The sequence below is a fragment of the Eupeodes corollae genome, chromosome 3 (assembly GCF_945859685.1).
Source record: "Eupeodes corollae chromosome 3, idEupCoro1.1, whole genome shotgun sequence".
In the NCBI taxonomy this organism is placed as follows: Eukaryota; Metazoa; Arthropoda; class Insecta; order Diptera; family Syrphidae; genus Eupeodes; species Eupeodes corollae.
The window spans coordinates 50,062,213-50,134,301 of NC_079149.1; the positions used below are offsets into that span (position 1 = coordinate 50,062,213).

Genomic DNA, 72,089 nt, shown 5'->3' on the forward strand with positions numbered 1-72,089 from the left:
AAAATCCACTTTTCTCGTCCAATTATACATGGTGTCCTTCCAAACAGAAATCTCCTCATGCTCCTTCTTCTGTTCCTTTTCGTCTTCGTCTCTTTCTTCTTTTTCTTATTCTTCTTGTTTGAAAAAGGGATTTACTCGAAGACTTCAGTTTTCACTCGAATTAATTGGAAACTTAAAGAAGGATATCCTCTCTAAAGTCAAGCGGTAATATATCAAAGGACCACAAATGGGAGTTTTTAAAGCCATCTCGTTTAATAAGGCGAACGAAACACTCTTCTTGGACTTGGAGAATTTATCATTTAAGAACGACGCGACTCGACGTACCGGACGCAAAGAATGAGAAAAGGATAATTTGTTAAACTGGATTAGGCGAAGGCTTCCGAACCCCGAACTTCAGTTGGTGATGGTTTTTTTTTGTTCTTGCATTCTTCTTCGATATTATGGTATTGTGGGTGGGTGAGTTTGAATGTTGTATAAGGAACCTATTTCTATGTATAATTATGTATAAGGACGAAGGACCACATCATCTAGATTGGATGTAGGAGGTTAACATTCCTTATAAAGCTTTTTGTTATAGGGAAATTTCTTTGAATGTTGTGCTAACGAGATTTCAACGATTGCAGTACATTTGTTCGAATGGTATGCAACAATGTTGGAACAGAAAACGGAAGGATTAGTTTTGATGAGGACTTTAGTCAGGAAATAGTTAAGCGCGTACTTGATAGCTTTCAAGTAGATACTGCTTGAAGAGAGAAATATTTACATGGAAATAATAAGTTTATTAAACTAATTTTTATTTTATGAAAATCTGTTCAATCGGTACTGAGAAAGGACCTGGTCAACAGGGTCGGAGCGTTATGCCATCAGTTTAAATTCTAACTAAGTAAAAGTTACCGGTTATAAAAAGACAAGAGAAGAAGCAGATAATAATCAACCTTAAATAGTAAAAAGATCCGTAATGTAAACGGCTTATAAACTGGAGACTGGAATAAAATAATATCCAACAATCCATGTGGTGCTCAAAAACTTGCGACATTCCTTGAGCGGTATAAGGCAGATAGTACAGTGAGATAGGCTTAGAATCAAAGTAATCGACTTTAAGCTGGCAAGTGACCACCTCGCTGTAATTTTTAACAAAGCTACACTTCAGAATATAAGCCTTATATTGATGTGGATCTACAACTAAAGACCCTGTGAGGAATTTTATCATTTCCAAAACGGAACCTAACATGAGTACGTTGTCAAAGTTGTACTCGGGACTGTATTGCTGAATCGGAAGGAAAAGAAATCTTCGGCAGATTAGGCGTTAGAAAAGGTTCATCGAAAAGACAGCAGATACCTGGCTAATAAACTTTTCAGCAGCTTTTAATACAGATGATATAAAAACCACTTAAAGTTTTTGTTGAAACTGCGCTCTCAGACTGTTCAATACTTTGAGTTAATTTATACTTTGTTTTTATATATTGTTTCAAGTAAATTTTCGTTAAACGTTTTTTTGAAAAATAGATTAATATTATTAAATCATGATCATCGTTACTAGAAAGAAGGCCCTGTTTTTATTTCTAAAGAATATGTATTGAAGGGGATACTTTCAATAGGTTATGGGCCCAGCTTGGTGGCACAAATAATAATTGCTAATTATTTTCAACATTTCAAAAGTATAATCTGCAAATCTCATGATGGACTTGAAAGCGAATGTTTCTCTTTTAAATGGAGGAATTTATATTTTCTGGAAGACGAAAATTTAAGCCGTCCTTATAAGAGATGAACTTTGGGATGTTGTTAGAAAAACTAAACCAGCAGAAATCGATGATGAATTAACGAAGAAGACTAATAAAGCGAAAGCTTATTTAACGTTGAGCGAAGTGGATGGCACATTGCCCATCTAGAAGATGAGTTTAGTGTTTGGGAAGATTTTTCTAAGAAATACGAATTGGAAGTCGCCTCTACTTAAGAAGAAAATTGTATGGCATTCATTATACTAGTGTTAAGATGAGTGACCATATAGATGCTATTCTTAAGGTTGTAGGTTTGTTGAGAGCTTCTGGAAAACCTTTATAGGAAGATAAAGTTGTAGCAGTTTTGTTGGTCAGTCTACCAGAATCTTACTCTGGGCTTGTTACTGCACTCGAAGGTCGAGATGAGGCAGACTTAACAATTTAATATGTCACTGGTAATATGTTAGACGGATGTTCAAATGGTAGACATGTGCATTCAAGAGGACACAAGCGTCCACAGGTTTTTCTCAAAACCCACCTCTGTCTATCAACTCCTACTCTCACCTCCCCGCGGTGAACATCGGGTGCCTAGTACCTCAACTGGAGACTGGGTTCCAACCCCAGTGGAAAGTTGTTGGGGGCAGCAAACGAGAGATGGGGGGAGAGGTGTTTCCACTAAGGCACCTCTCCTTATCCAGGCGGCAGCGGACGAATTCTCGATATGGAATCAACGGTGGCGTCTACAGTTCCAGTAAGGTCGAACTACTTAGTGAACACCTTATAGGGCTTCTTCGACGTATTCGGAGCCTATAAGGAGCGGTTCATCCGGCTCCCCTTCCTTGGAGTTATACTAAGGATCTGGCCCTCCAGGTTGGGGGTTGTGCCGTCGGGGTGACTTCCTGGCCACGTAAAAACATCATAGTTTTGAAGCAACAACAAGCCTCGGATACGGACGGATTCACTGTTGACAACCCACGCAAACAAATAAGGACAACGAACTTCGGATATGTACGTGGAATGTTAGGTCCCTTAACAGAAAACGTGCAGCCGAACAATTAGCGGAAGCCCTAAACTGCTGCAAGGTAGATATTACAGCCATCCAAATAGTGCGATGGGATGGACCGGGCAGACACAAACTAAAAGACTGCGATATTTACTACGGCGACTGCTACCGAAAACAAAGACAGCGTCTATTTGGGTGTGGATTTGTTGTTGGAACTAGGCGCAGGCAAAAAGAGAGTTTCAACAGTGTGAGCGAGCGCATCACGACAATCCGCATCAAGGCTAAATTCGCCAACATAAGCCTAATATGCGCGCATGCCCCAACAGAGGAGAAAGATGAAGACACCAAAGACATATTCTTCGAGCTCTTGGACAAGACATATGAGCAGTGCCCTGGCTATGACATTAAAATTATCTTAGGAGATTTTAATGATAAGCTAGGAAGAGAAGGCATAATCGGGAGATACAGCCTGCACGACACTACCTCCGACAACGGATTCAGGCTGGTCGATTTCGCTGCAGGGTGAGACGTTCTGGTAGCTAGTACGCAGTTCACGCATCTTAATATCCACAAGGGGACATGGAAATCTCCTGATCAATCAACCGTCAACCAGATTGACCACATTGCGATCGACGCACGACACTTCTCCAGTATCCAGGATATCCGAACATTCCGAGAGGCCAACATTGACTCGGGCCACTACCTCGTTGTAGCCAAGGTATGGCTACGGATATCCCGATCCAAGCCAAAACAAGGAAGTACTGTGAGAAGATTCAACGTTAGACGGCTACTATCGCAAGAGACTGCCATGTCCTTTTCCAATCGAGTCTCTAATAACCTCCTAAGGAGTAATATACTTCCTGCATTAAGCATTGAAAACCAGTGGCAACATTGCCTTGCAGCCATCATAGATGCCGCCTCTGAAGTGCTAGGTTTCACACGGCCACCACAGCAAAACCCCTGGTTTGACGACGAATGCCGGCAAGCTCACGCAGCGAAACAAGAGGCATACAAAACGGCGCTGCACAAAAGGACTAGAGCTGCTCGCGAGCTCTACGAGCAGAAGAGGAGAGAGGAACACCGGCTTCTTAGACGGAAAAAAAGAGAGCATGAGAAGCGCGCGATCGACTAGATAGAGGGATGTCACAACAGGAATGAGGTTCGTAAATTTTACCAAAAGGTAAAAAAACGAAGCCTGTAAAGACGATCAAGGGAACATCGTAGTAGAACCACAGTCGATGCTGAGAATATGGAAATATCACTTCTCCAAATTATATAACGGCGACGACGAACCGAATTCCGCTGTAAGGGAGATAGAACCACTCAACCTCGGCGACGCAGATCAACAATTCTGCCTACCCGACCTTGACGAAGTGAAGATAGCTATATCTAAACTTAAGTCAAACAAAGCTGCTGGAGCTGACGGCATCACCGCCGAACTATTCAAAGCAGCAGGCGATGACTTGGTAGGGAGCATGCACCAACTCATCTGCAAAATATGGTCAGAAGAAAGCATGCCCTATGAGTGGAATCTCAGCATAGTGTGCCCGATACATAAGAAAGGAGACCCTCTAAACTGCGCCAACTACAGAGGCATCAGTCTCCTTAACATTGCATTCAAGATCCTCTCTGCCGTATTATGTGAACGTCTGAAGCCATTCGTCAACAACCTGATTGGTTCTTATCAGTGTGGCTTCAGACCAGGAAAGTCCACTATCGACCAAATATTCACACCATGGCATATCTTGGAAAAAACCCAGGAGCTTCAAATCGATACCCGCCATCTCTTTATCGATTTTAAAGCCGCGTATGACAGCATCTATAGGGAAGAGCTCTACCGAGCAATGTCTAGTTTTGGCATCCCTGTCAAACTTATCCGTTTGTGCAGAATGACGATGGAGAATGCACGCTACTCTATCAAGGTCGGAAAAGATCTTACCGATGCATTTGATGTCAAAAAAGGTTTTAGACAAGGCGATGCACTGTCATGCGACTTCTTCAACATCGTTCTGGAAAGAATTGTGCAAAACTCAACCGTCAACACTAGAGGCACAATCTTCCAAAGATCCATCCAATTACTCGGATACGCAGATGATATTGACATAATTGGAAGATCAAAGCGTGATGTCAGTGGAGCGTTTTTGAGCATTGCGACGGAAGCGAAGAAGATGGGTTTAGTGGTCAATGAGGGCAAGACCAAGTATATGCTGTCATCAAAAAAGGACACTGAACGACGACGTATTGGACAAAACGTCACCATGGACAGCTATAACTTTGAGGTAGTTAAGGACTTTGTCTACCTAGGCACCGCTATTAATGCAGACAACGACACCAGCGCTGAAATCAAACGAAGAATAACTCTTGCAAATCGCTGCTTCTTTGGACTTAGAAGGCAATTGAGAAGTAAAGTCCTCTCTCGAGCATGTAAAATCACCATCTATAAGACACTCATCATCCCGGTTCTCATTTATGGCGCTGAGGCCTGGACCCTGTCAAAGAAAGATGAGAGCGTCTTAGGAGGCTTCGAGAGAAAAATTCTTCGGGTGATTTTTGGTCCCGTACGCATAGATGGAGAATGGAGGAGAAGATATAACGACGAACTGTACGGGCTGTACAGCGACACTGACCTAGTTAGCAGAATTAAAGTCCAACGGCTTAGATGGCTAGGTCATGTAGAGCGGATGGACATCAACGCTCCAGCCCGAAAGGTCTTCGAATCCAATCCCGAGGGACGGCGCAGTAGAGGAAGACCGCGACTCAGGTGGAGCACCCATGTGGGAGAGGACCTCAACCAACTTGGCGTGCGAAACTGGAGACAGCTAGCTAGGGACCGAGCTGACTGGAGACGCTTATTGGTTGAGGCCCAGGTCCGCCCCGGACTGTAGCGCCCCCTTAAGTAAGTAAGTAAGTAATATGTTAGACGAATATCAAAGACGTTTTGAAAGCAATGATGACAAAAATGAAGTTGCTATGTGGTCTAACCAAAGAAGAAATTAAAAGTCTACAAAACCGAAGAAGACGAATGTAAAAGAAGCAAGAACGTGCTTTTTTGTAAAAAAATAGGACATGTTAAAGCTGAGTGCTACAAAAACGAGTCAATTTTGCCAAATCATCTATTGCATCAACATCACATGACAGCCGCAGCAATAAAGATTTTCTCTGTTTAAAGTTTGTGCTGAAGTACGAGCTGAGTGTACGATAAAAGCTTCTTTGATTCGATTCAAAATGATAACACAAAAATATAGCTTGCTAATGGCTCGTCAATGATGTCTTCAGAAATCGGATGTGGCTGGTTAAATTGCCTAGTACCTAATGGCAATAACCAGAAGATATTTCTCAAAGAAGTCTTATTTGGTCCTGAGCTTGAAAGGTTATTACTTTCGGTGCAACGAATAGCAAATCAAGGTCATAGAGTCATTTTCGAACAAAATATTTGTCAAATCTACAATGGATCCCGAATGATTGCTGTAGCAAAGCGAAATTACAGTCTTTACAAGCTGGAAACTGAACATTCTATTGAACTCTCATGTAAAGCTGACAATTCATTAGTGGCATCTTCAACTTGGACATAAAGATCCATTAGCTATCGAGAGACTTGTGTAGGAAGATCTTGCAACTGGCATTCATTTAAGGAAGTACTGAGAAGATCATTTGCGAACATTGCATCAAAGGCAAGCTGGCACAGTATAAGTTTCCTGTGAGACAAAATAGAGAAAAGAATTCATTACAGTTGATACATTCTGATCTGTGTGGTCCTATGCAGACATCAACTCCAAGAAGTAACCGATATTTTTTAACACTGATTGACGATTTTGCTGGTTACACAATGGTGCATTTGCTAAAATGGAAAGATGAAGTAGCTAGTGCTATAAAGGGTTATGTCGCAGCTATGTTCAACAAGTTTGGTAGAAAACCTTGCATTCTGTGATCCGACAATCCGACGTATCTAAAGACTTGGAAGAATTTCTGAAGAGGAAAGGCATACATCATCAGTACGCGGTTCCATACAAACCACAGCAAAACGGTGTAGCAGAACGCAAGAACCGAACCCTAACTGAATCAGCGAAGTGTATGTTACTTAATGCAAATCTTCAAATCGTTTCTGGGGAGAAACCGTGTAAACAGCAGCCTATTTGCAGAATAGGCTACCTAGTAAAAGTCTCGAGAAGATCCCAATTGAGTTGTTTACTGGAGAGAAACCTGATCTGAGCCATATGAGAGTGTTTGGATCCAAATCGTTTACCTTAGTTCAGGCAGAAGAACTTATAGAGTTTGGATATCCAGAACTTCCCCAAGAATCAGCAACAAACAAAATGCCAAGAATCCAGAACTGTACATAATTATGAAACGGAAGATACTGTTCCGAAAGAAAATCCAGAATATGTTTCAATAAGACTGGGAAGAGACGAAAGCATCTCATTTAATGACTCGCTTGTTATTGAAGAGGAGCAAGTATTTGAAGAATATGAGCCCCTCGTTATAGAAGAGTCAGTAGCCCAAGGCGGTGAAGACATTCAAGATCAGACAGAAAAGTCCAAGTGAACATGCATCACATGCAAGTCGAGAACTAATTTGGCTACGAAGACTCTTGACAGAAATGGAGGTAGATATTAATCAGCCCACAATTATCTATGAAGATAATCAAGGATGGATTCGCCTAATTAAATCCGACAAGTATGGAACTCGAACAAAACATATTGATATTTGCCACCATCATATAAGAGACCTAAGAGAGAAAAAGATCATCGAACTAAGATACTGTCCATCAAATGAAATGAGAGCTGATATTTTGACAAAACCACTTTCAAAAGCTGATTTCCCTAATTTTACGAATCTTTTAGGAATTCGAAAGGATGACCAATCGAAACCATCTGGAGCGAGAAGGGGTGTTGAAACTGCGCTCTCAGATTGTTCAATACTAGAAAGAAGTTCTTGTTTTTATTTCTAAAGGAAATATATATTGAAGAGGATACTTTCAATAGTTTTCAAAGCTAATTATCCGCAAAACAACTTGATGCTTTTAAGACATCCGAAAAACCAGTCAACTCCGAGGGCTAATTGACGTCAGACTCGGTTTTAAATAGTTTGGCAAACGTCGGTACTGGCTATTTTCTTCTTTCTCAGAACTGAACTGTTCAACGAAAAAAATGTCGGAAGTTGGTGTTGCCGGAGCAGGGAGGCTAACTGAGCAGAAAAACTATTCGTTGTACATTCACCTGCCACAGACCTCAATAAATAGTTGACCCAGTATCATGACATATCATATCAAAGAGGCACCTTTCAGAAGTCAGAAATTGTGGTATGATGATGATTGCTTTTCCCGAAAAAGGTAACAGGAGCTGTACAGTACACAAAAAAAATCCTGCTAAGAAAAAAGAGAGTCTCCTAACTGAAGGGGAAAGCCTGAAGATTCTATTTAAAAAAAACTAAGAAACAAGCTCCTGCTCTTCTAAGCAGCAATAATTAACTTTTGAATGAAGCACAGAAGTTCATAGAAGCAATCAGCATTTCTAAAACGAGATTTAGGTGGAGCAAGTGACTAAGCCAGAGAAGACTTAGTCTTTGAATTCAATATAATCGCCGCAAGTTTTAATGAGCTTCGAGTGAAACTCATCACACACGTTGATGTGATGATAGGGAGCCTTCATCATACTTAATATCAATAGAGTTTATGTGAAGGAAAACGTTCCCAATAAGGACTATGGTCCATCAATTTAATGTAACTTATCTTAGAAGAAAAAGGCGATGCTATGCCCTACATTCAAGGTTTTTCCTTGCTACCGAAGGTACTGTTTAGGCATCTTAGGCCTTTCTGCAACACCTATAAAACAGATAAAAACAAGTATTGAAAAGTACCAGCGAATTCCTAGTTGTGTTTCACCATATTTTAATCGAGTTTAGGGCCTAACATACGTTAGCTATCATCGTCAAGGCGTCTATATGATGAAGACCTAACTTCGGATGCCAAGAAAACTAATCAACCTGTTTAGTTAACATTGGAAAACAATGGATGGAATCAGAAAATAGGTCTTCGGAAACTTCAGTCAGAAACCTCAAAGTGCTCCAGTAAAAAGATTTGACTTCCTCAATATCGTTTTGAAACAATCAGAGCGTAAATAAGACGTCAATGTGGAAGTCAATATTATAAACATACTCGTAAACATAGAGTGCTTCATGGAGAATCTAGCTGTTCTTAAAGCTAATGAGGATAAGACTAAATATCTGCTGTCTTCAAACAAAAAACATACATCCGTCCAGCGCGCTGCAGCGGCTTGAATAAACCGTGAACAGATTCTTCGAAGTATTTAAGGATTTGTCTCCCTCGAAGTAACCATTTCCTCTGAAAATGACACCTTTGTTAAGGTTCAGCAAAAAATTAACGTACGAAACCTTTACTACTTCGATTTGGAAGAACAATGTACTCGTTAGACAATCCACAAAATTCTCAAACCTCCTGCTAAAGGATGCTTAGGGCTAAAAAATTAACAAAAACTTAGAGCAGTTTATGGGTTTCAATAAAATAAAGGCACCAATAAAATACAGTCATCTTATTTCTTTAGACAAATAATGGCAAATTTTAACCCTAATTTAGTTTTGGAATACCCTTTAAAAGTCCAAGAAAGTTTACTAGACACATGTAATTTTCGGTTGTCTCGAATTTTTGATGAACAAATTGAAAACTTAAAAGTGGGCGTTACTAAGTCGATTATTTGTATAAAAATTGGCTTAAAATAGTAAGAATTTCAAAAGTTTTACACTATTATGAATGAGGTGTTAAAAAAGTTTCATAAGACAAGACAATTACAAAAGAGGTGTCAGACAGTTTAAATACAAAAAGACTTTTTTTTTAATAATTAATCAATTCTAAAAACTTAAGTTCACCAAAATAAACGAACTTATAAATTCTGGTAATTCTTCCATTTCTTCTTCATAATTATAAAAGTTTTTAACTGAGCTACATCAATATGAAACCTTTTCATTCAATCGAAGCATTTCGTTACTTCTGGTGGAATTGGCGAGTTGTTGGCCTAAGAACTAAACCCAAATACAAAACCCTAAATACTGTCTACACGATTTTCATATGCATTACTGGAATGGTATTTCCTTCGGCTCAGCAAATTGCTCAAGCATTCTTTGTCCCCAGCTACGCCGAATTAGTGAGCAATCTTTCGTTGAGTTTGGAATGGATGTGCAATTGCTTGAAACACCTAACATTTATTCCCCACTTTAAACGAGTCATGTCTGCTCAGCGATATCTGGAGAACTTGGACGTTCGAGTTCAGCGCAACGATGGAGAGCTTAAATTAATGCTGGGAATTGTGAAGAATTGTCATCGATTGTATTTTGCTTACAACGTCACTTTTATGGCAAGTTTTTCATTTTATATTATTAATGGAGCTTTAAATGAAAAAATAATGTTCGAAGCTTATATTCCTTGGGATTGGCGGTCTTCGATGGAGAAATATATCTTGGCTTTTGGCTATCAAGCGGCAACAGCTGGGATTCAGTGGATTATAAGTTTGGCAATTGATAATTTTACAATTTGTTATGTTTATGTCATGTGGGGGCATTTGGAAACTTTGGCAATGCGAATTTCACGAATTGGATATGACCGGATTTCGAGTAAGGAAGAAAATTACAAGGAACTGATAGCATGCATTCAGGATCATAAGAACATATATCAGTAAGTTTGTATAAATTTTGAAATTCTCTACTTCATAAAACTGGCCATGGGAGTGCGACAGGGTGTTAGTCATACAAGCTATAATTAGCTCCAAGCTATCCAAAAAGAGATTGCATATTTTTAAACAAGATTTTTCGATTATTTAGTCAGTTATGTCATTCTCAGAAGACTTTTTGGTCTTTTCATTCTTGTCAGTCGTTTCAATCTTTTCAGATTTTATTGAGTGTAGCAATTTTAAGGTCTCGTCGACAACCCTATTTCATCTAAAGGTGTTCATAAAGTAGATTTTTTTTGTCTATAAATTCGTTGAACTACTCAACATATCTTAAGTTAAATAACAAAATATGTAAATTGGCTCCACGAAAAACTTATTGTAAAGTAATGAAATGCCTGGTTATACAAAATTCTAAAAAGCGGATTTAATTAAAGTCCTGGGTTTATTTTATTCAATTTTTAGTTTTCCATATATTTACCCTTACCAAAAAGTGTGTATATTTTTTTATCACGCATGATTTAAAAAACTTTGTCCACACGGACTAGCAAACATTTTAGGCAAAATTAAGTAAGCGTATAACGTACAATTAACATGGTTAATTTATATACAGTTAGAACCACATAAACTTTAGCCACTTCAGCTCGAGTTTCGCCTCTTTCTCACACTTTACCACCTTTCCTATATTTCTACACCTATTCTATGTAATTTAAAATCGAGTTCTTATTTGCTTGGCTTGCAGGGATCTTTTGGGTGGGGTTTATGCGGCGTATGCCACCTGCAGGTATGAATAAGTTTATTCATATAAGTAAAGTATTTTACGTAGGTTTATAGCAAAATAGAAAACTTTGCCGACAATAACGAATCCTCACCTAGGATAAGGGAAAATTTTCAGATTTTGTTCACGAAATTGTTTTTTTTTTTTTGTAACGTAGGTAAGGAGAACTTTAAGGGCACAAGTTTGGTATTGAAAACAAATATCAAATCCCTCATACTTAAATATGATGTAGGTGTAGATGCATTATTTCGAAAATTTCTAATCATTGCGACTCTTTTTCAACTGTCAGAATAGAATTTGACAGATGGATAGCAGACCATATTTTGACACAGAGGTAATATTTAGTTCAAAATTTCACCTAGAAACTCTAAAATCAACTTTTTTCAAGCAATAAATTAAGCTTGAAACTTATATGTATATATATATATATGTATATGTATATATGCCCAAGATTTTTTTCATTATCGATGTTTTGAAAACGCTTTGTTCCTATGCTTGCACTGCAATTAGTACAAAATTAATTTGTGATTTTAAACGTTTCGTGACTAGTCCTAATACCTAGTTGTCTCATATTTTTGTAACTATTTTTTGTATAACAATTTTAATAATGTAATAATAAGGTTTGTAAAAGAATGCAGTCTTTTGTGAATGCAGTTTTTAAAAATCATTTATTTAATTCAATTAGAAGACTACATTCATTGATTTCACTTTGGGACTTCAGACTTCAAAAAGACTGCAAACAATTTTTCTCTCAATTCATTTTTCAGCACTCAATTGAATGCAATCTTTTGAGAGTTCATGCATTTTTTACGTTATTTGAATTTTTCGCATTCTTTTGAATTTTTTGCATTCTTTGAAATCATGTCATAAAACTGGGGTAAAAGTTGAAGTGGCCACTAAAACAAAGAGTTTATCGTGAAAAGTGGCGAATAAAAGAATGCATAGTTTACAAAAAATGCAAAAGAATGAACAAATTTTTGAAGATTACATTCAATTGATCGCTGTAAAATAAAAGGGAGCAAAAATGAATACAATCTTTTTTGCTACAAATGAATGGAGTTTGCATAGTTGGAAGTCTGAAGTCTCAAAGTAAATGGATATAATTTCATTAAAAGAAATTACTTAGAGGCCAACTCTCAATACAAAGATCTAGGTAAAAAAAAGAAGAATTATGAAGAACTGCAGGCTTCTAAACTAGCAACCTGCAAAAGCGCCACCGATTTTTGGAATTGAATTGAATGGAAAACAATTCGCAGTGCATAAGAAACTATGTGCAAACATTTTATCCACTCATTTCATAGAATTATAACGAATTGGAACTATGCAATACCTGGATTCAACAACGAAATCCTAGATACGGAAATAAACCTTCAAGAAGTGGAATTAACTCTAGAATCGCTTAAAGATGGAAAAGCTGCGAGTGCAAATGGTATTCCTGTTGATTTCTATAAATACGGAACAGTTGGTATAATTTTTTAATTGAGTATTTGAGGGGATCCTTGTTGGATGCAGCGACTTATAAGATTTTTACAACCCTGTTACAGAAAAGACTCACAACGTGGATTGCAGATCGGAACATGTTAAAAGAGACTCAATTGGGCTTTACATCAGGGTCCTCTACAATAGATAATATTTTCATTGTTCGGAGGCTAGCTGAAAGCTTTATTAAACAGGGAAGCAAATTGTATGCATTCTTAATTGACTTCAAAGCAGAATTTGACTCAATCAACCGAGATGCTTTATTCTACAAGCTATATGGTCTGAGCTTGTCTCTGAAGTTAGGACGCGTTCTAGAAGAGCTGTATAGAGGAACACAGGCTGCAGTGTGGAACGGAGCTGAGCTTTCTGATTGGTTCACAACCACCTCAGGATTAAGACAGGGGTGTACATTGAGTCCCATCTTGTTATCGCTCTTCATAGATGACCTTGTAGAATACCTTCCAGGTGGTGTTGATTTAGTAGGATTTCGTATTGTTAACACTACAACTTATGATGAATAGAGTATACCACTACTGTTGTCTTTACAACCTTTCAGTCAATACTCAAAAATCTAAGGTGATGATCTTTAAGAAAGGGGTTGGACGAAATGCATCGAATGAAAAGTGGAATTTCAAAGGAGAAGATATAGAATGTGTTAACGAATACAAAAACTTAGGAGTAATTTTTCAAGAAATCTGAATTTTGAGAAACATTGTAGCGAGAAACTACAAAAGGCAAAAACTGCAATTAATATTTCATGGAAAAGATGCTTTATGAACGAAAACAAAGCTCACAGTAGTAAATATAAGGTATTTTAAGCAGTTGAAGAAAGTATCCTTTTGTGTGGCTCACAAGTATGGGGATGCAAAAAGTTTCACGCGGTGGAGAAACTCTTAACGCATTATGTGAAGAGAATATTTCGTCTGCCAAAAAATACTCCAAATTACGTAATTATGCTGCAAACCGGACTATCACACCTTTTTATAAAAATCCTAAAGATGCAAGCGGATTATGTCTTGCACGTTTTTAGTATGAACGAATACCGACACGTTAGAAAACTAGTAGTAAAAGCTGTACATGACCAAAATCATTGGTACAGTAGGTTGTCTTGCAGAAGGATGTAATTTAAATTTTAATTTAAATGTGGAAGATGTATCACACATTAAAGATCTTATGTACAAGGTTATAGCAGCGGTAGATGAGAAGTATAGAGCAGAATATGCAGCTGAAGCACTTGGGTCCTTCAGAACAACTTACAGTTGGCTCAACCATAATCTCGCAGAAAGGAACTACTTCCATGATGCAAATAATGGAAACGTCATTGCTACAATGGTCAAGTTAGGAAGCGAACTACTCAACCTGAGCTTCATACCGCACAGACCCGATTTACCACTGGAGTGTACTATTTGTAATTTAGCATAAAGAGAGAACGTCATACATTTCGTCGCAACGTGTCCAACTTTAAGGGAAACTAGAAGAAATATTCTTGGAAGTGACTTTTCAGAGGAACAAGTTCTTAGTATGCTGAATGAGATTGATGTCTCCAAGCTCTATAACTATTGCAAAAACATTTAGTGCCCTAAAATTACATTGAATAGAAATCGTTTTTAAGCAGCAAGTCCGTACAACCTAGGCGTGAGCTTAATTTGAAGAAGTTTTACGTGATAATTACTTTTAACTAGTTTGCCAATTTATAGCAGAAACCATTAGAATTAATAAAAATGCTTACACATATACAAGACGTACATATTTATACGAAGTACATACGAATACGAATATATAGAGGGTAGGCCATTTAGTGGTTACTTTTTAAATAAGAGATTACTTTGACACTGACAGCTGTTTTCCGATCAAAATATTGACAGAAAGTTAATATCATACGTTAGAGGTTCGAAATATGTTGCTTTACGCTTGGACATTCCCCAGTGAATGTTTTGAAGCCAAAAATTTGGTTTTGGTATTTTTGAAAATAAATTTTGGTATGAAATAAAAACGGAAGTTTGTGAACGAAGTTTTTGAAATCGGAATGCTAGTGTAATACACTCATGGTATTCTTTTGTTGTCAAAATCGCACAAACGCGAATGTGGCTGCTGTAACCAAGATAGTTGAATTCAATCAAAGAAAAAGGGGCTGGGACGCAACCCACACTGATAACTTCCCATCCCGTCTGTCGATTTGTATTGCTTAAAAGTTTGTCTATATGTACTCGTACCAATTTTTACCAAATTTTTACTATTTTTTGTAGATTTTATTTTTTATTAAAAACCGGACTGTTGGATTTTTATATAAAAATTACTGAATATCGAAAACAATATTTTCTGTGAAATAGAAACAAATTTAAGCCAACATTTTTAATTTTTGAAAAGCTATTTGAGTCGAAAGTTAATTTATACTAAGTTTTAGTATTGTTTTTTTTTTAGAGTTTTATTTTTTTGTAAAAAAACTAACAGTTCGATTTTTTTACAAATTTTACCAAATGTTGAAAACAATATTGCTTATAAGATAAAATTACTTTGAAGCCAGTATTTAAAATTTTTAAAGAGATATTTGAGTCGAAAATCAATTTTTACCAACTTTTATAAATTTTTTTTTAGGTTTTTATTTTTTGTAAAATAAACTGTCAATTCGACTTTTCTCAAATCTTATTAGAAAAAAATAGTAAGAAGCTATTATCTCAAAGTTTTTAAAAGATATTTGAGCCGAAAATCATTTGTTACCAACTTTTGTTAATTTTTTTTCGGTTTTTAATTTTTTGTACAAAAACTGTCAATTTGATTTTTTTTTTAATTTTACTGAATGTTAACAACAATATTTTTTGAAAGATAAAAGTAGTTTAAGGATAATATCTCAAAGTTTTGAAAAGATATTTGAGGCGAATAATTTAGTGCACAATCTGGTACCAATTGTGAAAACAAATGTTTTGAATCAATTGGCGTTGAAATTTCACTAAACGACAATTCTAAATTTAAAATAATATCTATATACTTTCCCGGTGGAGCACCAAATGCACAAAAGATTAGTTTCTTTAAAAGTGACTTAAGAAAACTAGTAAGAAATTACTCAAAATTCTTAATTGCAGGCGACTTTAATTGCAGACATCGGTCTTGGGGTTGCATAAGAGCAAATAAATGGGGGAATTTACTTTTTGATTTCATCAACAGGAACCCTATTTGCTTGCTAAATCCCAATGGTCCAACATATTTTTCAGCTAATAAAAAGGCTTCACCTTCAACAATAGATTTGATGTTAACAAATTGTGTAGAACTAGTCACACAACCAATTACAATACATGCTCTTAGTTCCGACCAAGTACCTTTGAAATGTGATATTCTTTTAAGTGGTAAAAGATCAAATGTGCAATATTTAGATTTAAGAAACGCTAATTGGGATAGGTTTCGATCAAGAATGAGAAGATGCCTTCGAGATACTCCCTGTGAATTAGAAAATATAAGTCATAATCAACAAGTAGACGAAAAGATTGAAATTATAACTAAGAGTATTTTGGATAGTATTGATGAGTCATGTCCCAAAAAATCCATAACTAATAGAACAACAGTAATTCCTAGTTATATAATTAATTAAATAAAGCAAAGAAGAAGAAGAAAATGGGCTAGGTTCAAACATAATAATGACTTTTATTTAATGAAAAATCTAACGAAGAAAATATCCTTTGAGATCACAAAATTCAGAAACAACTCTTGAAACAATAAGCTCAGTTCCCTTGAGCCAAATTCTAAACCTTTTTGGAACATCGCCAAGGTCTTAAAAAACAAGAATAGATCCATACCTCATCTTGAAAATAATAATTGTCTTATTGTTACGCATGAAGAAAAATCAAACATTTTTGCTGATACATTCGGGCAAAACTTCAACAATCCTATGTTAGCACAAGTAAGCACGGTAACAAATGTAGTTACTGATTCAGTAAATACCTTGAGAAATACAGTAGTGCCCTTAATGGCAGACGTCTTTGTTTCAGGCGAAGATATTGAGTATTTTATTAGCAATTTGCGAATAAAAAAATCTGCAGGTTTTGACAGCATAAAAAATATTTACTTGAAGGAGCTGCCAAAAATTGCTATCCGTTTTATTTGCGTCATAGTTAAGGCTTGCATCAAATTGCAGTACTTCCCAGAAACTTGGAACATGGCAAGAATTATCCCTATACTTAAACCAGGAAAACCACCAAATAAAGCCAGTAGCTATCGTCCAATAAGTCTTTTAAGCAACCTTAGTAAAATCTTGGAAAAAGTAATTAAAGCTAAGCTATTCATTTTTCTTGAAAACAACCATATTATACCAAACAACCAGTTTGGATTTAGACAAGGACATAATACTTCTCATCAAGTTTTACGAATATGTAATCATGTTAAAGATAAATTTTCTGTAAAGCAATCTACAGGTCTTGTACTCTTAGATGTAGAAAAAGCATTTGATAGTATATGGCATGAAGGAATTCTTTACAAACTTAAACTCTTTGGCTGTCCGGATTATATTATTAAGTTTGTTCAAAGCTTTTTGCAAGGAAGAACATTTAAAATAAACTTAAATGATATTTGTTCTAGTTCCAAAAATATATATTCAGGAGTTCCGCAAGGATCAGTTTTAGGACCTCTCTTGTACATTGTTTATGTTTCCGATTTACCAGACCTTCTTAACTGCAAAATAGCTATGTTCGCTGATGACACTGCTATATTTAGTTCAAATGAATTAGGGTATAATATCGAAAGTTCTCTTCAATACACACTTGATACTATACTTCAATACTTTGAATCATGGAAGATAAAGATTAACGCAGAGAAAACACAAGCTATCTTTTTCACGAGAAAAAGAAAAGCTTGTGCTTTGCCGTTAAGTAACTTGAAAATTAATAATTCAGATATTCTGTGGGTTGATTCTGTCAAGTATCTTGGTGTATATTTAGACAAGACATTAACCTACCGAATCCATGTGAATAATACATTAAATAAAATAAGTTTAGCAACTAGAATGTTATATCCATTGATTTGTCGACGTTCATGTTTAAGTAATCATAATAAAATTACTATCTACAAAGTAATTTTTCAAGCAATTATTCTTTATGCATGTCCAGTCTGGGGAAGGTGTGCGATGTCGCATATTAATAAAATGCAAATATCTCAAAACAAAACTTTGAAAATGATGTTAGACCTGCCTTGGCATTTCTCAACTTCAAGATTGCACGAAAATAGTAGCGTATTAAAAATTTCTGAGAAAATTGACAAACTCAATACAAAATTCTTCTATAATTGTAAAGATTCTGAAAATTTGCTTATTAAGAACTTGCAAATATAAACTGTTAAAAATTCAAACAAATCTCTGTGATATCAATGTCACTTTTAATGTTAAATTATTGTTGTATTTCTTTTGTTAATTTTATTTATTTATTTATTTATCTATTTATTTACTTATTTATTTATCTATTCATTTATTTATTTATTTGTTTATTTATTTGTTTATTTATTTGTTTCTTTATTTGTTTATTTAATTATTAATTTATTTATTTATTTATTTATGTATTTATTTATTTATTTATTTATTTATTTTGTTGTTTATTTATATATTTATTTATTTATTAATTTATTTATTCGTTTGAATATTTATTTATTTATTTATTTATCTTGTTATTATTCATTTGATTGTTAATATATTGATTTATTTATTCAATTATTTTTATCTTGTTATCTATGCATTAAATAACTAGAAATTTCATTATCATCTGGTAATTCCATTAGTTTTAAGCCCATTTTATCTATCCAACAGAAATCCTTAGCTGAAGATTCAAATGTTAAATGAAGGTTTTTTCTCCGTAGTTCTTCTTCAATAGTTTTTCATTCTACATCTCTTTTGTCATACCGAAATATGTATATATTTTCCCCAGTTGTAAGGTATAAACTAAATGTGTGCATTCACTTTAATTCATGTAAAATTGTAATGCTTTATTCTACGCAAATAAATATCTATCTAAAAAAAATTTGAGGCGAAAATCATTTTTTACCAACTTTTATACATTTTATTTTTTGTAAAAAAAACTGTCGATTTTTCCACAATTTGTCCTAATGTTGAAAACAAAATTTCTTATAAGACTAAAAAAGTTTGAAGCCTAAATTTCAAGTTTTGAAAAGATATTTAATTTTTACCAACTTTGAGTAATGTTTTTTTAGATTTTTTTTTATAAAAAAATGTCAGTTCCATTTTTCTCAAAATTGTATCAGATGTCAAAACATTATTCGTCGTTCCACAAAATTATTTTGGAGATGAAATCATATTTTAGTCGTAAAATTTTGGAGGTGACAAATTTATTATCTTTAGTTTTTTTGATTTATAAAAAAAAAACCGTTAAATGGATTTTTTCAAAAAATATAGTTTTTTGATATCACGTTACAATATATTATATACATTTTAATTCAAGTCTCTAGCGTGTATGGTTCGTAAGATATTTAGGATTGACCAAAATTTTACATATTTTTTAAACTGCTATGGTAAAAAAACACCCACGCAATTTTGAAATCGATATCTCTTCTGGTTCTTGAGCTATGGACGACGAAAAAAACGTCGCGAACGTACGTACACATGCACCCACAGACATTTTTCTAAAAATCTTTTATTTCGACTCTAGGGACCTTGAAACGTCGAGAAATGTCGAAATTTTCAATTTGACAAATCGGTCCCATTACAATAACATCCTATGGGAAGTTAAAAAGAACTCGCCATCAAGTTTGAAGCACTAGCCTGAAGATAATTTTGCACAAAGCTTAGATCAAAGCTTTCAAAGTCGAAGTGATTAACAATTTTAGGCCAACGACCATTCTAATCGTTATCGCTTCGCAGTTTCTGACTTAGAGCATAGTGAATTAAAGAAAACAATTTTTTGTGAAAAGTCACATTTTTTGAGGGGAACTATTTTCACCTGGAGGTGATGAAAAAAATAATAAATTGGGCGGAGGAACAGTCCGTTAAGAACTAGGGCCTAGTGACTAACTACTCTCAATCATTCCTGTGTAAGAGTACTATTATCAGGTATGGAGGGGACCTACAGTTTTTAGCCGAATCCGAACGGCTAATTTGAAAAATAACGTTTTCAGAAGAAAATAATTACTCTTGGAGAATTTTTCAATTCCTAGCAGTAACTTTAGATGGCACAGGCAGGGATCGAACCCAAGACCTCTGGTATGACAATAAAACACAGCAACACTACTTAGGTGATAAAACCCGCACGTTATTTCCACAGAGAGATAGAGTTTGATGGGGATTTTTCTTCGACCACGAAGCTGAATACATCGTTTCGAACAGTTTTGGGCGTTTAGAGTTTTGTTAACCGATTTTTTTTCAATTGATATTAAACAAAAACTTGTTTTTTTTTTTTAAAAAGTGTTCAGACCTGATTTTTTTCTTAGTCACTTAAATTCTAAGTGGGCAACTAATCATATAGTTTAAGGCAAACATTTCAATCAAAAATATTTCATTCTAACATTGCATGTTTTTTAATAACAAGCCATTTACATTTATTAAATTATTTTTAAATTTTTATTTCAGGTTTTTTGAGAGTTTTCGCCCAGCAATTTCCGAAACAGTTTTTATCCAACTTATGGTCACGGCTTTTGCTTTATGCTTAACCATATTTGATTATCTCTTCTTTGGCAGTAATCTGGCAAAGCTCTTAAGGACTTTTGCTTATGTTTGTGTAATTTTCATCCAAGTTATGCCCTGTTGTTATTTTGTTAATAACTTAATGACGAGCAGTGATAATTTAACTACAGCTTTATACTCTTCGAATTGGATGGATCAAACTACAAAATTTAAAAAAACCATTATAATTTTTATGCAAAGGACTCAAAAGCAGACAATTATTATGGCTGGTAATTTGGTTCCGGTGACATTGCAGACATGTGTCAGTGTAAGATTAAAAATTGATATAAGACGTTTTTAATGTATATTATTAAACAAAACTTCTTTTTTTTTGTTACAGATTGTACGTTTTTCTTTTTCAATTTTTACCCTCTTGAAAGAGTTGTCATAACTTAGATACAAGGGCCTTTCTTATTTGTAAGCCATAGCGATCTATTAAAAGTCGTATTGCATTGTAAATAAAATAAAATTGTATTCATTTTAAGTCAAGTTTCAATTTTGAAGCAGTTTAACTTTTATAAATCTCTTTCAGCTACGAGTATCAGAGCGTCAAGTGTAAAAATCGAGTGAACTTACAATTTGTCGAATTGAAAGTCTTCACATTTCTCGATGTCTATGTGTGCGTGTGACGACCGTAAGTTCGGGATACCATTTTTCGTCGTCCATATCTCAAGAACCAGTAAAGATATCGACTTTAAGTAAATTTTGTTTCACAGATAATAATAATCGAAAGATGCAAAAAGGACTTAAACAAAAATGTTAGAACTAAAAATCATATGCCACCAGAATAAATGTATGAAACGATAAATAATGTTTTTTGCAATCTGGTAAAATTTTGCTTCCAAACATGTCTAAATAATGATATTTCGTGAAAATAAATAGAAACTAACTCAAACAGTCCTATTAATTGGAAATCCTAACTGTAGACTAGACCATTTTATCCATAGCTTCTATATGATAAAAATGCATATGAATTCACCAAAATGCTTAAAGTCAGAGTAGCCGTTGCGTGGTCTCAACTTTAGAAAAATATGAAAAGATAGTAAGATGTTAAAGAATTAGCTAAATCATCTTTTAAGCTTAGCAAATTGCTAGAAATGGCTTAAACATTTACTAAACCGTTTAAAATTTTGAACAATTTTTTTAATACTTATTTAAATTTTTTAAGGCACTAGTCTCCCACAAAAAAAATAATTTTCTCTAAAATTCGTTTTTTTTTTAACATGACTTTTCCCAAAAACAAAAATATTTTTCTAATGCTCTTGAAGGCTTACCCCATAAAACCGTTATTTTGTTTTTAAGTTTTCTCTAGAACTAATAAACCCATTTCATTTATTTATTTATTTTATTATTTTTTTTTTTCAAAACTCTATATTTCAAAAATGGGTCATAATTTGTTTACAAAAATCAAATGTAAAACGTATACTCATAAGGTCTGAGTACAGGGTCCGTGAAGTGTGTGTAGTGGCTCCATCTTGTTGGAACCAGACTTCTTTGTGGTTCCTAGTAAACTGATTAAAGTTTGGTTAGAGGAAGGTCTCAATCATGTGACAGTAGCAATCCGGTTTAACTATAACTTTTTGCTCATTTACTTCGAAAAAATACAGAAATACGGATATATTCTTCTACGACAAATGCGCGATGCTCACCGTGCCACGCCATTATGATTGCTAGAAACGGCACGTAGACCTCTATTAGAGGTCTGCAATGAATGTCTTGAAACCAGTTTCAAGACATTCACTTTATTTCAAGTACACTTCCATATTATATACACTGCTTGAAACTAAAATGAATGAATCGTCGTATATGTTATTACTGCATGAGTCTTGTACCCATTTCAAACCAAGCACTTACTGCAGTGAACCCATGAAGAATGGGTATTCATAAATGGGTACTCATGAACAAAGTGTAAACTACACTATGTACACTGGGTACACTGAGTACACTGAGAAGGTTCAAGAAATATTGGTTAACTTACTGCTGTTTGAAATCAAAGTCAGCTTTCTTAAACAACAGATATGTGAGAAATGGCTGCTATATCCGTTTCCGGTTTAGTTTGTAGGCAAACCAATATAGCTACCGAGGATTTATATCTTTACTAGAGTGTTTTTGCTCTGTTTGTTGTCTGTTATTGTTTCATTAAATGCATTCAGTGTACCCAGTGTACTCAGTGTACTCAGTGTATTTCCATAAGTTTACATTGCACACCTTTCGCTCAAATCAAGCACTCAAGAGAGCGAGAGAAAGAAAACAGTGTACACATTTTGCAATCAGGTGATCGAGTAGAATACACCTCCTGCTTTTTATAGTGTGGTACTCGTATTCACAGTATACTGTGTTGAGAAATGACAATGAATAGTGTACACTGAAGTAGTGCACAAGTTATGAGAAAGCAAATGAATGCATTCATGCAGGCCTTTAACCTCTATTTATCTATACCCGGGACACCATTTTATCTATAAACAGCTTTAAATATAAACGTCTTAAAATAAAAGAGGGTTTTTTGCCGGACCCTATGAATATATAATAAAAGTATTTTTGAATTAAATTTAAAAAAATGTATAGATACAAAATTAATTAAAAAAGAGGCTGGGATGTGACCCACACTGATAACTTCCTACCCCGTCGATTTGTTATCTTTAAAAGGTTTTTAGGTGTTCTCGTTTTGTTAAAAAAGTTATCAGTTAAATTTGTCTTGATAAAATAAAACTAACCAACAATATTTTGCATATGATAAAATAGTTTGATTTAAAAATCTATTTTTGTTAACGAGATTTTTTGTCGTTAACCAATTTTTACCAATTTTAGTAGCATTTATTAAAAGTTTTTATTTCTTATATGAACAAATACAAATTAGATGGATTAAATGATTTTAAAGTCAATATCTTCTATTGTTCACGAGATATCGTGAACCGAACATCAATTTTTACCAAGTTTGCGTACTATTTTTTGGATATTTTATTTTTTTGTATGAAAAACTGACTGTTGGAAACTACTAAATGTTGAAAACAATATTTTCTGTGAAATAAAATTAGTTTGGAAAGATATTTTTACGAACTTTTAGTAATGTTTTTTTAACGTTACCATTTTTTGTAAAAAACTGTCAATTAAATTTTTCTCAAAATTGTATTCAATGTTTAAAACAATATTTCTTATAACATACAATTATTCCGAAGCTAATATTTTTAATTTTTGAAAAGATAATTGAGTCGAAAATCTATTTTTACCAACTTTTATAATTTTGTTTAGGTTTTTAATTTTCGTAAGAAAAACCATCAATTCGATTTTTTTTTTACATTTGACCGAATGTTGAAAACAATATTATTTATAAAAAGAAATTAGTTTGAAGCCATAATCTCAAGTTTTTGAAGAGATATTTGAGTCGAAAATAAATTTTGACCTACTTTGACTAATGTTTTAGGTTTTTTTTTTAATCATCAATTCGATTTTTCTCAAAATTTTACCAGATGGTAATCACGTTACAATATATAATATAACATTTAATTCAAAACTCTAGCGTCAAATTGTTCACCTTTTTTTTAAACTATTTTGGTAAAAAAAAACCACCCACGCAATTTTCTTGAGAGTCCTTTCTGCATCTTTTTGCATTATTATCTGTATAACTAAATTGATTTGAAGTCGATAACTCTTCTGGTTCTTGAGATATGGACGACCAAGGAAACATTGCGAACGTACTTACACACGCACGCACAGATATGTTCTTAAAATCTTTTATTTCGACTCAAGGGACCTTGAAACGTCGATAAAAGTCAAAATTTAAATAACTAAAATTCTATAAAAATATAAATCATATAAATTTAATTTTAGTTTCATTTGAGAGATATTTTTGACACCTTTAATTTAATACCTTTTTGATTTTTCTAACTTTTCTGTATCCAAAGATATTAGCATTTATGTCGAAAAAGTGCTGATTTTTAATGGTTGGACATTTCGAACTTCAATCTCAAATATCTCGGGTATCCCATTAGTTATCGACAAAATATTTTTGCAGATATATCCGGCTTAGAACAACCTTCAATTTGATACCAAATTCATTGGTGTACACTCCGGGCCGAAAATGAGCATACCCCATGCTACTTAAATTGATTTCGGCCCTAAGATCTATTTTAACTTCAATTCAATTTTATTTATTTTTGTATTAATTAGAAAATTTTAAAATAACTAATATCAATATCCTTTTTATTTTTACTTAAAAACTACTTACAATTAGGTTCTTAAATAAAACTTAAAGTTAACTTAAACTACCTATTCTACAGCAGCAAATCTAACTATCTAACATTTACTGTTCTTTTTTTTTCTTTTTTTTGTATTTCTTTCCTTTTTTTGTGCCACCAAACCTATTCTACTTAAAACTAAACCCTAAAACTATAAAACAAGTATGTTAGCCGGCCAAGGCTTAAAACCCCATCCCGACTACCCAATATCAAGTGCCGATTGAAGCCACCAAAACTGATTCTCCTGCTTCACCCTATCAGTTCGGTCCCGTTCGGACACAGCCCTACTGAACCGAAGGAGCTCTGCTCCACCTTGTGCCATGACGTCCCGATTGTACGGGAATCGCCTATCCACGGTTCTTCGTCTGACGTGGTAGATTAACGGAACTGCCAATCTATCCTGTATCAGACCGCATCTATCTAAAAAGAGGAATGCCTCTGGTGGAATGAATCTAGATGTGACCTCGAACGAGTTTTATCACGAAATTGTCAATTCTGTTGATTCGAGCCCCGTTGTATAGGACCTTGTTGGTACAGCGTCGTAAACACTGCCGCTCGAACACCCGAAACTTCTCCAACTGGGAAGGGGCAACGTTGAACCACACAGGCTGTATGAGGGCCATGTAGCAAATTACCTACACTCTGGGGTCAAGCCGACTGCTAAAAAACAGCCGTTTCGTCAGAACGAAGGATCCTCTGGCCCTGGTCAGAGCAGCATTTATATGTCTGTCGAAATATAAATACTGATCTAACCCGATACCGAGGTACTTCACTACACTTTTGCTCGCTAATGGCTGCCCGTGAAGATCAACGATGACCATACTGCGCCAATTCTTGCACGTATCCCTCGTGGCCCTAGCCAACGGAGTCCGGAACAGAATTGTCTCCGACTTCTGGACAATTTTTTATTTTTATTTTATTTATTGAAGTAACTTACAAACTAAATTTATAAATTACTTATTTAAGGCATCAGGGTATCCATACCATACGATGCCGTTTTTAATTTACTAAACTTAAGAAAATTATTTACATTTTAAATTATTTACATTTAACATTCTTTATCAATGGAAAGATAGCAATTATAGCAACTAAACTAATTAAATTTTATCAAACTTCTGGTGAGCAGATATGGCAGCATTAATTCGACGGATGGTTTTGACATCTGATGGATCTAAGATTTTTGCCAGAGTCTCAATTACGTCGTCTGTTTTAGTATGTGTTTGTCGAGAAACAGGACACTCTACAAAAATATGCCAGATTGTAAGAGGTGTTTCACAATTTGAGCATTTCTCTGGAGCTTCACGAGTGTAGAAGTGTTTGCTTGTAAACAGTGTCTTTCCTATTGTAGCTCTTAATACTCAAGTATCTGAGGGTAACGAATAGCGTGTTTTGCTGCAAGGCCAGCGGAATCATTACCTTCTATTCCGCAGTGTCCGGGTATCCAAGCTAAAGTGATATTTGTGTTGTAGTACAAGCAGTTTCTTAAAGCTTGGAGAGATGGACATTTGTTATTTACGTTGCTTAGCCCCTTGAGTATACCAAGATTGTCGGTGAGGATTAAGAAACGTTCAGAATTTAGTTGAGCTACAGAGATCGCCTTGTAAATTGCAGCTAGCTCAGCTATGTAACTGCTCGCATATTCTGGAAGTAGAGCCTGGTGAAGAGTGGAGAATTGGGCATTGTGTTGGAACTCTACAACAGCGTAGGAGCACCAATGATTTTCTTTTTGCGAACCGTCGCCGTCGGTGTACAAGATTCTGTCCGCTCATATGCTTGCGATAAGTTCTTCATGCAGCATTTTGTATATAGTGTCAGTCGTGTTTGCTTTTTTTTGGTTAGCCAGACTGATGTTTATTCGTAGAGAGTTAAGTTTCCATGGTGGAGCGTTGTGAGACACTGTTAACTCATCATGTTCTAGAGCGATTCGGGGGAATGCAGATAAAGTGACCAAGTTAGTTAAAGCTGATATTGAGTTACTTTTCCTATTTGTGTTTGAAAAAATAGCTTTTTCGACCGTTTCGAACAATGGGTGTGTTGGACTAAAAATGACTTTGCTTAAAAGATTTGTTGCTCTTTTCTCAGCGAGATATTTAAAGGATACATAACCTCCCTCAATTCTAAGTGCTTCAACGTTTGACGATCTAAGGGCACCTGTTGCCGTTCTAAAGCATTCGTTTATAGCTGCGTCGATTTCTTCTGGACATTTATTTTCAGTTTCTAGTCGTCGCAATATCACTGAATCTTGTCGAAATCACGCTGCAAGAGAATTCTAATAATCTCAACCTTTCGGGCCGTTCTGTACGCAATTAGATCGTCGGCGTTAGTCCATCGCACTAACCATTATGTGACGGGTACTACAAATTAATTAAATTAAATTAAATTTAGTATATTATAAATACAGAGTAAGATATTGACTTTACACATTTTTTTTACCTCACATAAAACACTTTCATTAATATGGATGGGAAGTTATCAGTGTGGGTCGCATCTCAGCCTCTTTTTAAAAAATGCATTGAATTAAGAGCGAAAAACAGCTGTCAGTGGCAAAATAACGTTTTGTTTAAAAATATACCACAAGATGGCTCACCACAGGAATACAAATTCGTAATATTTGCGCAATTTACTAAGACTAAAAGATGATTTACGTAATTTAAAACTATCTTGACATCACAAAATGGCTTCTTTAAGTTTTAGCAATTTACTTAATCCAACTCAACAGTTGGGAATTCCAATTAATAGGTCCGTTTAAGCGTATTCGGTTGGTTTATTTTGCAGGAACTGTCACTTTTTAGATGTGTTTGAATGCTCGTTTTTTAATAAAAGGTAATACGCAATTTACAAGTTAGCAAAACGAAAAGAAAGGTTAACAATTTTGGACTCCCTTAGTTAATTGCTAAATATTTATCAAATTGCTAACTAGTAAACTATAGAACCTTTAACAATTGGTTGTTTTACTTTCATTAAAATAAAAGCGATATTTGTTGACAACGTACAAACCTCTAGGTCATCTACACTTTTCATTTGTAACAAACCACAATCAGGAATCGTGGAGAGTTTTAAGTCTTTAGTACCTAGTTCCGCTTAAGCAGCGTTGAAACAGAAAGGAAACAAAAAAATATTAAAATGCGAAATAACAACTGAGCGACATATATTCAATATTTATCTTAAACCAATATTTTGTTATGTTTTCCACATATGAAAAATGATATTCGTATAATGACGAGTAAGTAATGAATAAGATAAATAAAAATATTTATAAAAGTTATCGAGTTCAATGAAATTAATAACCATCACCATCACTGCTCGTTTCCTCCCCGTTCGCATTCTCGCACCCACCAGACAATTGCTTGCTACAAATATATATGGACTTGCATCTGATTCTGATGCATCTGCAGAGCTATCAGCACAAGCCTTAAATACAATTAAGTATAAAATGGCAACAAAGTGAAGTTATAAAAATATAAAAATTATACACACATTCAACTTATCTACCATTTAAGTTTCACACACAGAAAAACAAAATAGGGAATATTTTCCGATTTTTAATTTTCTCTCATGATTATGGAAAGATATGTCTAAGGGTAGGGTCTGGAGATGGGTTAACACCCTTAAAATCAGTTGAACGTCGTCGTCATCGTCATGCCCTCCCTCCAAAAACTCACTTTGGTGGGCTTATACATTCCCATACACGAACGAAGATACAGAGAACATTTTATCAGCATCCTCATCATCATCAGGAGCAGCATCAGCAACAACATTCCAATATATTGTGCCGCAATTCACCCACTCTCCCACCCCTCGCATAGGGATGAACAAAAAAAAAATGGGTAGAAAAAACTCAAGGGGTTGCATCAGGCGGAGGAATCCATCCCCTTCTTTGCAGGGCAGCAGCAAAAGCAGCAACAGCAGCATCACTGCATTGCATTGCAAGTGGCGCATCCTGCTTCAAATCGTTAACCGGGAATGAATACAACAACAACAGGACGGGATAGAAAAAAGAAACCCCTTCTTCTCTGCCTACCGCAACTATAACGCCCACAAAAGTATCTAGAACTGGATGGCTTATGATTTATTAAAATTCTGAAAAGCCTGGCATGTTGTTAGAGGAATGCTCTCTGCAAAAATATAGATTAAAAAATCTACGAACCTATGAAGGCCTTGGGGGTTTTCCACCCTCTTTCTCTTTTTATGTCATCCCCTTTTTCCACCCCCATCAAGGGCTCTGGGTTCTGTCTGTATAGGCGTGCAAGTGTGTATATGAGAAAATATTTGCTCATTTTTATTTTAACCGCTATGCCATCAGTTTCAGTGTCGGTTGGCTTTGGGGGCCTCAGCAGCTTATGCAGAAGAGAAACATTCAGAGTCATTGAGCTGAGCTGAGCTGAACCTCCGCTCGAGGACGACACGACGACGACGTGATGGTAAGGGGCATAGGGGAATGAAAGAATAAGGATTCTTTTATTTTGTCCTGTTATTTGGTTCGTTTAGAATTTGCGAATCCTTATCATAACTTCATGAGAGATTCTTCCTTAGAAAATTTACAAGCTGCAGAGGCATAATGGTAAAGGCGATGATGGTGGCTTTGTGTGTAGGCATATTTGAATGGATTTTCTGCAAGGTTGGCGCAAGGTTTAGCTCTAGCATCTCGTCTAAGAAGCATCACAGTCAGTGCCGGATTTGAGTATCAATATTGACGTCATTGGCAATGTCAGGTTAACGATGAGAGACTAAAGGATTAACTTTGGAAACAGCGTAGGCATTAAACCCTGCCAGAAGGTGGATACAAAAGTTATTTTTTAAGGATCCAAAAACAAATAATTAATTTTAGACTTGTATGATTTTAAGGGGTCATTAGACAAATAATCTTTCCGGGCGTCTAAGGTAGACTTTACGGCGTTTAAATCAATGATCAGTAATCGACACTTTGGATTGATCTCTCTGGGAAAAACTTATTCGTTTCTTCTCTTCGGGCAAAACATGTCGGGTTTTTGGAGAATCATATACCTGATAGACAAAGATAAAGTAATTGAGCTTATCATGTACTGCTTTTGTAGCTAGAAAATCTGTTTAGAAAGTAGAACAATCCCTTAAAAAAGGAAAGTCAAAAAAGTAGTGGATTTAAAACGGAGCCCTGAGGCACACCATTTTTATTTACTAATGAATTTACAAATTCAAACAGTTTTCAACTTTTCAATTACTTGGTGGTATTAGAAATTGACTGAACTAAAAGCATAAGTGCGGGCCTGTCACCGTTCCCTCAAGCAAGGTATACATAAAATGCAAAGCAACAACAACCAAACAAACAAAGGTTTAAAAGTTTTGATTAAAAATGTGTTTCCCATCTTTTTGATATATTATTATGTTATTATTATTGTTGTTGTTGTTAATGTTCGTCGTGAATTACATTGCTCAGCTGAGATTTCTTTTGTAATTCTTTCTTATGCCTTAATGTGGTTGAATAATGTATTTTCTCTCATTCTTTTTCTATATTTCTTAAAAGCATTAACGACATGTGAATGTTATGGATTAAAATGCAGAAAATCTTAAGAGGGATATTGTTGGGGAGATTGTAAAATTACAGAATACATAGAATTCTTTTGCATTTTTCAGGGAAAAGGGGAAACATGCATTACATTGAAGACAACAACCTTATCAGATCAAAATAGTTGAAATGAAGGAATTTGTAGTTTTTGAACAGAGTCGCGTGAGGGTGTTTTTAATTATTTTTTTTTCAAGACAAACAATAAAACCAATTGAAAAATTAAATTTTACCAAAAACAGCCTGATAGAAAGCATTAGGCTTATAGAGACGGTATTGGTCTTAAAATGAAGAAATTGCAAATATCCATTAATGTTAAAATTAGCAATACCTGAGTTTTGGATTATTTATAAGATCAACGTCATAAGAACTTAGAACAAAAATTGGGTTAACCGGATTTAAGAAACGTCTCTTTCTGTCTAGAAAAAGACTACTTTACTAAAAAGTAGTAAATTTTTTTGCAACTAGTGCTTATGTCGTAAATGGTAACACTTAGCTCAGGTCTGATTTGACATTTATCATTCCGCTGAACGATTATGGTTTTGTATACGCTTGGACAACGCAGGGAACAACGCCTAAAGAACATGCCGATTTTGACAAAAAAAAATAATCTTTTCAGATTAAGCTTATTTTGATCTTGGTGGGTATGTAAACAAGCAAAATTGTCGCAATTGGGGCACAGAAATACTCCACGCTTACATAGAAAAGCCGATACACCCAAAACGAGTCACTGTTTGGTGCGGATTTTGGTCCAGAGGCATAATTGGGCCATTTTTCTTCGAAAATGAGCAAGGAGTGGCCGTTACAGTCAATGGCGATCGTTATCGGGTCATGTTGAACCAATTTTTGTCCAATTGAAGAGGATGTTATTTGCAACATTTGGATTTAACAGGACGGGCGCGGCGCTACGTTCCACATAGTAGAAGCTACACTCGATGTTTTGTCTCCATTTTTACAACAAAGTTCTTTTAGATTTGTATTTTTGGAGTTTGATGAATAATTGACAAGGACATAAAATGTACAAAATTTTAAAAAAATTGTTTTGTCTAAATAATTTGTATTGTTTTTTACCTTGAGAAATTTAAATATTTAAAAATATTTTTTACTAAGATAAGAAATGAAAGCATTATTTTTTTGAAAAGTTACTTCAAGAATAGTTTTTATGGCTTTTAGAAAAGATATTACAATAATCTAGGTGATGCCTGGAAAAAATTCTGAAAAATTGAACCCTTCTGCCTAATGGGGGGGGGGGGGTGTAGATATCTACAATTGATAGTACGGTCCATATATTTTAATGTTTGAAGATAATTTCATGCAAATGTTTACCTTGACTGCACTTCAAATGGTCCAAACGTCTGTATGGACATGAGCTTTAACATAACCCCACAAATAATAGTCCTGGTCCCGAACGTGAAATAGAATGTTCACCGAACTCGCCTCCCAACAAGTCCATTGTTTCTCATGACGTGCGGTATGAGGCACCGTCTTGTTGAAACCACATGTCAAGTCAAGCTCTTGCATTTTGGGTGAAAAAAAGTTAGGTATCATCTCACGGTAGGGCTTACCATTTACAGTTTCGTTACGATTCGCATCTTCCTTGAAGAAATACGGTCCAATGATGTTACCAGCCCATAAACCGTACCAACTGTAACTTTTCCTGGATGCATTGGTAGCTCTTGCAATGCTTGAAGATGTTTGATGGTGAAACAAAACACGAAACGTGGGTCAGCTTTTTAAAGCAGTGTTGCCAAACAGATAATAGCTAAAAAATCACCCTATATAAGGATTCTGCATAATTGTTTCCCTCGTACCACTGAGAATCCTCAAGTTATTGAAGAGGGGCTATTACATCCACAAAAAGTCACTGGTTGGTGCGCTCTTTCGTCAGCAGGTGTGATTGGACCTTACCTCTTCGAAAACGACGATGGAACGACTGTCACAGTCGATTCGGAGCATTGTGGTTATATGATAACCGACTTTTTTTTGCCTGCCATTGAAGAATACAACTTGGAGAATATGTGGTTTCAACAAGACGGTGCCAAATGGTACACAACTCAAGCGAAAATGGCTTTATGGCAAGAGAAATTTCCTGTTTTTGACATTTATACAAATTTTTAGAAAAATCCAGAAGTCAGTTTTCTTATGAAAAATAAAAACCTACAAGAAATACTTTACACAAAATTGAGAACATAAAAACATATTATCGATTCTAATATTTCGAGAAGGTATTGACTTAAAAATTATTTCATTCTTTGCAAAACTTTGTTTTTAACGAAAGTAAATGTTCACAGAAAAGTTCAATCGGTATTTTTGCTATAAGAAATAAAAACTTTTAAAAAATTCTGCTAACTTTAACAAAAGAAATTTTGAAACAAAAACTGATATTGAAACCATGTGTAAAGTATTGTTGCTTACTTTCAGTTAATATGTAAAAAAAATCAATTGTTAACTTTTTTACAAAAACATAATAAGAAATTATTCTCGTCTCAGGTAGAATGAGAACAAAGAAAGATATTGGGTCGTATGCAAAAAGATGTGATCAAACTCTTTACTCACTTTTTTGAGAACTTTCTTAAGGTTGCATGCAAAAAAATAATTACTGACCGAGTTAGATCTCACTTGGTGAGTTCAATCTCAGAGGGATGAGATCGATCTCAAAACGAAAGCTCGCCATGAGATTGTGCTCGTTTTCACATGCAAAAAGCTGAGTAAACACTTGGTTACATGAGATCGATCTAAAAAATTGTTAAGCATGGTATTTCTCGGACTCAGTTCACATTAAACCGTAAGGATGGCTGAATTTATAATTAATTATGTCGGACAAAGAAATTAGAAGGAAAGAAAGGTTTAGTGAAGAAGGTGTGCAATTGTTAACGGAGGAATTTTTGGGCCCGAGCTCAGAAACGCGTGGTGGTGCTCTCACAAATAAAGAAAAAATAAGAACATTTCTGCGATACATAGGAGACCCGGGGTTCCAAATTGGAGTTGGTGAAGACGTTGGAGTTCATCAATCTACGGTCTCTAGAGTGGTGCAGCAAGTTTCTGCAGAAATTGCAAGCCAGTCCAAGAATTGGATTATATTCCCACATACTGTGGAAGAAATACTAGAAGCGCAAAGGTTATGTAGCTCGAAGTACGAGTTTCCTTGTGCAATTGGTGCTTTAGATTGCACTCATGTCCGAATAAGGAAACCTTTGACCTATCATGAGGAGTACATTAACCGTAAGGGATATTACTCCATTAATGTTCAAGCTTCATGCAATGCGGAAGAAAAGTTTACAAGTGTTGAAGTTTGCTGGCCAGGATCCGTACACGACTCCCGTATTTTAAAAAACTCTTTCCTATCACATGTCACATGAATAATAATAACTCATCAGGAATACTTCTTGGTGATGAAGGTTATGGCATTACTCCATGGTTAATGACCCCATTTAAAGAAACGAATAATGACATCAAACGTAATTTTAATGCTGTTTTGACAAAAGAAAGAGTTATTATAGAGAGATGCTTTGGACAAATCAAACAGAGATTTCCTATTTTGCAATATAAAGTTCGAGTGAAGCAAGAAACCATTCCAAATTTAATAGCTTCTTGTTTTATTTTGCATAACTTCGCTAAGTATTTACACGAAGACGAAATTGTTGATGAAAGCAATCAAATCATAACTAAGCAACGAAAAGAGCTTTGAGATCGATCTCAATTTCAACGAGTAATAGCTGTTGAGCTTGAACTTGTTTTTTTGCATACAAAATTGAGTCTGAGTTCCGCCCTGCTCGATCGATCTCACCAGTGAGTTCAAGCTCGTCAGCTCAGACTCTGAGCTCTTGCTCATCTTTTAGAATATGACCCAGTGAATTTCTATAAACTGAAACTAAATAAAGTTTTACTGGAGAAGTGGCAGGCAAGAAAAAGAGATGAAGCAAAATAAATTTAAAAAAAACTGGAAATAAGAAAATAACTCTTAATGGCTGGAAAAACGAATTGCTTATTTAAATTCTTGTAAATTTTGTAACCGCGTTGCACGTGGCCTGTATATTTATTGAGTAGTATCCATTGCGGTTGACGTACCCCTGGTGGTGATAGGGCGGTTTCCTTATACACACATAAAATCCAGGGCACCAATTTCGTAAGGAAACTTATACTTACTGCTCCATAACCTTTAATTTTTATTTATTTATTTATAAATATTGACAATAAATTAAAATCTATTGTTAACAATTTTCTTAAGAGCGCTAGCATCAAATTACTTTCTAATAAAAAGGGTAAAAAACCCATAAGTTATGTTTGATAGTTTTATAATATATAATATAAATGTATAATAAAAATAATATGTTGCATGTATGTTTGATGTATTTATGGTTATATATGTATGTAATTAGATTTTTATTTTGTGTTTGCGAAGAATAAATTTACGAAAACAATTGACAAAACTATCCAACCAACAGGCTTAGTCCTATTCACTTTTGATTTATATCAAACTCCACAAACAGTAGAAATTGGCTGGTACAAAACAAAAGTCAAAGAACCATTGGACTAAACATTGGTCTCCAATGAGGTGCCGCAATTGTCAGCTTCTTCGTCACACCACTAAGCGATGTTCTAAAAGCACAATCTGTGAAAACTGCAATCTCCCCCCTCACAATCCCTTGGTATGTACACGCATCATGTGCGCAAACTGCCTTGACAAACACCCATCCAACTCAAAATCATGTCCAAAATATGTGCAAAGTAAGGAAACTCTTAAAATCAAAACAAAAAATAAGTGCTTCATGGCTGAGGCAAAACGTCTTTACAGCCAACAAACATCAACTCAAGCCTTTTCTTTAACAAAATCTTACTCCGAAAGAGCTTAACAAGCTACCGAGACCCCTCCCCAAATACCCTCCCTCAACAAACCAATTAATTCGTTACCCTCAATAGTTAACTCTGCAGATCAACAACAACATCATTTCAAATTCTTTCTCTTCAGATTCTTCTTCTCTTTTAATTAAATCAGATGATCCCATGCTCTTCAACTCTTCTTTCCAGACAAATCAAATCGAAACAAATTTACCATCCCATTTACCTCTCTCCAAATTCACCACACCAACTGACACTACACTACAATATCACACATCATCAACGACAACAACAACAACAACAACACCCTTATCTTCTATTCAAAATCCAACTTCTGAAAGAAATTTTTCACAAAATACCGATTCATCACAAAAAAATCAAAATTTAAATGTAACTTCTAATTCAAAAACAGATAAATATGAACCCGCATAACTCTAAGCAACTATCAGCAAACAATACGTCGATGCCTTTACTTGCTGTGGGGAATACAGACCAATCCACCAGTGGCTGGAGCTGTCACCTCCATAGCAAGTGCAGGCATCGACACATACATAATCACCATAACAACAACAATACTAAATCTCTCTCCAACAATAATCTCACTATAATGCAATGGAACATGAAAGGTTTCATTAACAACGCCAATGAGCTTAATCTTTTGATCAGAGACCACATTCCAGACATAATATCCATACAAGAAACTCACTTTCCAACTCAAGCTAAACCTAAAGCACCCAAACCATACATCGGATACTTCAGCAATCTTCCATGTAATGTCACTGCAAAGCACGGTGTTGCTTTGCTTATTAAAAATAACATTCCTCACACACACATCCCAATGCGATCTAACATTATCGCGACAGCATTGGAAATCCGTATGGATACTAGATTCACCATAATATCTATGTACATTGTACATTCCACCCGATCAAGCGTTTAGTAAAAGCGATCTTGAAAATACTATTCATCAAGTAAATCCGCCGTATATTTTTACTGGCGACGTTAACTCTCGGTCTGTTCTTTGGGGCTCCTCCAAAACTAATTTCGAGGAATTTATAACTACATTATTCCGACCTTGCAATTCTTAACGATGGATCCCCAACCCATTTTTCTACCCACGGAACATTCACACATATTGATCTTACCTGTTGTTCGGCTGAAATTTTACCTAAAGTACCGTGGTTCATTCTAGATGATTTACATAATAGCGATCATTTCCCTATTTTTACCAAATTAGCCTTATTTTCATATACTAGCAACAGTAACAAACATATTGTAAAATATAAAACTGATCATGCTAAATGGGAAAAATTTAGAAATATAATCAATCTTAGGTTATCAAAACAGCAATATTCTTGTGTAAATAGAGAAGCCGCAGTATTACTTAAAGGTATACGTAGCGCTGCTAATGACTCTATACCCCAATCCTCACCTCTCAAATCCAAACGAAACGTGCCGTGGTGGAATCCGGAACTTGCTCGACTTAGAGCAGTAAAAGTTTTAACTTGGAGGGCTTTTAAGAAAAATCCTACTCAAGTTAATCTAATAGCATATAAAAAAGCCAATGCAATTTTTAGAAGGCATCTAAAGATCTGTAAATTAAATAGCTTTGAAAATTCCACAGCCCAAATTAATCCAAATACACCCACGAGCAAAGTTTGGCAAAATATAAGATCCATAACAGGCACAACAACCACTAAAAACATAGTTTCCATCACAACTCCAAACGGCACTATTTGTTCAATAAATGAGATTTGTGACATTTTTGCTAACACTTGGTCGGATAGCTCCAAAGACTCAAATTTTTCTTCTATCTTTAAACAAACAAAATTTGAATCCTTAGCCTTAACCCCAGATCACCCAACAAATTCATCCGCAAAACATATCGAAAAAGATATTTCTTTAATAGAATTTGAAAGCTGTTTGTCAAGGGTAAGCGGGAAAACACCTGGCAGAGATAAGATTTCCTACCCAATAATCAAAAACCTACCAGAAGCAGTCAAAGTTAGACTGATCGGTCTTTATAACAACATTTTAGATAAAGGAATTATACCCCAAAGTTGGAAAACAGCATGTGTTTTGCCGATTCATAAACCAAAAAAAGAAATTGATAGAGTTGACGGATACCGTCCTATTTCCTTGCTACCATGCTTATCAAAAATTTTAGAAAAAATAAAAGCCACCCGTATCCTTTGGTTCACTGAATCAAAAAATCTTATGAGTTTAAAACAAGTTGCATTCAAACCTAAAAGAGGTTGTATGGACGCTCTACTCTACCTAGATCATGTAATATCAAATGCACTATCCGCAAGAAATCACGTTTCTATTCTAGCACTCGATTTCGAGAAAGCTTTTGATCGCCTAGGAATTCATCTCGTGTTAAAAAAAAATTAAGGAATGGGGAATTGGTCCTAAAATGTTCAAATATATTAAATCCTTCCTAACCAACAGAAAATTCTGTGTCAAAATTGGCAACACATTTTCAAAAACAGTATCCCTTGAGAATGGAATCCCCCAAGGATCTCCTCTCTGGGTTATTCTCTTTGCCATCGCTTTTGATGAGCTTATCATTTTAATATCTAAATATAAGGATTAAGATCATTGTGTATATGCCGATGATGCATACATGAAAATGTTCTTAATCTAAGTATACTAGGTCTTATTGTTAACAATAGATACAACTGGAAACCAAACTGTTACGCTCTTTAAAAATCACTAGCCTCTAGGCTCAACATTATTAAGTATCTTTCCTCAAAAAAAAGCAACGTTCATGTAAACACTCTCTGTTATATCACCAAAACTTTAATACTAAGTAAGATAGATTATGCTTTAGCTATTTATGGTTCTTGTCCAAAATCTACAAAAAATATATTCAAACCAACTTATCATCAAGCCGCTAGAATAAGCATTGGAGCTTACACCACAAGCCCTATCAAAAATATTCTTGTCGAAGCCGGACTACCCACAGTTGAAGAAAGATATTTAGAAATGGCACTAAAACTTACTTTCAAGTTATGTTTTCAAACTGGATCAATAATCGACAAAGATGTTGCCCTAGCTTTAAAACACAAACGGCAAAGACGAATTCCTTCAGCTATACAAAACACAATAAAGATGGCAAACAGATTTGAAATTAATTTCAAACGATTTACTAAATACACGCCTTCCACACCACCTTGAAACCTGAATACATCGTCCATCCTACTACACCTGCATGATTTTCCCAAAGAATATACCAGCAATACAATTTATAAAATGTTATTTCTCGAAACATTCAATGACCTTACATCTAAAGGTTGGACATTCCTTTACACTGATGGTGCAAAAACTCCCATTAGTACATCCTTTGCCGTAACAGCGCATGATGGATCAACTATCTTTCAAGGCATCCTTCCTAATACAGCTTCAGTATTCTGAAGCCATTTATGAAGCAGTTAAAAAGTTTTCACATACTAGAGGGAAATGGATTATCTGTTCTGATAATCTTTCTGTTTTAAAAGCTATTTTGAACACTAAACATGAATCCATTATAATTGCTAAAATTTTCATTCGGCTACGTATTGGGCACACCCACATTACTCAACAACACCTATTAAAAAAGGAGCCTCCCCCGATATGCCCAAAATGCAACAACTCCATCACATTAAGTCATCTATTGGGCTCATGCTATCTTTCCGAAGATCCTCAAGGGGCCAACCAGCACCAATATAACATCCTTCAACTTCTTCAAGATCCAAATAAAAACAATATTGAATTAATAGATCCATAACCTTTAAGCTTCTTCTATTTCTTCAGAAGTGTGTGGGAATATGATCCAATGAGTTGCACGGCTTGCAATTTTTGTTGCGACTTGCTGTACCACCCTCGATATCGTTGATTGATTAACACCAATGTCTTCACCAACACCGTTTTGAAATCCAGGATCTCCTACGCAGAAAAATCCTCATTTTTTTCTTGAAGAGTGAAAGCACCACCAGGGTTTTGCCCACAAAATCATCTGTCAATAATTGCACACCTGTTTCACTAAATCTATACAATTTTCAAAAACCTTCACACAATTGGATATCTTCTATTTTTATAAACACGATTTTTATCGAAATTATTCAGAAACTCATCCATTTTGATAGTTGTTTATCAACTGAGTAAGAGAAAACCCATCCTCAACAATTTGTGAGATCGATCTTTTGCAATTTGCTGTTTGCATATTAAAACTAGAACTTTCTCATATAGAGCTTTCGTCGAAAGATAGATTTCAACACTTTGAGTTCGAACATAGGTTGAGATCGATCTCGGTCTCTGTATTTTTTTTGCATACCACTCTAAGAAAGTTCTCAGAAAAGTGAGTAAAGAGCTTAAACTCATCTTTTTGCATATAACCTATTGAGTTCTCAATAATATAATATTTGATTAAAGTTTTCTAAAATAGACAGACGGGCAGGTATGGAAAGTTATCAGGGTGGATCGCAGTTTACCCTCTTTGTTTACTGAAATTGAACACAAGGATTTCTAGGACCCTTAAGTCCATCGTACAATCGATACTTAGAGTACCAATATTCCAAGTTATTTTGTCAACCATGAATGCCCGATGTTATGCCGACAATCTGGAGACAACCATTTAAACGAAATTGTGATTCATAATTTCTTTATAATTTAACAATTACACTTAAAGAAATTTTAATTTGTTAATTTTATTGCATTTAAACAATGTTTGGATGTGGCTGCTTACCCTTTATGCAAAATTGAAGCTAAAGCTTGTGGTCAAATAGCTGCAAGTATCCAGCTAAACTCACTATTCAAGGGAAAGAATACAATTTACAATGATTTCCTTACCTTTAATTAACTGCGTATTAAATTTTCTTATTTCAAAAACGTTTATACATTTTTGTAGGCTTAAAAAACAGCGAATTAAAACTTTATTATGATGAGGTTTTAATTAGAAATCAATCTTTCTAGAACAATTATTGTATAATGGTTTCCCTCAAGATCCATTTCATTGTGCTTTTCCTCATAAATCTTTAATTCCACCAACATAAGTACACCATAACCTTATTTGCATGACTTAAGATTTAAATTAAATATGTATCATTAAGGTAAGCTTAACATATCGTTTTCCCATATGAATTATTAATTATGTTGCCTCATTAAAGGCTGTATATAAATACCCAAGTATTATGGTTATTCCTGTAGTCCTCAAAACAAATAACAATACATTCGAAACATTTCGTCATTATGGTAATGAAATTAGATACAACTGTGGCTTTTAGCAGTGTCTGGCGTTATTGGAGTTTCTTCGGAATCCATCCGTTTGCTATAAATAAAAATCTCTACATATTATATTCGGTGTTTATTAACATTGCTGTAACTTTGTTAGCTCCCTTACAACTCATAGTTCAAGGATTCTTTGTGGAATCTTTTGCCGAACTTATGAGGAATATGTCGACAAGCTTTGAACTTGCTGCTTGTTCTCTACAAATGTGGGTTTTGTTGATTTATCGTAAGAATTTATTGAAGTCCCATCAATATCTCAAGGAACTGGACAATCGAGTTGAAGAAGATCCTGTCGGCAGGATGTATATGGAACAAGTTGTTCGGAATTGTCAGCGACTATTTATTGTTTATCTAGTGCTCTTTTGGTCAACTGTTGGAACTTATGGTATTTCAGCGGCTCTTGCTGGAAGGCTAATGTTGGAGGGTTGGCTCCCGTTCGATTGGAGATCTTCGAGGACTTTGTATGTGGTTGCGTTTGGGTATCAATTGTTTGATTCGTGTGTTCAGTGCATGATGAATTTGACAACGGATATTTATTCGGTGTTTTACATTTATGTGATCCTGGGGCATATTCAGTGTTTGGCCAAGAGAATCTCGAACATTGGCCATGACAATGGAGCAAAAACTACGGAAGAGAACTACTGTGAACTGATTCGTTGTGTCAATGATCACAGGAATACGCTTGAGTAAGGATCAAATTTGTGCTGCACTTTGGACAAGCTCAGAATAATGAGATCTCTAAGTGGAACCAGCAAAGACTTCCATTTAGTTCTGTTCGATTTTGCTTTTTCAAAAGAAAATGGCGCTCATGTCGTGAGTGCTCATTACATAAGTGAATGTGGCATTTGCTTAAAAATGTCAAGACTGTTTACACAAAATTTGTACAACTCAGATAGATTGAAAATTGCGAGATCTCATTTTTCTAAACTTTCCAATCAAGCAGTCAAAATACTTTCCACGGATTTTTATATTTTTGTATACTTTTCCCTTCAGCTACTTTTACACCTTGAGTCCAGTTGTTTCGGCCACCATTTTTATTCAATTTGTTGTAGCCGCTTTTGTTTTATGTATAACAGCACTTTGTTTTTGTATCTTCGATGACCTTTCATTCAAAGTGACCTCATTTTGTTACCTCACGTCGATCCTAATTGAAGTTCTACCATGTTGTTATTTGGTAAGTGAAATAATGGAAGCCAGTACAAATCTCACAACAGCAGTGTATTCTTGCAATTGGATGGATCAAGATGTGAAGTTTCGTAAAGCTGTCATAATATTTATGCAACATACACAAAAACCAAATTCTATAACGGCTGGAAATATGATACCAATATCATTACCAACTTTCATGGGTGTAAGAAATAGACTAATAAGTTTAAAAGTATGATATTTGCCGGTAAATTTAACCCAGTATTTATTTGACATTACGCGTGTTTTTTTGGTATTCTATAAATAGTATAATAGAAAATTACCAAGAAAACCCATCCTCAGTAGCCAGGTTTTTGTATTAAAAAATTGGTACAACTGAAAGAAGACCCGTCAGAATAATAATTTAAAAAAAAAACACACACATAGAAAAAAGTTTTGAGAAAACCAAAAATTAAAATTAACTTCAGCAAAAAAAACTAAAATGGACAATTTTCAAGAAGAAATGGTAAGAAATCATCTGGAAACTGAGATTTCGAAGTCTTAACCAAACAGATCTGAAAATTGAGATTTCGAAGTGTTACCCAAACAATTTGACATAAAATAAGAACTTTAAAAAGGGGGTTTGTTTGTAGACTACTACATTAACATGTAGTGTTGAAGGAAGCTTTAAGCTTTCCCCCAATGAAAAACAAATGATTCCAAATGCACAACTACGCAACGAACACAGCCATCGAGATATAAATGCAATATCAAGCGTACCAACATTTGAGAACGAAATCACATAATATCTATTGGAGACTCGTATAATAACAAAATCCATCCGTAGTTAGATTCTTCTTTAACTTTTATCGGTAGTATTCATACTGCGGATATTGTTTTTGTTATTCGTGTAAGATCCTACTATACTATTGATAGATTTTCCAACAAAACACGTGTATTAAAAGTTGTTAATTATAAAGGGCTTTTCAATAACAGATTGCGTTTTGAATTTCTTAAGAGAAATGAATGATTGAAAAAGGTCAAGCTAAGGCTACGATTATAGACCATATCTTCTATATCTAAATCTAAAATGTTCTACTGTATTTTACTGATAATTGCAAATTTCTATATTTAAGATCTTAAATCAATTTTGGAGCCCCAGAGAAAAATGTCTGACGTTGCCACAAGACTTCAGTGACCAATTGTGATCACTTTTTCAAGAAATTCCTTTTTTTTAAAATTACCATAAATGTTAGAAGTTGCCTCACGAAGGGCTGAACATTTTTTTAGCGGTACAAACTGTGATTTATAAATTTTCATCATTTCTGCAGTAAATTCTAAAATAGTGTGCGTTATTGAAGCGTGTGAAGTTCATGTTTACTAATAACGTAATTTCTGCTTGTTAAATGTCAAAACTGACAGCTGCACAAGCTTAGGGCTATTCAAGATGAAACCTGTTATTGGAAAATCCTCTATAAACAGGATGTTTATCAATTTTAAAATTAGATGGAAAATTTGCAGGCAAACATCATTTATGTACGTATATCTTAAAATGTGAAAAAGTTATTAAAGTTCTTTTTATTTCAGCTTATCCGTTTATCTTTTTCAATATTTACTCTTCTCTCAAGTTTTTAAATATAACTTTTGGGAAACTGAACTTGGAAACGATTTCATCTCAAAAACACACACGATCTGTCAAATCATAATAAAAAACACACGATCTGTCAAATCAGAATTTAAAAACAAACAAAGACAAGATTTAAAAGGAGCTTAACTTTAATAGAAAAGAGAATAAATTTAAAATTGATGTCAAAAATGCTTATTATTTTTCGAAGTTTCGACTTAAATGACTTTGGTGACAATTAAACTAAATGCTCGCTATTTGTCTGACAGCTTTTGAGCCCGTGAAGACTAATTGCTCAATATTTCTCCATAAATATTTTTGACTTTTTTTTGTAAGTTAACTTTACATAAATTCAACTCTTAATCTCGTTGTGTCGTTAGAAAATAACGGTCTGTGAAATAACTAAAACGCCGACGCTAGAAGTCTATTATCCTTATATTTGTTCTTTTACTCTAAATCTCCCTCCTCTCTAACCCAATGTGTCGGTGACGAATGTAAATTGCATTAACATAGTATTCCGGTCTGATAGTTTATTCCAAAATGACCGGAAGAACCGCCAGTACCGCAGTATCAACATCTAAAAGCTTTAGCCATTAGTCTGGCGCGTATATTGCAGGCAAAAACACATACATACGAGTATAAGAGAAAGCCGATAGCTTCAATTTGGTTTCACTTACTAATCTCTGGACTTTATTACTTACCCATCAGCAATCCTAGAAAAGGAGTAAAAGTTTATTGCTTAATCCTCCCTAGCATCATAAACCAAGCTAACATAGGCTTTGTTACACCAACATGCATCTCATCGATGTACATATGGACCGAACGCTCTGGCTGTACTTGTACTTGTATACACTTATCCAGAGTGACCAGTGCCATTAGAGGCAATTGGAAGGCTCTCATTTTTTTAAATATAAATTTGCTTAACATCTCTTGCTTTAGCTTTTGGTCCTGCATTTTGGTATTTGGGTACATTCCAGTATAGTCAACGATGCGAACGGAAACCTCAAAAAGCACGCCACGCCACAGAACAGCAGAATCACATTAAACAAATTACAGGCCGGGTGGCGATGGCGGTGGAGATGGCAGAGTGCACAGGATATGCGAAGAACTTTTATTTTATTTTTTTTCCGACCTTGCAAAAGGATGACGCCAATGATGATGATGGTGATGCCAACGTGCACATATAACAAATTTAAATCAACCAAAATCCCGACACATTCTGCATGTTTTGTCCATTAGCTTAAGTTCATGGTGTAATAACTCGTCTCTATCTCGTCTATTGTCGTCGTCGTCTCGCCAGCAGCGGACAGTGGGGTTAGTACGTGTTAATTTGGAACAAAATCAACTTAAAGTGAATTTTTGGAGGATTAATGTCACTCTCTAACCTTACAATCTATGCTATTGTTGCTATTGTTGAAGAACTTAAAAATCTGCTTTGTAACTTCATCGTTTGCTCATTGCTTCAACTTCTTTCAAATTTCAAGTTTGTGTAGGTGTATACCTTTCTGATCAAGTATGGACTTTTAACTTTTTAATTATTTTCAACTAATTGTTTTGTTTTGTTCTATTGTTAACCGCCGTGAATTTTTTAACCAATTCAAGTTAATGAGCCAAAAAACTGCAATGTTTTATTGATGGTATATAAGTACCTTTTGCACGTAGCTCGTCAATATTTTGGGCCCGCACTCCAAAATGGGGTGTTTGAATTAAAGCGTATTATTTTCAAGGAATTTCCTCTTCCATAATTTTATAAAAAATAACAAAAAAGAAAATAATTTATTTATTAATATCTTAGACCTCACTTGCTATTTCAAGACCTTCCCTGAAATCTGCACACCTACTTAGAAATGTCAAAATATTCCTTAATATTTTTGAAAACTCGAGGGTTGCAAAAATGTTAAGACTTTTTTCTTAATATTCCAAAACCTGAATTAAAAATATTAGATCTCTATTTATATTTCAAGACTGTCCCTTGATATTCCCAGATTTTCCTAGAATTTTTACTTACCGCCAAATACCAAATGAATTTGGATGCAAAGCTTAAATGGAAACAACACACCAAAAAGAAAAGAGAAGAACTAAACTTGAAGTACAGATAAATGTACTGGTTAATAGGAAAGAACTCTGACCTATCTATCCAGAACAAACTAATGTTATATAAGCAAGTATTGAAACCCGTTTGGACATATGGCATCCAACTATGGGGCTGTACAAAGAAAACAAATGCTGAACCCATCCAAAAATTCCAAAGCAAGGTCCTTCGTGGAATAATAAATGCCCCTTGGTATATAAGAAATAGCGATCTACATCGTGACCTTCAAATTGAAATGGTTACAGAAGTGGTTAAGAAACACGCTGTATCACACAATCAGCGACTGCATAGTCATACTAACTCTGAAATGGAGACCGTATTAAATGTACGAGACAAAGTGTTATAACCTTAAACTTCCCCCAATGCGATCTAAAAATTAAGAAATAAAAATCATTTGTCGATCTTTCATAGATTGGTCCTGATTCATCGGTGGTTTTAGTGCGGTAAGAGTCCCACACTACTCGGTACCGATTCTTACCGAGTGTCTTTTGAAGATTTCCATCGGATAAAAAAAAAAAAAAAAAAAATGCATCAGTGAGATCTTTGCCGACCTTGATAAAACAACGTGTATTCTCCATCGTCATTCTGCACAAACGGATAAGTTTGACAGGGATGCCAAAACTAGACATTGCTCTGTAGTGCTCTTCCCTATGGATACTGTCTTACGCGGCTTTGAAATCGATAAAGAGATGGTGGGTATCGATTTAAAGCTCCTGGGTTTTTTCCAAGATCTGCCGTAGTGTGAATACTTGATCGATAGTGGACTTTCCTGGTCTGAAGCCACACTGATATGGACCTATCAGGTTGTTGACGAACGGCTTCAAACGTTCACATAATACGGCAGAGAGGATCTTGTATGCAACGTTAAGGAGACTGATGCCTCTGTAGTTGGCGCAATTTAGAGGGTCTCTATTTTTAAGTTTAGTGCAAACTGTGCTGAGATTCCAATCATTGGGCATGCTTTCTTCCGACCATATTTTGCAGATGAGTTGGTGCATGCTCTCTACCAAGTCATCGCCTGCTGCTTTAAATAGTTCAGCAGTGATGCTGTCAGCTCCAGCAACTTAGACCAGATCACCCTTGATATATCCAGACCTTCTCTGAAATCTGCACACCTTTCGAGAAATTTCAAGAAATTGGAATATTAAATCCGCAGACTTCCCTATACAATTTCAACACCTCCCTTGGCAGTATGGTGAAATACTTTAGAAAAAGCTGTAAACCCCGACAAACTAAATAAAGTCCAACATCCAGCTTGCCTGTGTATAAGACGATCGTTTCGCACGACCCCATCTGCGGCACTGGATACCCTACTCTACTCTCGTCCAAAGCTCAAGAACCAGAAGAGATATCACCTTCAAATAAATATTATTATACAGATGATAATGCAGAAAGATGCAGAAAGGGCTCTCAAGAAAATTGTGTGGGCTGTTTTTTACCATAGCAGTTTAAAAAAAAGGTGAACATTTTGGTTAACCCTGAACACCTTACGAACCAAAAACGCTACAGACTTGTATTAAATTTTATATACTATATTGTAACGTGATACTAAAATTTTTCACCTCAAAAATTTTCGAATACAGAATGATTTTTTCTCAAAAACAATTTTGTGCAACGAAAAATAACGTTTTTGATATCAGGTAAAGTTTTGAGAAAAATCGAATTGACAATTTTTTTTTATAAAAAATAAAAACCTAAAAAAACACTAAGTACTCAAAGTTGGTAAAATATCTTTTTAAAAGTCTAAAATTATAGCTTTTAACTAATTTTATCTTATAAAAAATATTATTTTCAATATTCAGTAAAATTTTGAAAAAAATCGAATCGACAGTTTCTTACAAAAAATAAAACCTAAAAAAAGCAATACTAAAAGTTGGTAAACATTGATTTTCGACTCAAATATCCAAAAATTCAAAATATCGGCTTCAAATTTATTTCAAAACTATTTTATCTCACAAAAAAAAATATTTTGTTCGATATTCAGTTAATTTTTTATAAAAATCCAACAGTCCGTTTTTTCATACAAAAATAAATTCTAAAAAAAAAGTACGCACCTACAAACCTACAAACTTTTAAGCTTGTAGGTTTGTAGGAAGTTATCAGTGGTCGCATCACAGCCTGTTTTTAAATTTACTTTTGATACCGCATAAAGGATAACCCTAGATAAAGAACGCATTATCTTCAATTCTTCGCTAACGCCTCAAAAAACTCGAAATATTCAGCAGTATCAGAAACTAAAATCAGGGATAAGGCATGTATTAGGGCAAGTTTATAAACAGTACAGGAGCATAAAGTAAAAACTCTTTTAAACGGAGAACCAAATATCTTAAAATGTGTACATTGCATATATTTTAAAGCTCCTTTTAAATACTTTTGGTTCTTGATTCTAATGAAAGGAGTAATTAAACATTTTAACAAACTTTCAAAACAAACGAACTTTCCTAAATCAATGTGACACTTTTGTTGTGAAAAATATCATGGCGTCACATAAATAAAATATTATAACGCCGTCATTTTAATCGACAGATTTTAAGCATAAAATTATAAACTACAAAAATATTTCAAAAATACTTAAACTATTCAAATATCATTACAGAAAATAGCTAAAACTGCAATATATTCTTGAAGTTCTTAGCTTAATTGCTTACCCATTTTCATTCATATTATATTTTCAAAAAAGGGACATCAAAAATTCACTTCTTTTTTAGCACAACCGGGACCGATCGCGATATGAGACACCTCATGATTCACGCCTCTTTTAATAATCGAACTTTTATTTTTATTTACTTTTTACTGCACAAACACTAAAGAACACTTAACACTAAAGAAACCGAATTCAAATTTTCAAATTAAACCGCCAATTAACATTAACAACACTACAGAACAAACCAACCAATCAACCGACGACGCGACGCGACGACGACGACGACCGACGATTGCCGACGATGACCGAGCTACGGAATGAATGAAAAAGCAAATAATTCAACAGTAATTCACATTTTACAAGAAAAAACACTTAACCTCGCAATTATTCGATATTTTAATTGCATTAAATTTAACTTAACAACTAACTTCACACTTTGTTTAAACTTTTTTTTACCGCACATTGAAAATAAATATTTTTAATTAATTTATTGGTTTCGAATTCGAGACAAACGCGAGCACAAGAATTTCACAAACAGTTACTGCCAAATACCAAAGATCAACGAAAACTGTTGAGAGGATATGAACTAAAATATGTCATGGCGGCCGGATGGCAGCAAAGAGAAGTAATGGTCGTGTTCATTGGGTTCAAATGCATGGATTCTATTCTAAACTATTCGAATTATGGTGAACTAAAACCCTGATTACAAGAATTGATTGAGAAATCGAAAAGAATACAAATTTAGATTTCTATCCACATATATGTATAGGTATATATGGCTACGTTTGTTTGAAATGAGACTGTAAGATTGAATTTAAATGAAGTCGTAATGAACTCCATAATAGAAAGTTGTTTCTAATTTTACAAAATCCAAATAGACTTTAAATAAGAAATAACCAGAAAGGGTATTATATTAGTTAAATTTATTGTAAACTATTTATATTTGCTTGTAATAAGCCAAATCGTCATTTGAAGAACTTGGTAAAGAATGCAATCAAGCTGTTTTTCAAGTTTTTCGGGACGTTAAACCAATTTGGTCTGGTGTTTTTGTAAGTTTTTAACAAAACAAAACAGTCGATTGGATTTTGTTTTAACTTTTTCTAAACATCAACATTTTATAAGATAAATTAAGTTTTATATTTTTTAAGAAATTAAATTTTCAGAAACAGTTCTTTTTTAAAGTTGTTACAAGTTTGTTCGTTTAATTTTTGTTTTAAATTTTACCGGATGTCAGAAACATTATTCTTTGTTGAATAAGATTATCCTGGAGATATTATCATGTCTTGTTTATAATATAATCGAGGTGACAAATATTGTTAATTTTCAGTTTTTCAATATTCATTTTTTAATTATTTATTTGCACTTCCCAATTTTGTATAACGTCACAAACTGTGCAGTTTGATCCAACTTGAAAGATAGGATAGCTTACATCTCCATTTATGATCGAAATATTATTTTATTGCAAGTTTTGTATGTATTATTTGACAGTCACAACTATCTGTCAGCTCCAAACGATAGATGGAGACATCTGCCATTTTTGTTTGGAGCTGGATTGAGTAAGTATTCAATAGATGGCGCATTGCCAAACTTCCAAACGTTTTGCATAAGCTACAATTTAATAGCATAACCACTTTGCATTAAACAGAACTATGCCAGATTTAATAAAACTTTTCGAACAGGCTTTACAGTTATACCTTGCTCTACTTTCACGGATGAGATAAACGCATGTGTAAAACAATCAGTCTTTTGGCGAAGTATTGAAAAAGGAAAAATTGAGTTGATTCAGAGTACCTTTTGGGATATACAGAGAAATTACTTAAATCATAACTGGCTCAGCCATAAGGCAATTTTGGCAGCCAAAAATGTTAATGTTGACGAAATCAACTTACAATTACAATAGTTGTTATACCAGGCGAACTGGAGTCTTTTAAATCAATCGTGTATATTTTTCTATTGAATTTTTAAATTCACAGTTATACCTGAAATGCCACCACATAATCTTCGATTAAAGATTGGTTCACCTAAATATTAGTTTCATGAGTAATTTGAATCCACACTACAAAGCTACACGTTTGGTCATTAAAAAGATCACCGGAAATATTACTGAACCATTTAAACTGGATAGTTCAAAGGAAAAAGTGGTCCTGTTGCTAGGTATTCCAGTGATTCCTTCAGATTCTACCATTCATTTAGCTTTTGCTATGTCTAGAACTGAGCCTCAATGCCAAACAATCCACATTTGTGGTTTAGATTTGGAAAGTCCATGTTTTTCTCATGGAAAGCTTAGTGAACGACAGGTTAACCAAAAAATATTTTATACTGATAAAATTAAATTGAAATTAAAAGTATTTATAATTCAAAATAATAAATATTATTGTTTAAGGATTTTAAACTATTCGATTATTTATAAGTTTAACTGTCACATGTTATGCACTAAAAACTTTGTAATATACTCATTTGTTACAAAATTTTAATACAAATAATAAAACATTTTAAATTAATTTCTTTTGTATTGATTTTTCTTTACATCAACTTTGCGAAAAATTTTGATAAATTGTGTTAAAAATCCTTCCCCTTCAAATCCCAAACCAGTAAATTTGTATAAGAGCTTTCATATTTTCATATTCGTTCGTAAATAATAATTTCATTGTAATAAGCAGTAACGGTATTAGAAAATCAGTCATGAAGGCCGCCATGTTTTTTTACAAATGTTGGTGACCATGTATGGTTTTCTCCTACAGTTCGAATAGTGTACAAGAATGTAATATCACAAAAAACGCTAGCCACAACAACGCTTAGTCAGCTAGTTAATTTTTTCTTATAAAAGAATGCTATATTTTGAATTCAACTTAAGCAGCATTCACATGAACGCGACCAACGAACGACGAATGAATTACAAAATGTGAGTTTATATACGTTTGAAGACATATTTTTACACAAATTCTTAACAAAACGATAGTAATTTAGTTTTTATTTGATTTATGATGCATACTTTCACTTTTCAATATCATATATTAATAAATTTAAGAAAACAAAATTATAGTTGGTACGAACTGTCAAACTTTATTCGCGTTCCACATTATCCACACTCGAAACGAATAAAATAATCGCTCGTATTTAAGCTAAAGAAATCATTCTTGTTTTGGTTTCGATGGTCAAAGTCAAACTTCATTCGCGACGAATTAAAAACTCTCATGTGAAAGAAATGTCAAAATCGACGAATATTCGCTCATTCGTTGGTCGTTAGTCGTTGGTCGTGCTCATGTGAATAATGCTTTAAAGTTTGCATTCATTCTCCAATCAATTGACTGCATTTTATTTATTGTAATCATTTGAGAACTCATGCATTCTTTGCAATTACTTGAAGTCCTTGTTTCTAAAGTGAAATTTTGATACACGAAATATTACTAACAATATTTTGTTCCCGAAATTTATAGTCGAAACCCAATTTTAGTAACATTTCTAGGAACTTTGAATTTTCTATATGAACAAATAAATAAAAAAATTATCTTATGTCAAAAACAAGTCAATACCTCTATTTATTCATGAAATAAAGAAAATCGAACATCAATTTTTTTTTCAATTTCCAAAAAATTACTGATTGCCAAAACAAATATTTTTATAAAAAAAAGTACTGGTTGAAGAAACAAAAAAAACAAGTTTGAAGCCAATATCTTAATTTTTTGAAAAGATATTTGTGTCGAAAATGAATTTAACAAGTTTTAGTAATGATTTGTATGTATTTTGGAAAAATATTACCAGATGTCAAAATTGTTATTTTGTTTTTAACGTGCGATATATTGTTTTCATTTCAAAAAAATTTTATTTTAAGCCAATATCTTAAACTTTTGAAAAGATAATTGAGTCGAAATTCAATTTTTACCAACTTTGAGTAATGTTTTTTTTTCATGTTTTTATTTTTATAAAAAAAAAATGTCACCTCGATTTTCTCCAAATTTTACCTGATCTTTAAACTTTATATTTCGTTGCACACAATTATTTGGAGATAAAATCATTTTGTATTCGTAAAGTTTCCGAGGTGACAATTTTTGTTCAGTTATTTTGATTTATAAAAAAAAACGTTAATTGGATTTTTTTCCAAAAATATGGTTTGGTATCACGATACATTATATTATATTAAACTTAATTTAAGTCTCTAGTGTTTTTAGTTTCTAAGATATTTAGGGTTAAACAACATTTTCACCTTTTATGGTAAATAAAACCACCCACGCAATTTACTTGAGCCCTTTCTTCATTATTATCCGTATAACAAAATTTATTTGAAGTCGATATGTCATCTCGCTCTTGAGCTATGGACGACGAAAAAACGTCGCGAATGTACGTATACACGCATGCACAGACATATCTCTAAAAAACTTTTATTTCCACTCTATTGACCTTGAAACTTCGAGAAATATCAAAATTTTCATTTTGACAAATCGGACCCATTACAATAACTTCCTATGGGAAGTTAATAATAGTAAACAAGGGCTATTTTTCTGCTTTGGACCAATTTACCAAAGAACATGAATTTTGAAATTTCAAAAATATCTCATTTTGTAAAGATTTTTTAATCTATTGACATCTTAACTATCCTTCAATGTAATTTGACAATTTGGACAGAAAGAGCCGTTCCCTTGAATTCTGTAGATCCAATTTTTGTTTTAGGTATTTATGACATTAGCCTTATAAATAATCCAAGTTTGAGGCCTTTGAGGTCTGAACGAAACATGGCAAGAACTGTCAAATGCGCGAAAAGCGTTAGTTTTTTCAGGTATTGCCGATTTTAATGTGCTAGTTTTTTTCATCAGAGGTAAGCTCTACGATTTCAAGCTGACCGAAATTTCTTCATTTTGAGCCCAATCCTGTACCTTTTACTATCCGAAGGTCTCCTTCTATTCAAATATAAAATTTTCTGTAGTCTTTATTAATATGTTGAATATATTTGTTTGAACTAAGTATTAGTTTTGCCTTTGGACCGAATACTTTATTTACCATCACTTTTATTTTAACACCACCCACCGAAAGACATTTGCTAAAATTACAAGCCTGATTTTTAGAGAATAGTAACAACAATGTTTCAATGCACATTAATAAGCACGAAAACCCAGTATTGTTCAATTCGGCGTGTCAATTTTTGTTTTATTTATTTTATGAATCAAAAAAAAATATTTCCTCTATTTTTGTTTGTACACATTACGTAAAGTTTAAAGCACTTGTAATATTTTTTTTTAAGAAATTAATTTTTTATTTCTTGGCTTAATTTTTGCAACTAGAACACGCAGCATCGTCGTTTACCAACAACACTATTATTACTACTAAACCATAAAAGAAACCCCTAAAGATAAAGCAAAAACCCTAAAATGTAATGAATTATAAATAGCTTTAAAAGCAATTCCACTTTGAAAAAAAAAATCACTAACCAGAGTACAATACCAATTTGTTTCTAGGCGAACGTGCTAGTCTACTTTATGTTTTAAACACCACACAGATGGTCATATACTTGAATAAAGGACATCTCTTCATTTGTCAAGACATCACATAGGGTCTTTACAAATCCGCCTTTTCCAAACAAAATCATCTAGAGAGTGACCAAAGTACACATTACTAATGACTACTACACATTGCCTGACATTTAGCCAACCACTTTATCCTACAGGATATATGTTTGTGTATTTATACGAAAATAAGGATACCACTCGTACTAATTGCACCATACTCACTGAACAGAGTCTCTGATGATTTATTAAGTCGCCTTTTTTGTTTGACGTAGGAGTAGGTGTACCTATAAAAGGGCACTAAATTCTTTTTTGGATTTAGCTTTGGGTGATTTTTTGGTCGGTATTTGGTTTTACCTACCTTTGTGCTTTTTTTTAAATTCTGGAGGAAAAATGAAAATCCCTAAAGGATATACTCATAGGATCGGGAACATCATGAATTTATAACTCTTTTGCGGTTATTCTTTTTGGTTTTTGGTCCTTTAGGTTCCTTTTTATATAAGATTATAAAAAAATATGTATGTAGCGTTTTCCTCAGCGTTCCTACATAAATAATTTATCATCTGCATGATTAGGTTGAATCATCACAAAGAAAAAAATGTTGTCAAAAGGATTATAATTGTGTTTGAATATATATTTTGTTGTAGCCCACTATGAAAAAATATCCGTCTTTCGGGTCATATTAATTTCCTTCTTATAATGAATACTGAATAAGCGACATTGGGTTTGTTTAACTATACACTCAATGTCACTTGATTGAATAAAACGGCTTATAGGGCTGGGATTCGACATCTGTCAAATTAAGTTGTTAAGCCAATTTTTGTTTTAGTTAGAAGTCTGACATTTACGAAAGTGTTGATAAAGGCCCGAATGTGCCCATTTCTAGTCGTTCTCAGGAAAGTTCCGATTTCTGGTCATTCTCAGGAATTAAAACTGTCTCACGGCACATTATGACGTATTTTGCATTCGGAACTACACCTACATGCATATAAAGTCCACCTCACAACGTCGTAGCTACGCCGTATGGGTATATAATTTTCTAAAGTACGAAGCACATTTCTCACTCGTTGGGTGAAAAATTTAGTACCCGAAATCAAAAGACGGTTGAAAATGGTTAAACTTAAATTTATTTAAAGATTTATATTTTAATTCGAGTTGGGTGTGATCAACCCTGAAGGCGGAACAGAAGTAAAAATTTATCGCCAAAAAAGGCGGCGAAAAGTTGAAGTTGTCATCGTTTGACAGCAGCAACAGAGTTGCCAGAATATATCAACTGTCCCTCACTTAGTTTGAATACCGTACGACCTGTTTTCGGAGTCGCTCTGGAATTCTTATCTGGATTCAAATTCGTCTGTGATGATTCCAGATTGACATTTGCTGAAGGTGAAGACGAATTTAATATCGTTGTCACTTAAATTCTGTTGATCATCATTCAAATTCTTTTTGGTCAATATCTTTGTTGTGAAAATGTGTAAAGATCAAACTTGATGATTAACTGTAACAACTGTCAGTTGGAAAACAAAATTTCATTTGGTTTTGATGGCTTCGGAATGTCCCTGTGCTAGCTCGTACGAGATACATTCTCCTTCCTAAATTTCTTTGTAACACTGCAGGAATCCATTTTTGTTTACGTTGGTACTGGCGTATGATAGATTGATAGCCGGTTCACCAAAAGTGAATTAAGTCTTGAATGTAGTAACTGAATTGCTGGCTTCAGGGATCATTGCAGAGAGAATAGTTCCATGTTGTCTTCCATGGAGCTTTTTGGCTGGTCTTCATCTGGTGTGGAACGATATGTGGATAGAAAAACCAAAAGAGCCTCGTCCCATTTGCTGTGTCCACCAAAATTTTCGAAGTGCAGTCTTAAAAGTCCGTACCATTCTTTTCGCAGCTGCATTGGATTCTGGATTAAGAGGCGCTGATGTAAGGTGTTTATTTGCATTGCTACGGCAGCTAACTTTGAACTCATTCGAGGTGAACTGACTGCCCTTATCAGATAATAATGCTTTCGGAAGCCCTTCTAATGCGAAAATTGATCGTAACGCTTTGATTGTTGCCTTGGACGTGGTAGATCACATTCGAACGACAAAGTTGAAATTCGAATTTGAGTCGACAACAACCCATGTGTATTTTTTACCACACTTCTTCAGTTACCTGCAAGTTGGTGTACTTTCGTGGTGAGTTATTTGCATTTCTTTGACACGCAATACAATTGGAAACTGTTTTTGTGATGACATCATCGATGCTGGGCCACCAGCAATATCGTAGGGATTTTTTTTTCATGCGGGTAAGTACCCAGTGTCCTCTATGAAGAAGCACCAAAACCTTCGGTTGTAGTTTTGTCGGAATTACTACTCGAAGACGTTCACTGTTGAAGAGAAGAACGTTATTAGTAATTTCAAAAGAGAATCTTCTGCGAAAATAAGGTAATAAGGAGCTATTCGTTTCTAGTTTTCCGTTTGGCCATCCCACTTGGACACAGTGAATGACCTTTGTTAGAGTTAGGTCGCTCGGTGTATTCTTTTCAATTGTGCGTGAATCTAAAGAAAAATCTTCTATTACTGCTGAGCTTATTTCCTCCAAATGGTAACAGGATTCTTCTTGTCAAATGTTGCATCTGTTGTCCTTTTATTTATTGATTGAACAGCAAGGTCAAATGATAAAACTTATTATCCAAATGAGTGTTCGTTAACGTAAACGTTGCGCGAATTGCGCCCATTTTATCTTAGACGTGATGGCCCATCACAGTCGACTCTTCAACGTTTTGTGGCCTTATTTGAGACGACCGGTTCAGTTAACAATCAGCCAACTTCCATACATTCAAGGAACGCAAGATTGGCCGTGAACATCGCCGCGTCCCGTGTTCAGAAGAACTTGAGGTAGTCTATTCCTCGCCGTGCACAAGATCTGGCCCTTTCGCAGACTTCAACTTGGCGAATTTTGCGTCGGGACTTGAGACTACACCGGTACATCCAACTGACCCAAGAGCTCAAAGTTCATGACCAAAGACAACGCCGCCGTTTGTTCGCTGACTGGGCTTCAAATGGTTTGCAAGAGGATCCCAATTTTGGCCAAAATATCCTCTTTAGTGACGAGGCGTATTTTTGGATGAATGGCTGTGTTAACAAACAAAATTGCCGTTTATGGGACGGCATCATCGAAAAGTTACCATTTGGTGTGGATTTTGGTCCGGCGGAGTAATTGGTCTGTACTTTTTTGAAAACGGGGTTAGTGAGGCGGTCATAACGATGATAACCAATTTCTTATGGCCCAAATTGAACCATATGGACCTAGACAACATGTTGTTCCAGCAGGACGGCACTACGTGTCACACAGCAAACATCACGATTGATATTTTGCATGAACGATTTGAAGAAAGGGTTATGTCTCGCAGGGGTGATGTGAATCGGCCACCAAGTTCGCGCGATTTGACCCCGATAGACTTTTTCCTTTGTGGCTTCTTGTAGTCGCAAGTCTATGCAAAGAAACCACAATCGACTGACCACCGCTCAAATTCAGCCCCATTCTATGCGGAAGAGTCATTGATTGAATTGGGCCACTCGGATCCGTGCCACCGTTAAAATTCAAGGCGGGAATATTGCAGAATTAATGGCATACATGCGCCTTTCAAATAAAAAATAATTTTGTTAATACCTTACAAACAGCCTGTTTTATTCCATTTCAGCATTTACTCGTCCTTATTGAAAAACCCTTTATAAAGGAAATATCATGAAAAGTATTTTATATTTTATTTACGTTTACTTTTGAAACCGCAGAATAGATTACCCTGTATTTTTAATTAAGCTTCTTTTGGAGCTTTATTAATTACAACGATAGTTTATTTATCCAATATTTTAAAATTGTACTTAAGGACAATTTTAAAACTCAATCCAAAATTATTCTTTAAATTTATTTGAGTCTATTATACAATCGAAAGGACTAAAGTTTAAACAACTACAAACTAGAAAATAAAATAATGTATGCTCAACCAGATGACATTGGGTGTATGAAAGGAGAGCAAAAGAATATTTCAAAGGATTACTAATTTTTAGGCGATACATCATCATTTCATAATGAAACAAAAAAGTCCCTTTCACCCAATATAAGGATCAAACAAATAGTTTTGAAAAAAAGTACAACTTAAAAGAGGCTACACCGACGAGTGTAGACAATTTTGTTTTGTTTTGGTTCAGAACTTATCGTTGTTATACAGAAAAAGAGGATGAATTTGCCTGGAGAAAGTTTAACTGTCCCAAGGGAAGACTAACTTTTGCTGTTTATGTATATCTAATGGATGAACTGTGTTTGCAAAGCAGTTGTCTACACTCTATAGACGAACTTATACATATATATTCCCATATCGGTGATTGAAACTTTAAAGTCGAAACTAAAATAAGGAAATACTTATCACGTGTCAATTGTATAATGTTCCTGAAAGTAGTTAGTTATTTTTATTTTATTTTTGTAGGATAGGAATTTTAACCTAACTTAGGGAAATGTTTTTTTAAGTCTATTTCATCTGAATGAAATTTGAGTCTTTTTTATTCTATAGGTAAAAATAATCCAAACTCATTTCTGAACCAGGGATAGAATTGACTAAGGGGGTTTTTGATAGATACAAATCAAAAAACGACAAATCTTCTTAAAATAACAATTCAAATTGGAGTCACTTTCCAACGAAGTCACATTCCACAAACGACATTGCATAAAGACTTAGTTCTTAAGCCAAGACTTCGAAACGGTCATATAGCAGCAATGTCGTATCTTTGTTGATTGAGTCCTTAAAAATAATTAATATGGTAAGGATTTTTGTCGAAAAATAATCTTCACTAGTTCGACCCATTTTAACCTCGGAGGCAACATTAAGAAGCAGAATTGTACCACTTTAGTCGAAAATATTTAAGAAAGAATGTTGAAGACGTTTTGCGTCCTCAATGTTTTACTTCTGAGAGATAAGACTTTTTAAAAATAAATAAATTAGATGGCGCAGCAGTTTGTAGAGAGAACTAGTGACTTACAACTTTTAAATATACCCGTATGCGAGTAATGTTCTTAGGGATGGAGGGGACCTTCAGTTTCAAACCGAATCCAGACGGCTTAGTTGAGAAAGCACTTTTCATGATAAGAATTACTCTTTGAGGATTTGTCAATTCCTCGCAAAAGGCAGTTCCCGAGCTGTTCGCTCGAACACCCGAAACTTCTTCATCTAGGAAGGGCAACTTTGAACCACACAGGGCAACTATAAACGATCATCGGCCGTATGAAGGCCATGTAGTAAATTACCTTCACTCTGATGGGTTCAAGCCGACTGCTGTTGAACAGCCGTTTCGTCAGAGCGAAGAATCCTTTGGCCCCGGTCAGAGCAGCATATATGTATATGTCTGTCGAAATATAAATACTGATCTAACCAGATACCGAGGTACTTCACTACTCTTTTAATCGTTAATCGCTGCTCGTGAAGATCAACGATGACCATCTTACTCTTATCTTGCACGTATCCCTCGTGGCTCGAGCCAAAGGAGTCCGAGTCCAAAGCACTAACCATCATGCCACGGGTATTACAGATTGGACCTTACTTATTTTAAAATTTAGCTGGTGTAAATTTAACATTGAATTGAGTGAAAACTCGAAAAATGAGACTGGCAATAAATTCTTCCTCCACTAAGATGGGAACGGAGTAAGAGATGCAACATCCCAATTTAAACTTCAATAGTGATATCATTAAATTTGGTGCATCAGTTATTTGCACAAATTACTAGCAATAGAAACACTAGTTAGATATAGCTCCTTATTTATTTTTAATTTTAATTATAACGCTTAATTCAAGCAACAAAAAGGGCTTAACGCTTGACTTAATTCTATTTGCGTTGTTAACTTCCCATAGGAAGTTATTGTAATGGGTCTGATTTGTCAAATTGAAAATTTTGACATTTCTCGATGTTTCCCTAGAGTCGAAATAAAAGATTTGTAGAAAGATGTCTGTGCGTGCGTGTGAACGTACGTTTCTACGTCCGTACGTCCGTAAGTTCGTGACGTTTTTTTCGTCCTCCATAGCTCAAGATCCAGAAGAGATATCGACTTCAAATAAATTTTGTTATACAGATAAAAAGGCAGAAAGATGCAGAAAGGGCTCTCAAGAAAATTGCGTGGGTGGTTTTTTTACCATAGCAGTTTTAAAAAAAGGTGAACATTTTGGTTAACCCTAAATTAAATTAAATTAAATTTTATATAATATATTGTAAAGAGATATCAAACAAATATATTTTTTGAAAAAATCCATTTAAAGGTTTTTTTTATAAATCAAAAAATTGAAAAAAAAATTTGTCACCCCCAAAATTTTACGACAGAAATATGATTTCATCTCTAAAACAATTTTGTGCAACGAAGAATAATGTTTTTGACATCTGATAAAATTTTGAGAAAAAACGAATTGACAGTTTTTTTTATAAAAAATAAAAATCTAAAAAAATTACTTAAAGTTAGTAAAAATTGAATATCGACTCAAATATGTTTTCAAAAACTTGAAATTTAGGCTTCAAATTTATTTTTACTTATAAGAAATATTGTTTTTAACATTTTGAAAAATCTTGAGAAAAGCCGAGTTGACAGTTTTTTTACAAAAAATAAAAACTAAAAAAAAATGTATAAAAGTTGGTAAAAATTGATTTTCGACCCAAATATCTTTTCAAAAATTGTGGATATTGGCTTTAAACTACTTTATCTTTCAAAATATATTGTTGTTAACATTCAGTAAAATTTTGAAAAAATCTAATTGACAGTTTTTTTTGCAAAAAATTAAAAACCTAAAAAACATTAAACAAAAGTTGGTAAAAATTGATTTTCGACTCAAATATCTTTTAAAAATTTGAAATATCGGCTTCAAACTTATTTTATTTCATAGAAAATATTGTTTTCGATATTCAGTAATTTTTATATAAAAATCCAACAGTCCGTTTTTTCATAAAAAAATAAATCTACATAAAATAATACGCAAATTTGTTAAAAATTGATACGAGTACATATAGACAATAGGCATATAGGCAAATCGACAGACAGGATGGGAAGTTATCAGTGTGGGTCGCACCCCAGCCTCTTTTTTTAGTTTTATATTTTGACAAGGCTGGGGCCCCTAGTGAGTTTTATTGAACTAAAAACTTAATAAAACTTGGAACGGGTTAAAGAGATGTTTCTTAGGGAGGAAGGACTGATACGGAAGTCAAAGGTGGTATACACAATTTTAACTAAGTGCAGCATTCTTATGATAGGTTCAAAAAGGCCATAATTTGTATGATGACAACGAAGGCAAAAGAGAGAAGCCTGTCTTACGTTCCTTGGATGGAGTCTATAGTACCTGCTTTAAACTGTTTAATAAGTATTAAACGATCTTCATATGGTGGTAAAAATAGATTATCACCTCGGGGAAAAGGGCGCAGTGCAACCCTAAGAAATCTGTTATGTAAAGATTCAATTCTTTCAGAGTGGGAGTTGTGATGGGGAAACCAGACTTCACTAGCGTATTCAAGAAGAGATCTAACAATGGTGGTGTATAGGGACGTAGCGATATTCTTTAGACCAATTTTTGATGAAACATGATGAGTAGGCCTTGTTGATAATATCAATCTAAATGGCCGTGTTGTAATATCTCATTGCGTTATGTTTCAAAAATAAATTAAACAGCATTTTCAACTCACTGTACTCATTTTAATCGGTGGCATGCACATCAAACTTGAGGGCTACATTTTTCACTCAAACTCGCTCTTCACCGTTCGTCGGTGGCTTGTACTTTTAATTCGGAAGTAAGCTTTTTTAAAGATTTGGCCAATTTCTCCTGATTTCAAATTTTCAAGATTCTCCTGTATTTTATTTATTTCTATTGCTCCCATATTTTAACAAAAAAGACATGAATTTTAACTTTTTTTATCTTAAACAAATAAACAAAAAACTTTAAATTTCCACCATGTAATATGAGTCTTCTTGAATTGTTTGAACTTGAATCATTTTTGGGTTGAAAAGGTGAAAAGTGAAATATCAAATTTTTGCTTGTGAAAATTTTCTTTTAAAAAATATATTTTTTTTATTCAAAAACAAAATTAAAACCCCTACTAAAAATTACCAAATGAAATTTTTAAAAGTCCCTTTTCCAACTCTTGATGTTATTATTTGTAAAACGAACATTTGTATCAAATTGGACTCCCTGTTAGGGCTTTACTCTGTGTTTCATTTCAAACACGAATATTTTGTACTCTCTATTTCTAAAACGGAATGAAATCTATTACTCACGCATTGCCAAATCCTAGAGTCAAATTTTCGTACCTGGCAACTCGTTTCCGTTTTGAGTTATGGAAAATGTATTTCTACAACAAATGTGATATCGGAATGTGCGAGGACAGTCTTAAAAAGCCAACAATTTGTGCCAATAATCTAACAATTTGTGCGGTAACCTATTGTTACAACAACTTATTCGTAGGTCTGGGCTAATCATAGGGTTAAATAAAACAAAATCAAATGTTTATGTGTTTTGGACACAGACCTACAATAGACTTCTGCAGACTTCTGCAATAAAAACTTGATGGCCATGCCAATGCAATATTTTGCGCTGATAACCTCCTTATCACGCCTAAAAACTTTAGAGTTACAGTCCAGTTGATCTTATGGTCTTATGGGAGCAGAAAGTTAATTTGCAACACTGAATTTTAAACAAACATATGTAGCATTTTTCGAGTGGCGAAGATTCTCTAAAACAGGAGAAATAGTTAAAAACTCGAAAAAAAACTAATCAGTAATTGAAAATGGTATCAAGTACTATTTTTTCCAATTCGAAAGTTTTACGGAATTCCAATTTTAAAGCGAAACGAAAAGGGCTTTCGAATAATTTGACTTTTGGAACCAAATACAGAGTAGACCCTCGTTCTTGAAGAATAGACGACGAAAAAAGTTACTCCGATCATACAGACATCTTTCTAAAAACAATGAGCCTTATTAATAGTTCTTTGATAATTATTGAACAGCAAATGTGTCTAACCTACATGTTAAATTTAAACTACAATTCAAATAGACTCGATTTTTAAATGTGACTATGAATATGTCCAATGGATCTAAGATTCGAGAAACTTTAATGCAAGAAATATCAAAATTTTCAATTCGACAAATGGACCTGAATCATTGATATGAAAGTTACGAGCTTCGAATTTCAGTTGAATAAAAAAACTTCTCATCCCGTCTATCGATTTTTCTTTCTTAAAAGGTTTGTAGGTATTCGTGTTTTGTTTAATAAAGGTGTCAATTGAATTTAAAAAAAAAATTAAATTATGAACAATACTTTGCGTATGAAAAATGAAATAGTTTGATTTGAAATTCTGTTTTAGTTAACGAGATTTTTAGTCGAAAACCAATTTTTATCAATTTTAGTTGCATTTCCTAATAGATTTTATATAGAATAAAATTGATTTGATTCACGAGATTTCGAAAGACGAACATCAATTTTTATGAAAAAACTGACTTTTGGATTTTATACAAAATTTACTGGATGTCGAAAACAATATTTTTTGTGGGATAAAATTAATTTGAAGCTAATATACCAAATTTTTGAAAAGGTATTTAAGTCAAAAATTAATTTTTACCAACTTTATATAAAATTGATTTGATTCGCGAGATTTCGCAAGACGAACATCAATTTTTATGAAAAAACTGACTTTTGGATTTTATACAAAATTTACTGGATGTCGAAAACAATATTTTTTGTGGGATCAAATTAATTTGAAGCTAATATACCAAATTTTTGAAAAGGTATTTAAGTCAAAAATTAATTTTTACCAACTTTGAGCAATATTTTTTGTTAGGTTTTTTTTACTGCCAATTTGATTTTTCTCAAAATTTCACCAGATGTTAAAAACGTTATTCTTCGTTGCACCTTGGGAGGTATAATCATTTTTCGTTCGTAAAATTTTTGAGGTGACAAATAGATATTTTTTCCAAAAATATATTTGTTTGGTGTTACGTTTCAATATATAATATAAAATTTAATTCAAGTCATTAGCGTTATTGGTTCGTGAGATATTTAGGGTTAACCAAAATTTTCATCTCTTTTGCTATGGTAAAAAAAACCACCCACTCAATTTCATTGAGAGTCCTTTCTGCATCTTTCAGCATTATTATGTGTATGACAAAATTTATGTGAAGTCGATATCTCTATTGGTTCTAGAGCTATGGACGCCGAAAAAAACTTCGCAAACGTACGGACGTTCGTACACACGCACTCACAAAATTTTCAATTCGATAAATCGGACCGATTACAATAATTTTAAATGGAAAGTTAATAAACATGAAGTAAGAATGGCAAATTTACAAAAAAAAGCTGTCTTCATAGGAAGAGAATACCTTATTTGTTGACATCTCTGTTCTCCAGCCAGACAGCCAACATGTCGTCAAAAATAAACGACATGACCTTTTTGTCCTCCTATTTTTTGAGGTTAACTTGGCGGGCATAGTCATATCATCCACATAAAATAATAGAAGCAAACTAAAAGTATGTAATAAGTAAATTAAAATATAAATATTGAATTAAAATAAAATAATCTTTCTTAACAGGAATTTTGTAACTTAAGATAACACAATAAATACAAAAACTGAATTATAACTTGAAGTGTTTTAATAAGTTACAAAATCTGAAGAGTTGCGCTTGAAACGTAACATTATTACTTATGACAAATCAAAGATTAGAACCTTGCCTTATGTTGAAATGACAGCTTTCTAGCTCTGAACTTCACTTCACCAACGTTTATCTTTCTTCAAAAAAAAATATTAAAACGCATCTAACAAATGCTTAGTTTAGTTTAATCTAATAAATTATAAAGGGAACCTACAATTTAATTTTGCCATGGAAACTAAACCTCAAACGCATTATAAGCACAAATATTTTTGTTTTCTACCACTCATTATAATATGTTTATAATTACAGCTTTTGTGTTAACAAAACATTGAATTTAATACCTATACTCAAATTTCATTCATAAAGTTTGATAGCGAGGTTAGTCAACTTCCTTTCAATTGCTAATTAGCCTTCATCGTCATCCAGTCAAGCGTTAAGCCAACATAAGCAACAATTTACTCAGCAACAGCCACAATCATTCCCATTCATAGAACAACCGAGCTGCTGGACAATTCCAGGACTTCCTATATACGATAAACATCCGTCTACCATCAGACTATAGGACAACTTTGCCCAAGCCAGCAGAGCGTCAGAAGTCGAGTCGTCAACTTAAAATCTCTACAGCCTTCAATGTTAGTTTATAATTTGTCGTTGTTTACTTGACCGCCCCATAATTGGATGCTAAGTACTCGCAACAGGAGTCAACAGCACCACCCGTCCGTCACCTCTCATCCTTCTCTAATGTTAAATCTGGATTCATGTGGATATCATAATATGTTGGGACCGGTGTGAATGCTTGATCATCATTTCTACATTTGAATGTGAAGGGGTGTGTTTTGTTTTATATATTTTTATCCCAAGATTTTTCCGACATTTTCCAACCCAAAGGATCACAAGCTGGTTTGTCATTCTATTTCGCATAAAATAAGGCGAGTTTGGTTTGGATTGGACGAAGCCAAGGAGGAACGAACTTGCCTATACCTACGCTACGGAAAACAGTTCTGAAGGGCTAGTAAAATAATAAATGGCAGGACACTAATGAAATGCAAACAAACCAAAATGCTTAGACAGATGAGGAAACCCTAAAAAAAAGGATTAATTCTAATGGCTGGAGAAGCGGATGTGGAGGATATAGGACATGGATATGGAAATGGAAAATTTGCATGTTGCCCTGCTTGTTGGACATTTGTGTTGTGTTTTGTAGATATTTTTGTATATAGATGCATGTTGTTATTCAAAATCTCTTGTCTATGTAAACCTACGTAAAGAGACTCTATGGAAATATGTATCCTCCTCATGTCCTGCAAATTAATATCTCAACACAAAATAAGCAAACACAAAAAAGGAAGGCTTCACGTGATGATGGCAGTAAATGGAATTCGCTAACGATGTTGTTCTCGGATGGAAATCTGTGCCTTATAGAATGTTGTCCTTACTATACACTTCTACTTTTTTCCCTTAAACATGTCTATTAGTATATATATAAAAATACATCCCACTATATCCACCCACAGAACCTTCAATTCAACGTTTAATGTTTGTCATTTAGCAGGGTTGTTGATCATATCATAATTGGATGGCTTGTTAGTCTCTTGATAATGTCCTTTAATTAATTGGATTCGTTGCCCTTTTCATAAGTGGGGTATAAGGGTTCATATTATTATTTTTTTTTTCGAGTCAAGTGCACCTTCATACAAAATTAATTTCTCAAAAAATATAAAAACTACTCAATGTGTAGGTAGAAATCTAATAATAATGTTTATTATTTTTAATTTTTAATTGCAAAAAGATGTAAGGTTATAAAAATGCGTTTGACTTCTAATTAATAATTGTTTATGTTTTTTTCGCAGTTTTAAACAGAGAATTTATGAAAACATGTATAAGAATAACGAAAAAGGCTAATTCTGATGTACAATCATCTCCCACGTACATCCGAGCTCCCTTAGCTCGATGGTGTCAGTATCATGTCATTATTAAAAAGTTAAAATCTACCAAAGGCGGAAAAAGAGTTACAGTCACAGTGCAGAAATTGCATTTTTAAAAAATGTTTCCAGTTTTAAACAAGAGGTGGGAGAAAACATTGAAATAAGCTAATTAAGACTTTTTTTTGGAATTATTGGCGGAAGTTTAACCTTTACGTTTATAGCTTAGTGCCTTTATTCTTTTCTCTTCATGGTCTAGCCATATATGTATGTACGTAATACTTTCGCCTATCAACTTCTACTACAACATGATCAATGCACCAACACAAATTTTAATTACATGTAGTTCAAATTCACCGTTCAAAGGCGCATCATTCTCACGATTTTTATTTGTCGTAGCCCAAGTCTATATTCAGAGAATTGTATCTCATTTTTCACACAGATCATTGTTACTGGCGTTTTTAATGTACACAATTCTTTGTGGCTGCGCTATTTTGCTTAGACAACATCCAAAGGAAAGTATATCGAGTTTTTAGACAACTCGGATTCCTGACGTTGCAGGTCAATCGATCAAGGCTCTAGACTTATTTCTTACCTCTGATCCTAATAAATATGCGATCAGTGTATTGTCGCTTCTAGGCACATCAGACCTGTGTCATATCTGCTTATTTCTCAAGCCAAAATAACCCCAGTTAAAGAGAAAAAACCTACGGGGACCGTACGGCAAAATGGGAAAGCCAACTGGGACTGTCTTAACGACTTCTTCAGGAAATATGGTTACAAACTTAATTCTTTGTGGAATGAGAAATTTTATCCAAAATTGGGTAAAATCTATTAAAACCTAAAGAAAACTCATGATTTTTTTCGAGCAGTAAAGAGAATGTTAGGATCAAAAATGTAAGTTTCGGGATTTCCCTACTGAGGAAAACCAGAATAGGTTCTAACAAGCAAGAAAGAATTGTAACGGCCACATTCGACGAACCACGTCATTCTCGGTTCAAACACTCGTCCACAATGACATTCCCTATGCTTGTTCGATTGATAAAGCCAATTTTTCTTGCTGTACAGTTGCCTGTTTATTCGACGCTACCATAGAGTGTCCTGAGTCCACCTGTTCTTGAGAGCTTAAACGATTTTTTGCAACAAATCTTCTTTCGTACTCGTACAGTTGCAAGATTACTGAAAGAATTTGACATACACAAATCAGCTGGTGTTCATCAACGCTATCAAAACCACTGCTTTTCCATCTTTCCTACTCTTCAGGTCTCTTTCCGAGTGGATGGAAAACAGTATTTGTCCAGCCTGTCCCTAAAAAAGGCGATTCAGCTTCCCCTCTTACTATGGTCCAATAGCACTCACGGCCCTTTTTTCCAAGTCCATGGAAACGCTGATTAATTATCAGCTTAAGAAACATCTCGAAGAACGGAAGCTTCTTAATGACCTGGCTAGTATGGCTTTCGTAGCAATAGGTCCACTGGTGATCTCATAGTTTATCTTTTTTGTTTTGAATAAAGTAAGCTTATTGCACTTGATATTTCAAAGGCATTTGATAGAGTTTGGCACCAAGCTCTCTTATCGGAAATGCGTGCTTTTCGTATTGACGAATCCCTTTTTTAACTTCCCATAGGAAGTTATTGTAATGGATCCGATTTGTCAAATTGAAAATTTTGATATTTCTCGACGTTTCAATGTCCCTAGAGTCGAAATAAAAGATTTTTGGAAAGATGTCTGTGCGTTTGCGACGTTTTTTTCGTCCTCCATAGCTCAAGAACCAGAAGAGATATCAACTTCAAATAAATATTGTTATACAGATAATAAGGCAGAAAGATGCAGAAAGGGCTCTCAAAAAAATTGCGTGGGTGGTTTTTTTACCTTAGCAGCTTGAAAAAAAGGTGACAATTTTGGTTAACCCTAAATATCTTACGAACCAAAAACGCTAGAGACTTGAATTAAATTTTATATAATATATTGTATAGGTATATTTTAAAAAAAAAATCAATATAACGGTTTTTTTTATAAATCAATAAAACTGAAAATAAATTTGTCACCTCCAAAATTTTACGACTGAAACGAAGGCATCTGATAAAATTTTGATAAAAATCCAATTGACAGTTTTTTTTTTATAAAAAATAAAAATCTAAAAAAAACCATTACTCAAAGTCCGTAAAAATTGAATATCGATTCAAATATCTTTTCAAAAACTTGAAATTTAGGCTTCAAGCTTATTTTATCTTATAAGAAATATTGTTTTCAACATTTTGAAAAATGTTGAGAAAAATCGAATCGACAGTTTTTTTACAAAACATAAGAACCTAAAGAAAAATGTATAAAAGTTGGTAAAAATTGATTTTCGACTCAAATATCTCTTCAAAAATTTTAAATATTGACTTCAAACTAATTTTATCTTAAAAAAAATAGTTTTCAACATTTGGTAAAATTTAAAAAAAAGTCGAATTGACAGTTTTTTACAAAAAATAAAACTCTTAAAAAAAACGATTACTAAAACTTGGTAAAAATTTACTTTCGGCTCAAATAGCTTTTAAACAATTAAAAATATTGGTTTAAAACTTATTTTATTTCACAGAAAATATTGTTTTCAATATTCAGTAATTTTTATATAAAAATCCAACAGTCAGTTTTTTAATAAAAAATAAATGTTAAAGAAATCACAAGACAGTGCATCACCTTTTTGACATTATAGGTTGGGTAAAGTTGTTTCCGATCAGCGCCAATTCTTCATCGCGTCATCATAGCTCTATGCAGTTCATCCCTTATCATATGCTGCCTTCAAATCGATGAAAAGTTGATGATCGATTTGATGTTCTGGTTTACTTCTTTTGTTCAGGACTGATTTTGCTGTGGTTGGTTCAGTTAAGGAAAGTCTTTTTAAAGTATCGGCAAACAATACGGAGGTCATTTCATCGGGCATTATTTCTTCTTTCTTGAATGTTTGCCGTTTACGACAATTATTCGCTTAGCAAATCGAAAACCGTGTTTAAATAATACAACTTTTTACGAAGTACGCTATAAATGACCGATTACTCAAGCCAAACAATTGTGAAGGATCACGTTCGCAGCGATATGGTCTTATGACGAATCGTTTCTTTTTTGTTGGCGGGCGACTTAAGATTATGCCATATGCCTGGTATGCAGTTCCACCAAAATGGCCATGAGAAATATTATTCTTTCTTTATTAAATCAAAATTTACCCATGAAAACTCCAACAAACGTAAATTCTCTAAAGCGCAGGAAATGCTTTTGTTAACACTTTTTTTTAAGAGGCTTTTACTAAAATTATTTAATTTAAAATATTAACCTTCAAAAAAATCTCCATAAATTAAAAAACAAACAACACAAACTAAAAAATAAAAAAAAACTAACATTAAATCCATCTGACCTTACTTTCAAAACTTACATACATATGTATAACTAAGACTAAGAGCTTTCAAATTATCAGCGACCATGACACCATCGCAACACCATGAACAACACACAAAATTCAAAACTTCTAAAATATATAAATAGAAACAAGGAATTTAGGTCAAAGTCCCGCATGGACAGACTAATAAAATGTCCACTTCATCCTCGTCCTCAGTCTTCATCCAAGCACATCGAATCGAGACCTTGGTTGGTGTTTTCATTTTAAGTTTTCTCATTTCCTCATTTTGTTCATGGTTAGCAAATTACTATTTCTCCTTCCGTTTTTTATTGGAAAACTTTCAAACTTTGTGACTTAACCTTTTATATACAAAATACAAAACCAAAGCCTAAGCTACGCATGACATCACTCTGACTTTCTTTATATAGAGTCCTCGTTTCTATATCCTTATAGCCTTGGCAAAGCCATGAACGACTTTTACATAACCATTATGGAATGGCATCCCTAAGTGGTCCATTCTGGGTTCCTTAATTAAAATTTGCCTTCATTCTTTCTTTTTTGTTTTGTGTTCCCTAACTGATTGGGGAAAGAGAAATGAATAAATATTATCTCTTCCTCCCAACAGATTGCAATCCATAGCCATAGAAACAATAGCTCCAGGCTGTGAAGTTGTAGAACTTTTAAATTCCTTATCGTCTCTGAAGTTCCGTTTTGTTCTTCGTTTTTTTTTTAAGGAAACCTACCTTGGCCGCTTGGCAGGATAATGTTTTTCTTTTTTCTTTGTTTGCTCTTAATTTTAAACTATAGTTTATCCTGGATTTTACTCTTCTTCCGTGTTGTTGCTCCTATTATGCTGAATGGTCATTTCAAATGTTTTGGTTTTCCAGGAAAAGCTCCCTTATTGTTTCGTCTTATGGTATTCAGATTGTTGGGCCATATAAAGTAAACGGAGCTCATTTGTGTTGGCATTGGCATTATTGCTGGACATTGGACAGGCCACAAAAAAGTTAACAAGTGAATTGACAGGTTGGTAAGAGAGAGCAAAGGCTCATTCGCATTTTAATAAGTCATTGTGCTGATAGCTGGTTCTAGCACATGCACATTTATGGATCTATTCTGTTGGACTGCTTATATGAAGATGCTAAAAATGGTTACGAGAACGTGTTGTTTCTTTTTTTACAGCGCTAGCGCCACTGGCCTTCAAAGTAAACATGGGACTTGCTTGACCATTGAATGGATTAGCCTTTTAGTTAGAAGTTTAATCGAATTACATAGAATGGAATAGGTTTTCCGCAGACCAAACACGGACGGACGGTTGTGTTTTTGAAAATCTGCCAATGAAGCGATAAAAACAACAATAAGACTTTAGCAGCTCCTTTGTCTAATATGTCTGGAGATTCTGCCTTTGTTATTGCATGCCATAATTATACGGTTTTGCAATGTCACTTTAGACCCTTTGTTTTCACTTTCTTGATGTGCGTACAATAAGCAGATTGAAATGTTAAACGGAACCAGCCACCGGATTTATTTTGTTTGTATATATAATGGCCGACGAAGCTTACACTTTTATGTATAACGCTTATTGAAACTTAGGCATATAACTTTGGACACTTTTCAGTCCAAAACCATCACTGTTGTCTTTGGATTTAATTTTTGTTAATTTATAGCACTAAGACAATTTGAGTTTTAAATTTTATCGTCCAAATGCAAACATTAACAAAATGTCCGATCGCTCATAAACTCGGAACGTCAAGAAAGCGTAGCAAATATGTGCGGCCTTATTTCACTTTTAGAAATAAGACCAATTTTCAAAGTGAAATAAAATGATATGGTTTGTTTGCTCCCAGTGTTAGCACTCAATATTATGGCGTATAAAAAATGAAGTATGCCACCCCACTGCAAGAGCTAGAGATTCTTAAAATCCAGATTTTTTAAACGCAAAGAAACGTACACCCAACTTCAAATCTACCCAAATCATGTAGTGAGTCCAAGCGGGGGTGTTGCAGGGCTACAGCATGTCTACCCAAACATATCTCACTGTTTATACGCTTTTCAAAGGCCAACCATTTAAAATCTTTTAGGCCTTATAAAGTTTCTAAATTTTGGCGTTACGACTTTGAAAGTTGCTTTGTGTAATATGACATTTTATTTGGGAATTGCGAAGTTTTCTTAGTTCCATCTTTTACGACGTTTCTCTCTTTGGGTTTTATGTCATTTTATAATTTGGATTATGTGTCGTTGGGTGATAAGAAACGATAGAAGACATAATAGTCGTTATACCCAAAATAAATACCACCAAGCCCAACTCCTAAGCCATAAGACCCAAATTGAAAATTTAAAATTCTTTTGGGGAAAATTAAAGCTTACAAAGTTGGTTTTTTTTATTAAACATTTATTTTGACGCTGCGAAATTCGGTTTTTGTTTTTTGGGCTTTTATGACCAATTTTGGGCTTTATTAGATTTTAGGATTTATTTTCACTCTATGCAAACCATTCTTAACTTTTATTTAATGTCTTAGAAAAGTCCAATTGACAAATATTTTTGAAAAAATTATTTTGGAAAAATCAACTGTATGTTTTTTAAATTTTATTTTTAGCTGTGGGTTGAAAATTCTATACATAACTTTCGAAATTATGTGGGGTACCAACTGGTTTTGTTTCGGAAATTTTAAATCAATCCGTCACTTTAGGTTCTTGAGATGAAACCTCTCTTAATTCTCAAACAAAAACTTATATTAAGCTTTAATTCATGAATTACTTTTGACTTGCGGCATATAGGAACTATTTGGCAAGTATTGCATTCGTAAAAAAACTCGATATTTTAATCAAACTTGACATTACGATTACGGTAGAGAAGTCTAAAAAAGCGGGTCCTCTAATTTCCTCCATCTGTCTGTCTATTTTTTTTTTATCGGTCCTGCAGTTCAAACTTGGAAGTTAAGGTTTTAAGCAGATTCTAAAAAACAAACTGATA

At 34.1% G+C, this 72,089-nt stretch overlaps 2 protein-coding genes across 3 annotated transcripts; both read left to right on the forward strand.

Moving 5' to 3' along the window:
• The first annotated feature begins 32,889 nt into the window (after positions 1-32,889).
• On the forward strand, positions 32,890-33,764 carry LOC129950458 (putative nuclease HARBI1). The gene is made up of 2 exons (XM_056062397.1): positions 32,890-33,397; positions 33,454-33,764. Exons 1-2 carry the CDS (start codon positions 32,890-32,892, stop codon positions 33,762-33,764), a joined length of 819 nt encoding a protein of 272 aa, XP_055918372.1.
• A 6,351-nt stretch (positions 33,765-40,115) lies between these two features.
• LOC129952718 (odorant receptor 42a-like) lies at positions 40,116-43,142 on the forward strand. 2 transcript variants are annotated; one of them, XM_056065517.1, is made up of 3 exons: positions 40,116-40,869; positions 41,177-41,534; positions 42,896-43,142. In XM_056065517.1, exons 1-3 carry the CDS (start codon positions 40,145-40,147, stop codon positions 42,941-42,943), a joined length of 1,131 nt encoding a protein of 376 aa, XP_055921492.1. In that variant the 5' UTR covers positions 40,116-40,144; the 3' UTR covers positions 42,944-43,142. The 2 variants fall into 2 exon arrangements, with proteins under 2 accessions (XP_055921492.1, XP_055921493.1); XM_056065518.1 differs by lacking the exon at positions 42,896-43,142 and having other exon boundaries at positions 41,177-41,357; positions 41,428-41,511.
• Positions 43,143-72,089: the final 28,947 nt, after the last annotated feature.

Excerpts from the sequence above, each read along its gene's own strand:
- LOC129950458 (XM_056062397.1), top strand. The coding sequence starts at position 32,890 with ATGTCGGACAAAGAAATTAGAAGGAAAGAAAGGTTTAGTGAAGAAGGT. Across the intron at positions 33,398-33,453 it reads AGGATCCGTACACGACTCCC|GAATACTTCTTGGTGATGAA; the intron begins GTATTTTAAAAA and ends ATAACTCATCAG.
- LOC129952718 (XM_056065517.1), top strand. The coding sequence starts at position 40,145 with ATGGTAATGAAATTAGATACAACTGTGGCTTTTAGCAGTGTCTGGCGT. Across the intron at positions 40,870-41,176 it reads GATCACAGGAATACGCTTGA|CTACTTTTACACCTTGAGTC; the intron begins GTAAGGATCAAA and ends TTTTCCCTTCAG. Across the intron at positions 41,535-42,895 it reads CATTACCAACTTTCATGGGT|CTTATCCGTTTATCTTTTTC; the intron begins GTAAGAAATAGA and ends TTTTTATTTCAG.